Source organism: Wolffia australiana, chromosome 5 (assembly GCF_029677425.1).
Source record: "Wolffia australiana isolate 7733 chromosome 5, ASM2967742v1".
NCBI classification, from domain to species: domain Eukaryota; kingdom Viridiplantae; phylum Streptophyta; class Magnoliopsida; order Alismatales; family Araceae; genus Wolffia; species Wolffia australiana.
The window spans coordinates 23,069,833-23,141,921 of record NC_135839.1 but is presented as its reverse complement, the minus strand read 5'-3'; the positions used below and the strand labels follow the sequence as shown (position 1 = coordinate 23,141,921).

The 72,089-nt window shown below is 36.1% G+C and overlaps 1 protein-coding gene across 1 annotated transcript; it reads left to right on the top strand.

Annotated features, from left to right (window-relative positions):
• The first annotated feature begins 59,796 nt into the window (after positions 1–59,796).
• On the top strand, positions 59,797–62,961 carry LOC144703959 (phospholipase D alpha 1-like). The gene is made up of 4 exons (XM_078576267.1): positions 59,797–60,053; positions 60,140–60,281; positions 60,362–62,249; positions 62,334–62,961. The coding sequence occupies exons 2-4, from the start codon at positions 60,195–60,197 to the stop codon at positions 62,765–62,767; spliced, it is 2,409 nt and encodes an 802-aa protein (XP_078432393.1). The 5' UTR covers positions 59,797–60,053; positions 60,140–60,194; the 3' UTR covers positions 62,768–62,961.
• The last annotated feature ends 9,128 nt before the right edge of the window (positions 62,962–72,089 follow it).

Here is a 72,089-nt window from a genome sequence, read left to right as displayed (position 1 = left end):
GCGCCACTTATGATGAATAAATAATTCCAAAGATTAAAAATAATGTAATTTGGAGATTGGAGTGATGAGATATGGATCTTGCAATTCCACGCCCAAATTTTCATTGATGATTTGGGTGGATGTGGCGGTCAAATGATGACCTGGAAGGTCAAATAAAAATAATAGTGATTCCTTTATATCAATGGAAAAAGGACTCAAAGCCAGATATATTGCCAGCAAAATTTTGAATTGGTTCTGCAACGATCTAGAAAATTGTGACTGAAGTGATTACAAAAAGGGTGTGACAAACTTGAGGAAACCTAATGAGGATTGAATCATATCTCTATTTTTTTCTAATCATATTGAAGTTTTAGTTCATTATAAATTAAAATCAACAAAAAGTACATATTTCCAAACCCAAACCCCCAAAAAATAGGCTTTGAATCAAGTTCAAAGCTTGCATGGTGAGACCACATCATGCACATCATGGGGTCCATAGTAGGCTCCAAATCTTTATTTTTAGATCTTCATTGAATGACTCAAATGCTATCATGTGTACTTGTGTAGAAAATCAAACCAATAATCCCATATGTAAATATTTACATTTCTGAAAGGGTATAATAGGCTGTTTGTTTCATGTTAGTATGAATAAACATGTCAGGCTCTTATGGGCCACATCGTGCCAGGTAGGCAATTTGTTTGCCCCATGTAGGTATGTTGATTGAGTGGAATGACTCCACATTGGCGCCACCATGTCAGCTCCTGCCACAAGCCCAAGCCTTTCGTTCTTTTTACTTTTTGGGCCTTAGAAATTATTAAAATTCAAGAATTAATAATATAAATTATAAAATTCATGTCTTTTAATTTACTGGGCATTTTTAACGAAGCTTTCTTCGCTTGTTTATTTAAACACATGCCACCTGAAATAAAATATAAGGCAAAATAAAGGTTTAGTTTACAGGAAGCACTAGTTTGACTTGAAAAGTTAAACTGTGACAACTTTGATGCTTCTAATCTTTGCCTTCGTATCTTGCTTCAGTGTTCATCTACTTAATCCCTGGAAGGACTAAACTCAACAACTGTTGTTAATTAAAAATGGTTTGACTTTAAGAAAGGTCAAATTAATAAAACATATAGTTAATCTTCAATCAATGTAAAAATTTGGACTTAGTGGAATGGCATGGTAATGGTGAAAATTTCATAAAATAATGATACGTGCATCATAATCATGAGAATTAAGCATTAAATATGGTGAAAGATTATATATATGAATTGAAAAGAGGCATATTATCAACTACCCTTGCTTATCATTAGTAGTAAAATTATTATATGATTCTAGGTTTATAGTTTTTTATTGATCAACTAAAGTAATGAAACAAATATTATGTAAAATAATTTTTACAATGGAGAATAAAAATATTAATGGAATTATATGTTACGGAAAAGCCAATCACCCTTCTAGTGTTCGCTATTACATTATATTCATTATAAAGTACTTGTGAGGTCTATGATGTTTTTTATTAATACATGATATGACTGAGTGAGTTATGATGAAATCATAATATGTAGATAACTAGTTTTTACACCAATGTTCAAAATATTCTTGTTTTAAGGATACTTGAGAAAGGTATTGAAATATCCAGATAGAAGAAGGATATCTAGTCTCACTCCTATGGTCTGTTCTATACCCATTAGGGAGGAGATACTAAGGAAAAAATATGGATGTTCTTTAGCATACAGTTCACAAAATTTATCTAGACAAATTCCTAAATGATACTATAACAAAATGCCAATTAGGTTGATTCACATCATGGTTTTGCAACTGGTCCTTATACCTTAGACAAAGAAGACACATTGTCAATGGAAAATTATACTTAATTTATGACCTATGAGTTCCTAAGCATTGAATTTCAAATAATCCTAGCTTAGGAGTAGGGAGAGCATCATGAAGATGATTGAGTAGTCAAGATTGGATTGTCCACCCTTGATTTACAGGGTGTTAGCTCAAGGAAGATGATGCAATGAACTCACTGGCCAGGATGCTGGAATATCAAATAATATTACTAACCACTATGACTCATGAGTATTGGATAGTTGATAGTATCCTAAGTCATCCTATGAGCATTGAGTAGATGACTGATGACTCTAAAATATGTCATCAAATAATCAAGTTCTCAAGTTTAAATTCATTACAATTATCTTGTGAATTCATGCTAAGTTCATGCATATGTATTGTTTTATGAAATCACTAACCCCACTTGATTCTTTGAATCAAGTAGAATATATTTAACGTTTTATGGCTAGTGAACATTCAGAAACAGGTTAAGAAGATCAAGGAAGAGAGGAGGATCAACAGAAGTGGGCAAAAATTTGAAGTGGCAAAAATTACGAAAATGCCCCTGGGCATGACTTAAGAGAAAACCTATAAATACTCTCTTGAGAGAGGAGTTTAGGTGTTCAGAATTTTCTCTAAGGAAACTAGGACTTGGAGAAGAGGATTTCTGCACCCTCCAGGAGCTGATGAGCTTTTGGAGTTAGAGAGGAAGAACAGACTGAAGATAGCTTGGATTGAAGAACCACGCCTCGCCGCAAGGACGTGACACCCGACGTGGGGAAATCGCAAGCTTCAGCCCTGTAATCCCTCTCTTCTCAGACAATTTTGGTTGGGTTGGAAGAGTCACAAGATCTTCCAATGTTTTCCAACTGAGGATTGTTTCGTTTTAGATTTGATTTCAGTTTAAACTTTGTTCCTTTGTTGTTCAAATCGTCTTTCCCAAATCTTCCAAAAGAACAGAACTCCTCCGCATCTCCACCACGCCGTGTGCAGCAAAGCCGCCGCTCCAGCGTGCACAGCCGCACGCAGCACGCAGCCGCTGCACCGTCTGGGCAATCGCAGCACACAGCCGCGCCGCTGGCAGTGCAGCCGCGCACGCTGGCAGCCGCGCGCAGCACAGCTGCGCACAGCCGCACGCAGCACGCAGCAGCGCACTGCTGCGCACAGCCGCACGCAGCACGCAGCAGCGCACTGCTGCGCACAGCCGCACGCAGCACGCAACCGCGCGCAGCACGCAGCCGCGCGCAGCACGCTGTTGCGTGCAGGCATTCCGTGCATAGGCAGCCGCCGTGCGCTGCATAGTCAGCGCGCAGGAGGCCGCCAAGCACGCAACACCTTGCGCGCAGGTTATCCCTGCACGCAAGGTGTTCGATCCTTTGCCCCAAAGGGCAAAGGATCTGTCTACAGAGAAATTCTCTGTAGGCGGCTTGATTAAGTTGCACTTTAACGTACTGAAAAGGAATTTCCTGCTGTTTTCTTTTGCTCCCTGTGGATCGACCCTCACTCGCCCTAACTTGTGAGGTTTATAAATTCGTTGAATAAGCTTAATCCTCACACATGTTACTGATAAATAACCAGTAAAAAACACAGTAAAATTGAGCTTATCAATGACAGACTATATGTAAATGGTAACAGATGACAATATGTTAAATGAGGGTCAAGAGCTATCGTATTTTCTAGAACATGATGTATACATAGTAAATCCAAGGGCTGCAAACCTTACCTACAAATTGGGTTAATAAATCATTAGTTGACAATAAAGTGACAATTTATAACACATCCTGACCTTAGAAATCTTTTGAGTAAGAAGGCATTCAAAATACTAATCCAATGGATGTTGTGATTGTAGGAATTTGAAATAGAATCAAATATGGCACAAAGAGCAGAAAATCTCATGTCTTTTCACTTAACTAGGATGAATATCAATTATTATGGGGAAATTTCAGGAAAATTCCCAAAAGGTACCATATTCTGATGTACCTCAAAAAGGAGATGATTGAAAAAAATTGGGACAAAGAGAAGAGGTGGTAATTTCTCAATGCGATGAGATTCTACAAATGGGATGGTCCACAAATAAATCACCTTGCTGTGGATCAAATATTGAGGATACTTGAAGATGAAGACAAACACGATGATATCCTATGGATGTGTGTCATGCAGCCAAATGTCAAGCTAGAAACAATGTTCGAATCTAGCGTGTGTCGGCCTCAATGCTTGGAGCAACACACTGAGCAGCCTTGTTTTGTTTCAGCGTAAGTCTTTGAAATAGCATAAGAATGCTTAGAAGGGGCCAGGAGAGAAGGTGGGGATGCAGCCCATACAGGAATAGGGACATTGCATTATATATCAAAGAGGTAACATCGTAGTCATGGAAATTACATGAGGGAAGACGAGGGAAGATACCGAAGTAACAAGACAAGGCCCCTGCACCTTGGTAGTGTCACTCTTATGCCTTGAGACATGTTGCTCCGCATGCCCGTCAGCCCCGCCAGCACACGTGTGCCCCTAGGCCAAGCGTCATGCGCGCGTGCGCATGGCAGTCAACCATATGCGGACACATCCCAGCCTGGACACTTTATGCGCCACCAGCACCCACGCTGACACCTATCACGCATGGTCCGCCTGGGTGTCACCGTGCCCAACGCCTCAAGCTGGGCGTTGCACACTCAGCACTACCCGTAGGGGTGCCAGGAGCTCGCACTATCTCGACGTTCATTGTGTGCCAATGCCTATCTCCTAGCAGAATGTCTCCTGCCCCACACCCCACACACGCAGCGCACGCGGCACCCGCAGTCGCACAACTCACCTGCGTGACTCCACGGGCAACACTTTAGAACTTCTGCCAGCCTGCGCATCCTGTACGAGCGCACTGGGCAGCCCGCATGCCCAGCACGCGCCGGCCTCCCCTGATACACCGCGCTTGAGTGCCGATGAGCACGTACACCATAAGAGCGATGGCTTTAAAGATTAGGGTCATGCATCACCACCTGCAGTGCATTTTGTAGTGTCAAACTTAAGGGCTAAGTCTCCAATCATGAGTCCAGTACACAGACATGTCCCCATAGTTAGCACCCATGCCTTTGTGCAGGAATGCAGCATAATTTGGGGCCTTATAATATGTCACTCGTTTGAAAGTTTTTAGAACTAATTATTCTTTGACTCATTGTAAGATCAAAGAAAAAAAAATCATATTTTATTGCCTGTTTATTAATAATTAAGTTAACATCATGGAACATGTGGACTTTATGATAAAGTAAGACACTGAATAAAATAAAATACTTCGAAGATGTTTAATTTGGTCCAAACCCTAAAATAAATTGAATATTTGTCAATAAATATTTGAGTATAATTTTATGAGGCCACCCATTTGCTCTGAGTGTGGAAAGAAAATCACACAATTTAACACAATATTGCTCATTTTGATGAATCTGCCTATAGCCTTTCAAATTATAACAAAACAATTGCCATAAATTGCCTTAATAGCTATATAAATAAGAAAACGATAAAGTATATCAAGAAATATAATTATCTCAAATTATTTATCAGTTTATTTATTTATTAATATTTATCATATAACATTTAGGACATAAATATTTGCTGATTACGTTAGAAATTCTTAGTTGTAGAGTATTAGAAATTTTCATAAAGGAATCAATTAATTTTATTCCACCTTACTTGTTAGTTTCTAGTTCTTTAATGTATCTAAATTAATTCAGATAATCTCTTAAAAGTTCATAATCATGATGTGTGATGATAAATTTATACTGATTTGCCCTATTATTCATTTGAAAGATGAAAATAAATTGTTTAAATTTGACAATGATCATATGTGTTTAAATTACATGTAAGAAATTTTAAATCATTTACGGAGAATATTAATTGAACTAATATGTGAAAATGCTTTTTTCATAGATATTCATTCACTCGCGTATAAATGTATATTCTCATATTTATTTTTAGGATAAGAATGGTTATTAATCAAATAATTTTTTTTAAAAAAGAAGAAACTTTATTATAATGAAAATTTTATCTTTCTCATAATGGTATTTGAATTTTTAAATTTTTTAAAAATATTCTCGGGTATATATAAAACTTAATAAGAAAAATGTATATTTTAAATTAGATGTTTATGTATTCCATGGTATTAGATCAGTGGAACATGTTGGGATTTTTCGGGCAGAGGGTAAGTTGACCAGAAGCTTGTGAGAAGGGGGCCTATAAAGCTGAATTTGGTGAGTCAAATTGATACTTGGGTGAGAAACCAGGTCTAAGGTTACCTAAGTTTAAAGATGTGGGGGGTACTGATGAAGGCAAATTACGATGTTAATTTTAGTGTTGTTGTGCTTTTAATTTTCCTAAATAAAAAAAAAATTAAAATAGAAAACTCACTCAAAGTTGTATAATGGGAGTGAGGTTGTCTCCACAGGGACTAGCCTTTAGAAGTTGATCTAATAGTTGAGTAGTAGAAGTAATAATAATAAAATTGATAATGAAAATAGTAGAACATAAGTAATTACTAGGTGGAGGGAAGTATTTAATGGATGAGAGGATTAAGATAATATAAAATAGTAATGAACAGTAAATGGTGTGAGGGGGAGAACTAGAGAGAGAGAGAGAGAGAGATGATGTGCAATATTATTTATATATTTTTATAGATAAAAAAGGATATTTGAAATTTATTAATGTTATTATAATTAAAGATCATGTTGATGTAAGTAGTGGAAGAAGTATAGAAGATAAGTGAGATAGATAGAATAATAAAACATGAGAGATAGGAGGGTTATTTATTTCATGACTATTAAGTTTTATATCATTTATATATGTCCAGAATTTAAGAGTAAGAGAGATAGAAAAGAAAATAAGGATTATATAATTTATAAGAGTCTACTTAAATAGATATAGAGACAAGAGGAGTTAAGAAGGAAAGGTAAAATATTTTTGTTTTTGATTTTTATAAGAATTTAAGAACTTTGGTAGAAGGAGAGAGAGTAAAAGAAGATAGACTCACCAATCAGAGTAATTCATATATATTTTTAATATATTTTATGATGTAAAATTTGAAGTGAAAATCATATAAAGTGCACAATGCACACATGTTCAATGGAATGTCTCAAAGAGGTTGATATAGGAAAATGAGATTGCAAACTGGATTTCAGCATCAATTTCTTCTAAACCTTAGCACAGAGGTATTCATATTAGCTAAATATATATCCAAGAATGTTTAGCAGATCACTGGCCGTGCCTTGATTATGGTAGCTGAGGATGGGAGCACCAATCACCACCCCGTGACTTCGGCTCATGTCTCATGGCCCTCCTCCTTCATAGATACCCCGCCCTTGTGCTGTCACCAACTACAACGCATTGTTTAATTCTTGATTGGGAGATAGCAAATTTTGGGGCCGTCGAGCCCCTTTAAAGGCCTTGGAATGACCTTCCATGGCCGTTGATGTTGTGGGACTGCCTTGGGGGTTTTCCAAGGCCATAAGATTGCCCTAGCAGTCCACCCGCTTGCCAAAAGTTGCCGTTCTGCCGACTGTGTGGACAGCTAGGGGCAAAGATGGGAAACAATGCTCCTAGCCATCTGGTCTCCTGCATATGGGATCCAACGGTTGATATTTAATTGCATCTGTGGACCCTTTTACGTTTGGTTCACCCCTACAGCCACATCAACATCCTTGTTAGCAGACATCGCTACCCTTTTCATGATTCTGATTTGCTCGTCACGGGCCCTGTTTCTCCTTGTTAGCCAAAATGGCCAATGAGAGCTCTAGAAAAAAGAATGAGGAACAATAATTTATTACTGCCTGATCTTCCTTAAGAAAATCAAACAGTCAAGATTATATCAATATACTTAAATTGGTTCATTATGGCATGGCTGCAGGCGACGATCTCTTTGTAGCTTCTCGGCCTGCCCTGGCATGGAGCTGAAACACACAATGAGATGAAATCCCATATCGGAAACAAGGAGATTAACATAGCTGATGTATTATTCCAGGACTTGTGCAATGAAATTTGTATTATGTCCTTATTTCACTAAATATTCTAGCAAAATGTGATGGGGCAGGAGATCCCACTCTAGCAAGGACGATGCCGAAGTCCATGTTGTCGCCGACGACAACCACCAGCACGAGCCTCACCAGATTGGCATGCCAAGAGGAAGGCAAAGGCACTTCATCACTCGTAAGTTTTGGGCCATTTCCACTCGCATGGAAATTTTTGAACATATGTTTTTAAATTTAGTAATTGTTTTTGGTTTTTAATGGGGTTCCCATGTTTATTGGGCCCCCCTTGTTGGACCCTTTAAGGGGGCCATTACCATCCCTATAAAAGGGATGAATGGGTACCCTAAAATTCAAGTCAAGTTGAATTTTTGGAAAGAATACCGATCGTGAAAAAAAAGAGAAAGAGGAATGGGGAGAAGAAGAGAAAAGAGGAGGGAGAAGAGGAAGAGAGGAGAAGGGAGAGGGCAGGGTGCTCGCTGCCACCGCTGCCGCCGCTACTGTTGCCGCCATCGCCACCATTGCCGTTGGTGTTACCGCCAGCCGCCACTTGACAACGCTGCTGTCGCCGTTTGCCTCCGTTGCTTCTGCTCGCCGCCGCTATCGCTGCTCATCGCCACTACTGCCGCTTGCTGCCCGAAACCATCGCCACCACCACCGGCGCCGCTGCCCGAAGCCATCCCCACCGCTGCCGCCACTGTGGGCACCACAATTGGGGACTCCACCATTGCTCGTCGCCGCTGCCGCTGGGTCGAGTCGCCTGCGTGCTGCCCATCACGCCGTTTCGCCCGCGTTGTTCCATCCGCACAATTTTGTTTGCAAGCTCCCACCACACCAAGCCGTCCACACGCTGCCTGCTGCAACAGGTCGCTCACGTCACCCGTGCATGCCGCGCTGAGCTGTCGTGCAGTGCCACGCTACCACCCACCGTGCCAAGTCGTGAGCCCCGCTCCGTGCCTTGCCTTCTCTCCTCAAGGTCACATCTCATGCATTGTGACTTTGCCGCTAGTCAAGCAACGCTGTGCCCATCCCCAGCACGACACCGCCAAACCTGCCCGCAACAGCTAGTACACTGACTAATAGTTTGACAACAAGACGAGGTGACCAAGGGGGTACCTTGCTCCCCTAGCTCACCGAGTTAATTTATCTTTTGTTGTATATCTTTCAGTTGCACTCCATCGCACTCGGGATAGAATAGGTGAGAGGATAAATGGACACAAGGGAACCTACCGAGTGTTTTCCCAAGGTAAGGGTCGCGCCCGTCCGTTACGTGAGAGCACCCATGGACTCAGTCCATTCGGCGCCATAGACATCATCGTCATTCCAACGAGTGTCAGGAGGTCACCATTACCGTCATTGGTTGCCCACCTCGGCGCCCGGAGCTTGGGGAACCCCACAAGTTGAGGCTGGCATGTACATCCGCCTAGGAGTCTTCACATCACGTAGTCACATTTCCGTAGATCCACACCCGAAGGATGACATTTTTTATGACGTCTGCTATCATCTCTGTATCTGAGCATCAACTTGGCACCCTCAAGACGACAACACCAACGTCGTCCTACATCAAAATGTGAGTAAAGGGGTTGACACACAGAGATGGGAATGTGATCCACATTGGTTTTAATGCCATTTAGTAAATAAAGGAAGTGGATTTAGGGAAAGAAAATGAAAGAAGATGCAATTAGGAGTATATTATGAAGATAGATGATGTTATATGTAAAAGCTCTTAATGCCTCCTCTGATGTATAAAGGACTTATGGCAGAGAATGAAAATGCTATTTAGGATGTAGGAATGATGATTGGATGGGAAGAATTGATTATAAATAATAAAAATCCTAATTAAAAAGTCTAAGAGTTACCTCATTCTGTGGTGATACTCCAAACCCTAATCTCACTTTGAGACCACGTACACTTTGTCCAGGCCTTGCCGTGTTACAATTTACTCGAAGGTTGACCAAATGAGGGAAGAAACTCACCTTTTGAAAAAGAAAACCACCTTAGAATGACACTCTAGGTCTTTTTTTCACAAGACTTGCTCTAGGGCAGGAGACAAATGAAGTACCCCAATTTTCTACCCGCCCAACCGCTATTTCTAGTGGCCACTGGTCATGAGGAAGAGTGGGAAGAGAGGGGAATCAACTTTTAATTTTTAGGCATTTTTTTCAGTCATAAGATTGATCATGAACGTCAATCTCACCTGTTAGATCTCGTCTTCATCAAGTGCAGAGCACTCCACAGCCATTTGACCATCTCTATATCAAGTGTGGATCGTCAATCAGACGTTGAATCATCTCCAAACTGATAGGGTGCATTTGCCCTCCTCGGATGCGATGGACTCAAGGTCCATCACACATGATCCCGCTACATACTTGATCCTGCACAAAAGATAAAAAATAGGAAGTAAGTACATTGCTTTCCTGAGATGGCAATCTGATGGCTTGTGTGATATCACATCTTGCTCAAGTAAGCGCACATTTAGTCGCACATGGGCTAAATGCGTGTATCTTCCGCTTATAAAACCAGAGCGCATCTGCATAATTCAAAAATGCGCTTACGCATCCCTTGTCTCTCTTCATGTGCAGGGGCACACGTGCACACACATGAACATACATATGCACACATGTGTGCCACCTGATCACCCAATCGCTACCTCCTAGGCATATCATGTAGGTGCACTTGCCACATAGGTGTACCATGTCAGCCTTGTAGATTATGGGCCCATTTTTATACTTTTGAACATGACAAATACTTAAAAAATATTAAATAAAATGCATAAAAATTTGTAAAATTTCAAATTAAATATATTTTAATTTTCAACTCGTCTGTAGATGAAACTTTCACCAAATTATTTATTTTAAAATCTGATATCTAATTAAATCATAATAAACCTCAAAATATACTCAGTTTAATGTAATAATAAGTATTTAAGTGGATTCATTTTTGACAATTACATAAAAGCCATGATAACATGAGTAAAATTTACTTAGTTATGCTTGAAAAGGCATGAGTAAGCATGAGTTAGCATGACTAATTTGCATGTTATCAATGACCTTTCCCCCTACGTGTATGCGCAAGGCTACTTCTACCTTTGGACCTTTGTGGGCTTAGTTTTTGTTTGTGCATCTGTTGGGCACTGCTAATTATGTGTAGGCTACTTGATGGAGGACCATCTGATAGAGGGAGTCCAGACTCATCATCAACCGTGTCGTAGAGCCTGCACCAAAGTGAAGAACTCAAATTTTTGCTAGCAGCTATGAGAAAACTGCCTTCGCGTCATTTTATTTTGTGTCCATGTCTTGTTTTGGTTTTATGGAGGCCCTCCCCCATGTAAGGGTCCCTCCTCGCATCATTTTGGTCTTATCTTGCTCGTTCTTTTTTACTGTAGGGAGGCCCCTCATGCGTGTGTAAGGGCGTCCCCCTCCCCATGTTGTGCTTTGTTGTGTTATGTTATGTTTTGTTTAGACCATTAGGGGAGAATCCATTGTTGGATATCTCCCCTAATGAAGCTTATTAGGGCAAACCCCACCCCTCCACTATATATAGAAGGGTAGGGTTATCGATAGACTTAGAGACCTTTGTTGAGACAAGAAAAGAATGCATCATTTAGTGATTTATGTTGGTTTTCCACCCTTCTTCTCCACCTAGGGTTTCCTCTTCCTTCGTTGTGGTGTAGGGTTTCAGCTAGAGGAGGAACATTAGAGAGACTTTTTGAAAAGAGATTTCAACTGTGAGTTGCACTAGGGGTCTCTGCCCTAATCCCTCCATGGGAGAATAGCCCTCTCATCATTTGTTCTTTGAAAGATTCCAGGGTGGTGAACTCCTGGTCGCTGATCTGACAGTGTTGTGACCACCACTGCTTTGACCGTGGACCCGCGTGATCACCCTTGCACCACAGGGAGGCCCTGCACTATCTGCCCTGACAACACTCAACCACTGGACCTCATCCTCACCACGGACCTTTGTATGCGTCCATTCTAACTTGTTTGCTCTAACAGCCAGCCATGAACCCGTCCCTACCACATAAGTGATCAGATTTGACCATCAGAGCGTCATGACCCTACAACCATTGACTTGGTCATGGTGTCAACATTGTCGCCCTTGCGAGTCATCCAGATTGGGCGATCTTCTCGTGCACCCTCCTCTCGATGGTTCTCGGGCATCATGGTTGTCAACCTAGGGCGCTGACTCAATGTTTCAGAGGATCTGCAGAATCTGAACCAACCTAGGGACATGGCCGTGTGGTATCTACATCCCTGCGCCGCTCTGACGTTGGTACGTGCCCTGGTCAAGTCGTGAGCGTGCCCGCATATCACTTCTCACCGGGTCAATGATGGTGGCGTCTGCAACCCTACAGCTTTTGTCTTCAATGACCCTATAGCCAACTGATGGTACCCAGCCCCGCATGCGCGAGGACTCCCCAAGCGTTGTCGCTTGTGACAGCAAGTGCCCGGCCTGCCACCTTTAAGGCTTGTATCTATCGCACCCCCCGAGCAGTCGTCACTGCACCGACCCTCCCCAGCAGTACCGACCTCCATTTCTGGCACCCGCGCGTGTCGCCTTACGCGTCACCTTCAAGGGCCCTGCTACACCCCTGCTTGCCTTGCCACGCTGCACGTGCCTCGACTGCACCACTGTCATCCTATGAGCCGTCTTACTGCCCACTACGACGCCATAGCCAAAATTTGCCACTCTTTGCACTACCTTCTCATAGTGCCAACAGAAGTTCGTTCAGCTACCACAAAAGGTCCTCGTCCACGATATTCTCAACCAAAAAGTTCTCTCCCCCAGTAATCATTTCCCTCTACGATGATCGCGCTCCACCCGCACGACCGGGCCAAAACCCATAGGTCACATTCGCTTTCCCCTTTACATTGCAGTATTATTACATTTTGCAGTGCCATCCTCATATGTTCTGCTGCCTCGATAGAGTTTATACATTTGTAGGGTTAGCCATGGTACACGTATTAGGGACATCTTTTCGTCGGTGTGAGATCAGCATCGCTCGCGGCGATGGGCATGGACGCGCACACACGGCGAATGTCCCTGCCCTGTCGGCCTTCAATCCCACCACTTTGGTCATTGGGAGCTTATCCATGCCCTGACCCCTCGTGTCGTTACCTTTGCTTACGTCCCGGATCAGTTGGTTTTTCCGTTCTTCTCATCAAAATTTTAAACAAACGCATTATTATCATCATTGCATCACGTATCCTTGCTAATTCCCTGTGGTGTGAAACAAGCCATTCGATCCTGGCCCGTCATGTTACATCACTACTTGCTGACAGCACGCAGGCTTGAGACTAATGTGCCCCTCTTCGTGTGGCTGGCTTGAGCACTGATGTGTGCCTGGTTTAGCTCCCTCTACTGCTTCATAAAGCCACCTTTTTATCAGTACTTTTTTATTATCAAACATTTCCCTGAAACTAACATCGTAGAGAGAACTATAAAACTTAGTAAATTTAATAATATTTTAAGCATATTTTGAATAAAAATTAGTGAGCCTGGAAATTAAGTAGGGATTACCTTAAAATTAGTTTGGAGATAATATCCTATTTAATACATCAAATGAAGACCTATATAAAGATGGAGATAATATCAATAAAATGATTCCAAATGGCCATAAGATGTGTATGCTTGCATAGCTCACTTTGGAACACATGCATTATTTTGATTGGACTGCATCCCCAATCTTCCATGCACACAAAGACCCTTTATCTCGTCTTTTTTTTTATGTATCCTTCGAAGAATCACACCTTGCAAAACTATTGTGTGGTTCTATATTATAGGTTTCAGAAATTTGTAAAGTTAAGATGCGGATATTTCACATGAGCTAATGTTGCATGGACTGTTGTGTGGAGTGATAGTTTTGAAGCTTGATGACCATTCCCCCATATGAAGAAAATTTTAGGAAGATGAGATCTAGTAAACATGAAAAAATATATACAGCATTTAGTGGGATTAAGATATTAGTTATTTTATTTCTAAGTTATAAGTTACCTGTATTAAATATTTTTTCAGTTGAAAATGAAAATTTGGATTGATGATCATCCCCAGTTTTACTAAAAACTTTGTTTAGAGTTATTTCAATTTTGATTGATTACAATACATTTAATCCCCCACTAAGTTTAATTTTTGTTTGATTCCATTATTAACTCGTCTAGAATATTTTCATCTGATGGCAAATTATGAACCACAATCAAATCCCAGTTTCCATAGGTTTCATATCACATTTACTGTTTCGAAAAACCCAATTTTAAATGTCAATGATATGAGTTAAGATTATATTCAATGGTTAATATTATTTTATTTGAGGAAAGAATTATGGAGACCATAAAATAGAAACCTAAAATGTGTTCTATTCATTTTTTCTCATGATGTTGATTTTTTTTTATATTTACTGGTTTCGACATGGGTTCAACATGAATTTAAGATAAAATATATTGTATTCTGAATAAATTTTTCATGGGAAAATGAGAATTAGTTGCATTAAATGTTTCATTCTTTCTATAATTATGTTCATGCTTTATGATTTTTAAAGATAATTGGTGGATATATACCTGAAATGTAGTTCTATTAAATCTGAATCTCTTGAAATGAGAGAAATCATAGATTTGAATTGATCAAAGTCATACGAGTGACAATCCAGTGGTTATTTGCAGGGAATAACAACATCAATGCCAATAAATCATTATTCAAGGAGAGATGGTGATGATGAGGATGGAAAGATATCTAAGAAAAAGGCGACCTTAAAAGGTGAAGGGGATGCTCGAGGAGATGATAGTAAATATGTTGGCATCAAGCCAATTATACTTTAATGTTATGCTGGAGTTCAGTGAAATAACTATTTATTAATTATTATTCTAATGTGATGTTTATATTGAAGTAATTGAATATATGTAATGACTTAGTGAATTATCATGAGATCATAATACAGTAATCAATAGTCTCTAAACAGGCATCGTTAGTATTCCTATTAAAAGGATACTCGGAATTTGTATCAAACTACCCATAAAAAATAGCACCATAGGATCCTATTTATATGATACTTTAATGGTAATTAAGCAACTTTAAAAAAATTAATATAATTCATAATGACCTGAGGATAAAAGCCATAGTTTAATTATGTATTTAAATGCTTAAAACTTATACGATGGAAGGTAAACAAAATTTTGTCATAGATGTATGAACCATAAGCACTCCCCTAAGTATTTGTATCCATTATAATTTAGAATAATAGTGAATCAAATAATTTGAGATATTTTTTTACACAATTAATACTTAGACTGTGCTAATATTATAATTAAATTCTTCATAATATAGAGTAATGCTGAATCAAATAATGACATATATGCATATAATGACACGCATAAAACACGTTGTGACTAGAATTTGCCATTTGATTTTACTAAAAAAACTAGATTGATGCCAGATGTCATCGGTAACGTGGTCGGGAACGTTGTTTGACAGGTAATTTCCTTCAATTATAAAACTATGTGATGTAGTGGTCCTAGTGGATGTACGTGCAGGTCCTGACTTGTGGGGATGTCCCAAGCTTCAAACTCCAGGGTAGGCGACCGATGACGGTGACGGTGACCTTCTGACCCTCGTCGGAGCGACCACGGTGACTATAGTGTCAAGTTGAATAGTTCTGTTAGCGCTCACATGTAGTGGACAGACTCGACCCATACCCAAGAACTCACTCAAGTTGTAGTTTTCAGAATATGATTGTCTCTCACCTATTCGAACCTGAGTGCGGTGGAGTGCAGCCGATAAGTATACTGAAGTAGATAATTTAACTGCCGAGAAAGAGGAATGATGTACCTCGTCGGTGGTGTCGCATGTTGTGGATGTGCTCGTCGGTGTAGTGGCCGGTGCAGGTAGGTACGTCAGAGGCATGCCAGACACGGATGTTGGGTTCGGTGCCTTGGTTCGTCCATGGAAAACACATTCCCATGGATCCAGAAGCGTGTCAATTGATTCGCAATGAATCTTTAAAATCAACATTGAATGTACCTTTTGGGGAACTCATTCCACCCTTAACTTTGGCGCTCCAAGATCATTTTGAAGCCGTTCACGCATCCAGTCTCTAGAAGTGTCCACACGATCACTCGGCGCTGGGATCTCCACGTCTTCTTCTTCAACTCTTCTTGAAAATCTAGAAGATCTCCGCACCATGAAGACACTCTCCTTGGTTGAGTGGAGAAGATAATGGAGAAAGGTAGGGGCTTTCGAATCAGGCTTGAATGGGTGCTTAATATGAGAGCGCTTATCCTCTTTATATTTCACGTGGTTTTTCTCAAAAACCCTACAAAGTAAAAGATATTCACCAATGCCCTTATGACCTTGTGTGTATGACCCTCTAGGCCCATGTATCATTTTAGTTAATAACTTTAATGGCCCAATAACAATTATTGACCAACCTTATTAATTAACTGTATCAACATATAAACTAATTAAATAAGGATCAATTTAACCCAATTGTTAGGTTAAGTTTCCAGCCCGCGGGGTGCCAACCTACACCTCGTGCTCTAGAAGATACTGAGTAGTGTCGAACTCTCTCGTGGAACATTTACCATCATCGGTTACTGTATATGTATAATCCATCATTCGTACGAGACTCTCGAATGACTTAGGGTATGATTTATTGTCAAATCCTAATCTGTCATTTGATTAGTACTGATGCGTAACGGGGATCATTGGCATATGCCTTCTCTAATATCTTCAATACCCTAGCCAGGGATTTTTGTGCATCGTCTTCCATGAGTCGATATCCTCTTATTATGAGGGCGGATGTTCTCGTCTTGACCACTCAATCATCTCCATGAGCTTCTTGCTACATCCGACCTATGACCTGTTTGAATCCTATGATTAGAGGCCCGTAAGTAGTAGTCAAAATGTAGTAGTCCATTCACGAGATGTCCTTGGTGTCTCAGATAAGCATATTGCTTATATAACTATGACATGAATCAACCTGATTGACGTTTAGATTTAATACCATTCAAGGATTCGTACAGATCAATTCAGTGAACTCTTTCTCCAAAGAGCACCCACTATCTGTCCTTAGTGTCACCACACTAATAGCCAGAAGATCAGCTATACTTATCGTATAAGTAGGATCAGCTAGTGTTATTCTATCCAGATAATTCAATGTCTGTCTAGACTATCCATCGAATAGGAATATTTGGAATACATGTTTAAACACTAGTGATCACTATATTATGATCTCCTTATAATTCACTAAGTCATTGCAGGTATTCATGGACTTCATTATAAACATCACACAGAATAATAATTAGCGTGAATATTTTATTCAATGAACTTAAATAAACATGGAGATGTGATTGTCTTGGCTACCACATAATATCCATCAATAGACTTGGCGTCACTCGACAATTGGCAGGGACGTTGCGTTGTATCGTGACGTTGGAGGGAGAGGCCGGGCAAGCAAAGTCACGCCGAAGACACGGGACAGCTCAGGTGACGAGACACGGTGCACGCAGCGCATCGAGTCTGGTAGCATGGTATCGTATGCACGATGCAATTGGGGCAGCGCAGGCAACACGGGTGACGCGCGTGGTGGCGTGCGACAGTGTGACCAAGCAGCACGAGCAAACGACCAGGCAGATTGAGTGGCTGCCCAAGCGGCGGCGTGAATGTCTAGGTGAACTGTACTAGTGTTCAGGTGATAGCGCAGTGCGGGCCGCCAAGCAGGTGGTGAGGGCTGCCGAGGGTGCAACACATGCATCCAGATAGGCGGTGCGTGCGGCCAGGCACGAAATGGGAGCAACCAGTGGAGGTATCAACACGAGCGCTTTCGTAGGGTTGAGGAGCCAAATGTGATGGAGCGTGCCGACCCACTCCAATGGATACGTCTTCAGAGTTGCCTTCGTCATCATTAACAGTCCCACCGGTTCACGTCTAGCCTGATCGGCACGTCCAGGCGAAGGTGAAAACACAGGGTTTCAAATACCCTGGTTGAAAGCACGTCCGTGCATTCAAACGTTCTGATTTTCATTGGCACGTGCTCGTTCTATTAGTCATTTTACCATCTTCATGTGTTTATTTTGGTCATGTCTGTGTTCATCGTGTCATGTTCATATCGTCATGCGTCGTATTATTTTGTGTCGCCTTGTCATGCGACATCATGCCGTTTAATTTTATGAGTGTTTTATTTTTGCTGTAAAAGGGGTCCTTATGTATATGGACCCCCCTTATTGGACCCCCCCTAAGGGGCCCATCTTGACCCCCTATATAAGAGAGAAGTGGGTGCCCTAGGTCGGTAGACCAGGTTTTTCTTGTTGTTGAAGTTCTGATTCAGACCTCGGTCTCATGAGAGAGGGAAGAAGATGGAGAAGAGGAGGAAGAGAAAAGGGAAGGGGAATAGGGAAAGTAAGGGGCTCCATGATCCGCCATCCCCCGCCAGCTGTCTCTTTTGAGGGTCATTCACGTTCAAATATCCGACGCAGAGGTTCCGCCCCGCGTGGACTCCTTGTCTGCCGTCCCTAATTCTTCTATTCTTCCCATCTGTTCTACCCTCCTTTCTAAACTCTTCATCTAATTAGGGTGATTTGATCTTCATTGAAGATTAAATTAACTCTAATTAGGGTCAAATGATTCCAGTAGATCACTAATTGAATTAACTAACTAGCTTCCCTTGGACGATAACTATACTTATCATTATATATTTTAAGTAAAGGGTTTATAACTTTTATTGTATAAGCTAAAATCAACAATGATGAGGGATTATAAAGTTGCATAGTTCACCCCTATTTTTTGCTTATCATCATGTAATTAGCAAGAAGTTCTAGAAATACTTGGTACAATCAAAAAATTCATTAAGAATATTTAAACTATTTCAAATTTATATTTTACAACTTATAGAATTATTTTATTTATGTATATAACATCATGAAATTTCATTTAAATACTTCACAATCTGGACAAAACTTAAAATCTTTTAGAAAACTTAATAAACCTTGGAAAAAAAATTAAATAAATCATTATATATTATGACTTATGAACTTATTTTATTGATGGAATTAGTGTCATCAAAGTGATGGAGAACCATGTTGAAAGCCAGGATTGAGGTCATCAATAGTCGCGCCGTGGAGTTTGAGCCGATACTAAGAATTTGAGCTTCAAATATCAAGGTTGATGACAGGTCTCCAGAGTTCATTTTTATTTTTTGTGTGTTGTCTTTATGGATTTTATGGAGGGCCCTATGCTTTGGGTTCCCCACATCTTTTTCTTGTTTTTGGATTTATTCGATCCATTAGGGGAATGTCCTTCTCACTTTGGACGTTTCCCCTAATTTGGCACATTAGGGCAACCCTCCCTACCCTATATAAAGGAAGGTACGCCCAAAGAGACTCTTGGAATTCAATGTGAGAAATTGAAAAGTGAGTTGTTCTTATCTCTTGGGGTTCCCACCCTCTCCATCCATGGAGATTTATCTTACAATATTCTAGGGCAGCCTCAAGAAAGACGTTCGTTGGATGACCCACTGTCGCCAAGTTCACCGCCGCAAAGTTGTTGCCACCGCGGGAAGAACAGCTACTCTTGCCGCTTCTCCTCATTCACCAGTAGAAAACATTCGCCTTTTTCACACCACGCTCACCATCAACTCTGCCGCTCTTGCTCTCAAACCTCACCGTCATGACTCATCCAATCGGACAACAATGGCAGGAGCAACCTCTCAGCTGCCACAATCAACACTGACTGATGACCTCCTTCAGCCACTTTTCTTTGTGCCATTGATATGGCGCTGTTCCCCAACAGCCCATCCAATCAGTGGCCTCCATCTGCATAGGAGCCCACTGCTTATGGCCCCTCCCTCCTCTCAACGTAACCATTGGAGCTGCCTGCTTGTGGTTGTCTAGGATCACCGCCCCCTTGCAATTGCCACTCCGTTTGTGGCGACTGTCCACGTGTTGCTGCTTCGATTACGGGCGCTGCCCATGATCTTGCCCTCCACTTGAGGCTGCTGCCAGTCACGACTACCATTCGTGCACCTGCCACCCTACGACTGTTCAACAGCCGTGTGCTTGTGTGGGTAGGACCTTGACGACGCGCTTCACACGCCCTATTTCTGCTACCTACAGCTAACCATCAGGCCCCTACAACTCCAACCATGGACAAGAACCCACGTAACCCACCAGGATCCGGGCCCTGGCCCGCAGGTCACACCGTCCCTGCCCTTTTATTCAGTATAATTACTTTCCTTAGTGCTATCCTCGTTTGCTCCTCTATCGGGATTTTTTGAGTCATAAGTTTAGCAACCGAATCGAGAGATCAGAAATTTTGTTCCTGGTGTTGGATTTGTGTCACTCTGGACAATGGTTATGGACGCCATTCGACAATGATTGTCCTCCACATCGTCAGCCTTCGAGCTGGTCTGTCGGGTCATTGGTAGCTTGTCCACTACCCTAGACCCCTCGTGTCATAGATCTGGTCTCTCGCCCTAGGTCGGCAGCTTCTGACGTATATTCGCATTGGTTTTACTATGCTTGCACCACCCATCCACATTTGCATCTCAGATTATTTGCGCCTTCATGTGGTGTAACATGAGACGTTCGATCTTGGCCCCATCATGTTACATCATATTGGTATCAGAGTCGATCGTGCTAACTTGTGCGTTTAGGACCTTTGTTTAATTTATGATTCCTCATTTGACATACAGATTGAATATTTCAAAAATCATAGCATGTTCATTCATACATTCATATCATCTCATCATCGTAGGAAGAAACCCTAGATTTACAATTTTTGTTAAACACACGGCCTCTTACGGTCTACCTTAGGTGATGATAACTACGACGAGGATCATGAGTATGACCTAGAGATAGCCAATCTTCTTCCAGAAGATCCCACTAGCTTGCAATATTCAGACACTTCTCCTGATCTTGTCGTGGCCGAGTCTTCTACTTGAGCCAATGGAGACTCTCCTCCGAGGGTCACTACACCTCCTTGGGGTTCGCTCATGAGCCTGCCTCCTTCTAGGTCCGATGACCGGAGCATATAGCTCCAGCACCATCGCCTTGACCAGTGTTGAGTACCCATCATGTAATGACCTGGGCGAGCAATGTTCCCCACCTTTATGGTAAGGACCCGATGATGGATGGCTCTATTCCACCCCTCCCCCGTGATGCGCAGCAGCTACTGCAGCAGTCTTGACAACACAACCAGCAGGCGCGCCAACATCAGCAACATAAACAGTCTTGGGGACCACCGAGACATATATATCTCCATTGCTTGGTTGGTATCACCAGCTTCGATATTACGACGATTGATACTATCCCTAGGATAGGCAATCGCGCTATCCTGAGTTGAGATATCCACCCTGGGAGGAGGCGCTCGCACTGGTAGATTACTATATGTGAGGGCCCCAGTACGATTATCAAGAGCGACCTCACGAGCTGGACCTTGCCCAATACCCGACCCAATCGCTGTATTGTGCGCCTTATGCGCCAGTCTACTTGCCGGTGCATGGGGAACATCACTTCCCATCGACCCCTCAGACGGCACAAGCCCTGTATGGCCGGGTGCCAACCCACGCACCGCCGTATTGCCAAGACACCTTAGTACCTTCGTATCACTATGGGGCACCTCATACACCCCTGGCCCCACAGCCGCCATATGTGCTACCAACAACCCAAGCACCACGTGGCCACTATGCTGATAATTCCCAAACCACCACTGGTTGCTGATAATTCAGATTTTAGAGGCGATTAGTGATGATTTAGCATCACTAAAGAGTGTCATAGGTTTATCCGAATTAAAAGAACAAAATTTATAATAACCTTACTAGCCTAGCGAGAGTAAGTGTCAATCCACAGGCTGCAAGGTTTTAATCTAATGAATTTGCACTTTACTTATGATTTTTATGAATTTTAGAAGTGGCTTTACTACCTATGAAGATAAGTAACTAATAAAAATATAAACAAATAAATTTAAAATATAAATTAAAATATTTATAAAAATATTAGTAGACAGAAAATGAATTTTTGGGATTTTTAAGGAATATTGTAAAACCAAAATAAAATAGAAAATGAAATAAATAACCTCCCCGGCAGTGGCATGGTGGTGGCATGGCGGCGCTGAGTGGTGGAGGTGTGCTGGCGCTCCGGACTTGGTCAAAATTTGGCTAAGTCAAGATGCTAAATGGTGCAAGTGGCTCAGTGGAGGAGAGAGAAAAATGGGCCCGCACTGACTTCACTCTAGAATGAGTTCTAGAATGAATTTTTGAGCGTGGTTGGATGGGCTGGAACCTTCTGAATGTTGGCTAGCTGCTTCAGACTAAGTAGAAGATGATGTAATACGACCTGCCAGGATCGGTCGGCTCGTATTACGCCACAGGAATCAATGAGTAGGTTCGTGATGTTTATGAATGTATGCCGATAAATGATATTGTCGAATGAGCAATTAATCGGCCGTTCACAAATATGGGAAGAAGATTCCCGTCAATCAATGGGCAGATATTGATCCTAGATCAAACTACCAATGACCCGCTGGACCGACTCGATGACTCAACGGTGAGGGGCGTTTGATGGCCCTAGGGTGTTCGACGTTTAAGTCAACAATTACCCATTCAACCTCAAGTAAAATCCTGGCACTCGACGAGGTGGCTATCCTATCAAGAGTTGTAAACTCGGCAGAGGACGTGATAGCAGAAGACGAGACTGGAACAGGTAATAATACTGGAATTAAGGGAGAGGAGACGAGTAGGTACCTGGTGTCGATAGTCCACGGCACAAATCGCTCCCAAATCAATGACGAAGCTTGGACAGGCGACGGGTGGTGGGACGGGCGGCCACTTGGCATGCGGACACGGGTGGATGCACAGGTGTGGGCAGGCTCGCGATTGCTGGCGGCGCAGGCGCTGGCGCGGGGTGGCGCGGGCACGCGGCGCGGTGGCGCGGGCACGGGCGGTGCGCGCGCGACGGCGCGGCTGCAGGCGCGGGCGGTCGCGGTGAGAGCGGTGCGCGGGTGCGGGCGGCGCGCGGGAGCGAGCAGCGCTCGGGCGTGGGCGGCGCTGGCGAGAGCGGCGGTCGGCGGCGGTGGAATCTCGAGCCCAAGAAGGGGCTTCTTGAGCTGTAACCGCCCCCAAGAAACCTTCAAGATGATGGTTTCTTGGATGATTCTTGGGGACCTTGGGTAGGATCTTGAGGATCCTGTGGAAGGCGAGCGTCGGCTGATAAATCCAAAATGATAGTAATATATATGTGCGATTTCAGCTAATTTATGTACTTCTTTATCTTTATCTGGATATATTATCAACATTTATGTTAAGTTGTGAAACATCATGAAACAAAATCACCTTTTTCTAATTTGGAGTTAATTATTATCATTTGTGGGACTAACCCCACTTAACTCAATGAGTTAAGTGGAATGAATCTCACTCTCTTCTTAGTTTATGTGGAAGATGCAGGAATTAGGTGAAACTTTCATGAATAAAGGGGATAATTAAATGAAGAGGAAGCTATTTGGACCAGAGGAGCAGGCTCAGCCACAACCCTGGGCTCAAGAAAGAAGGCCCAAAGCAAGACAATTGGCTCTAGTCTAAAGGCCCACTAAGGAAGCTCCACTAAGCCCACTATGAGAGGCATGTTGGGCCAAAGAAAGGAGGGCAAGGGGAAGGTCCAGTCATGATTATTTATGAATATTTCAGGGGCTTAAATGATGATTGGAGGACAACCTTGGACGTGGATCCAAGCCAGAGAAGAAGATCCAGCCATTCAATCCACAAAACATCCAAGGGTGGAGACTTAAAGATAGCACCTTTAATGCTAATTAAGGAAAGAAGCCTTGAACGTCCAGGGGGTATTTCAAAGGTCTCAATGCTGATTGGAGGACCATAATGGACGTGGATCATGACCCTGAAAAGAAGATCTGGCTATCCATTGTATTAAAAATCCAATGGCTCTCCTTTGCTCTCTCTCCCTATATAAACTCCTTCACCCTATTGTAAAATTCATCTTGTGATTCAATCCAAAGTAATGTTTGGTGGCCTAAGTGCAATTGAGTCATAGATCCATTCACCTCAGTGAGTGCCAGGCTGAGCAGGAAGCATCTAGGGCTGAAGAAGCTGGTGGAAAGGAGAAGAAGAAGTCCCTTGGACCTTAGCGGGTGTGACAAAGAGGTTACCTTCTTATTTCTCCTTTTTCATTCTTTTCTGTTCGTCTTTTGTCTTTTGGTTAGTCTTGGATCAGCTAGCCAATATCCAGACGGTTCCAGTTAATCCAACCACGCTCTAAAATTCGTTCTAGAACTCATTCTAGAGTGATTTTAGTATAGTTCATTTTTTCTCTCTCCTCCACCAAGGAACCTTCCCCATTTGGCATCCGGACTTAGCCAAATTTTGACTAAGTCCAGAGCGCCAAACTGTTTCATTTCCTATTTTGTTTTAGCTTTCAAATACTCCTAAAAAATACCCAAAAATTATTTTCTGCCTATTAATATTATTATAATATTATAATAATATTTTATTTTTCTTTGTTATATATTTTTATTTAATTAGTTATTTATCTTCATATGTAGTAAACCTACCTCTAAAATTATTAAAAAGTACAAAACTAAAGCACAAAACCCTTGCTCCCTGTGGATCGACCCTTACTCTCCCTACGCTAGTAAGGTTATTATAATTTTTTGTTGTTTTAATTCGGATAAACCAACGACACTAATTAGTGAAGTTAGCTCATCACTAATTACCCCAAAATCTGAATTATCATCGGCGTCAGACCTGCGGCCTCGAGCACCTTCGGAATGATCTCAACGAAAGCTTCTTCAGCTCCAGGCGGCGACGACTTCTTGAATTCTTTACTCGTCCCGGAGTAATCTCGACAGAACGCTTGGACACGTCGTCACAGAGTGATCTCGATGTGACGACGAGGGCTCTAACCACGGAGTGGTCTCAACGTGGGTGAGGCTAGCCGGACCTCTCTACTCTCTACTCTCTATGATAGGGGAGACACAAGTTGGATTTCTTTTCAACAAATGACTCCAATGTTCCTTGGGCATGCTATCCCCTTATATAGTGAGGATAGGTGCCAAGTGAACGTGGGGAGAGGACGAATCGTCGCAAGACATGGTTCGGCCTCTCCTTAAAATTTGAAAATAAAACAGAAATTGCAAAAGTAAAAGACGAAGGCGAGGCCCAACATTGGCCCAGTCCATGAAATCCAAAAACACAAGCAAAACATAAACAAACACAAGGGAGATAGAGATGGCGGGGTACTTGAACCCTGGGTGGCAGACATCGACGCGAGCTGCCCGTCGTGACATCTCCAGGATGGTCCTCCATCAGAAGAGGAAGACGAAAAGGTAAGAGTGAAAAGGAGAAATAAGAAGGTAACCTCTTTGTCACACCCTCCAAAGCCCAAGGGACTTTTTCTTCTCCTTTCCACCAGCTTCTTCGGCCCTGGATGCTTCCTGCTCAGCCTGGCACTCACTAAGGTGAATGGATCTATATATCAATTTCACTTAGGCCATGAAACATTACTTTGGATTGAATCACAAGATGAATATTACAATAGGGTGAAGGAGTTTATAGACAGAGAGAGAGCAACTGAGACCCATTGGATTTTTAATACATTGGATGGGCAGATCTTCTTTTCTGGGTCATGATCCATGTCCATTATGGTCCTCAATCAGCATTGAGACCTTTGAAATACCCCAGGGACATTCAATAATGCTTTCCTTTCTTAGCATTAAAGGTGGTATCATTAAGTCTCCATCCTTGGATGATTTATGGATTGAATGGCTGGATCTTCTTCTCTGGCTTGGATCCACGTTCAAGGGTGTCCTCCAATCAGCATCCAAGCACCTTAAATGCTCATAAATTGTAATGACTGGACATTCCTCTTGCCCTCCTTTCGTTGGCCCAAGATGCCTCTCATAGTGGGCTTAATGGAGCTTCTTTAGTGGGCCTTTAGACTAGAGCCAACTGTCTAGATTTGGGGCTCCTTTCTTGGCCCAAGGTCATGGCTAGGCCTGCTCCTTTGGGCCAACTAGCTTCTACTTCATTTAATTATCCCCTTTAGTCATGAAAATTTCACCTAATTCTTGCATCTTCCACATAAACTAAGAAAAGAGTGATATTCATTCCCCCAAATGACAATAATTAACTCAAAATTAAAAAAAGGTGATTTTATTCATGATTTTTCACAACTTAACATAAATGTTGATAGTATATGCAGATAAAGATAAAGAAGTAGATAAATTAGCTATAAATGCACATATTTATTACCATCATTTTGGATTCATCAGTTCCCCCCGCGCCCTACGCACCATATGAGTCCCCAAAAAAGTATGGACATTATTCCCCACCGGTACCACCTGTGCCACAAACCATGAACGTGTCAAGGAGAAAGCACATTGCCCAAAATTACTATCCACAACAGCTGGCTCTATCTGTTGCACCTACGCTAGAGCCTCAAGACCAGTACGGGCCGAAGGACGTTAGGCAACACCAGCCTATCCATCATCACTACGATGAGGATGATAGAGAATGGTGGAGACAAACACACTGTGCCATGATTCAGAAGAGTGTCTGAATAGAGGTTCCCGTCTATGAGGGTACACGGAACCTCAAGGACTACCGAAACTGGGAGTCCGATCTAGAGAGTTATTTTTTGTCAATGAAATGAAAATGAGTACATCAAAAACATGAATTAGAACTACAAAAAGCATGTTATGTGCGACTATCGCATGCTTTCAAGCCAACTTGGCCCAAAGTCAGCATCATAATGGGTCAACTTTAAGGGATGATGTAATATTAGTCATTTAATCATCTAAAAAAAGATTGGATGAATTGAGTTAAATTCCTAACCAGTTTTGATTCATAGTTTATGTTTGGTTTGAGCAGTTCATGTCATATTGGGTCCAACTTAAGTGATGATACAATATTAATTGATCAATAAGGTAAAACAAGATAAGTGATGCAGGACGACAGGAGATGCACAATGATAGGACTGACCGGGTAGTGCAGGCTAACTTAACTAGGGTAGGATAAATCAGGCCACTATCCACACAATCGAATTCGGGGATTAAATTTGGTGTACTTACTGATGGTGCATCCCCTTTCCTCGATAAAGGGCAGGAGTATTGTCTTTAAACCACCATGATTAAAACAAGCGACAATTTCAATCTGATAACTAGGGTAGGACAATTTCAGTCTCGAACGGTCGATCACGAGAAGATTCAAAGGCCTAATCAACTAATCACAAGAAGATTCAAAACCAAATCAGCTAATCTGACGGCGGTGGAAAAACACACGAGGAACATCTGATGAAGAACACCGACACCAAAAAGAATAGAATTTACCTCGACACTAGAGTAGCGCAATGCGGGGAATCCCTGATGTGGTGATAGTGAGTAGGGACGGGTGTGGAGTTGGCAGAGCAAGAAGAGGGCAGATCGCGGTGATCACAGACCAGATTGGTTGTGTCCGCTCTGCTCGGCTACCTGCGCCAGTGTCACTCAACACGCTAACATGCTGGTGGTATCGCTCATCTGCACTAGTGCCACCAGACTGTTGCTGCATCACCCTGCACATGACGTACACTATCGCCCTAGCACCGATAGTGCCGCTGTGACCTGCCCTAGCAGCTGCCCTCCTCAACACTCTGTGGCCTACGCCGACTGTCCGCGCCATCTGTTAGAGTCTCATGCACAACTGTCACCATTGATCAGCCACCCTAGTCACCCAAGCTGCGCATCCAACCTGCCACGTAGTGGTGCCATGGCCTCGCCTCACTACTACTCAATTGTGCCACTCTACTGCACTACGAAGCAATCTCCACACCACAACCTGTTGCCGGCCACCACTCTCGCCTTGCCTTTGCACTTTGACATCTCGCTCCGGCGCCACGCCCTCTCTACATGTCGAGCTACTCCGTGCTCTTTCCTGGCACGCCTTTGTCGTAGAAGCCGTAGCGCCTTCTGCGTCGACAAGGATATTGACGACGGACGACACCACCGACGAGGAATGCCCTTCCCCATGCTTTTCCGTTACATTTCCTTTTTCAGTATATTTTTTGCTAAACTCCACCACGCTCAGGTTAGATTAGGTGATAGCTTACATATATCGAAAACTACAACTTGAGCGAATTCTCAGGCGTGGGTCGAGCCGGTCTGTTACGTGTGAGTGCCAACAGAATTATTTTGTTCGGCGTCATAGTCACCATCCTCACTATGACAAGGGTCAAAAGGTCACCATCATTATCACCGGTCGCCCACCTGAAGCTTGGAGATCGGTGAAATCCCACGAGTCAGGGCCTGCACGTACACTCTGCCTAGGGCACTACATTCACGTAGTTACATTTCTCTTAGGGAATTACCCATCATATGATATCACCGAGGACGTCCCACATCAAAATGGACAAAGTGATCGACCTAGTGGTAGGTGCCAGCGGCCAAACAAATCACGCAATTGACCAGTAGTCGGCACAGCGGCCCAACGAGCATCGTGGATGGTTAGACAGCGGTGCGGGCGTGCAGACATGGTGATCGTCACAAGCAATCGGGTGCCCGTGCAAGAACAACAACCGATGGATGATGCGAGTACCCTAGATGAAGGCGTAGGTGGCCAAGGGTCAATGCAGTGACTTGTACATTGGTTTAGTCGGACAGTTTGGCAGGTGACACCTGTGATCGACGGCGGTGCAAGTGTGGTTGGCCGGCCACTTGAAATGGTGGCTGGTAGTGGGGCGACTGCGGGAGGCCGACGGTGTAGTTAGTGCGATAGTGCATTACACATGACGGTGGTGGCTGCTCACCGTTGCAGCAGGCAGCGTCAGTGAGGCAGGATTGGCGCTCGGCGGAGCAACCCCTAGTAGTGTAAGGACCGGGCGTGTGTTGGCCCACAGCTAATGGTTGCCCAACAGTAGTTCGTCAGCTGCAGGTGGAGGGAAGGAACAGGCTGACGGCAACGGCATGCTCCCTTCCTCCCTTCTTCCCCCATTCTTCCTCCTTCCTCTTGTTCCCTCTCCCTTGCTTTCATCTTCTCCAAGAGATAAAAAATGAATGAAGAATATCAACTTTGAAAAACACTGGTATGTCGGCTTAGGGCGCCCATCATGCCCTTATATAGGGGCATGATGGGCCCTTACAAAAGGTATGATATCCCTCACTAAGGTTATTGTATCCCTTACAAAACAAATATGTATGTAAAATAAAATACGAGAAGGCAAAACATGATGTCACGAAACACAACGATACAAAAACATGACACACAACAGGTACGCGAGCACGAACACACGATTACAGTAAAATGACAAACATAACAACCACGTGCCGAGGAAAATTGAAGCATTCGAATACACAGACGTGCTTTACCCAGGGTATTTGTGATGGTGAGGACGCCAACATATCTTGAACGAACGCGTCACCACGGTCAACTGGAGTCAACACGCATGCTTTGGACCATGGTCGACCGGAGTCAACCAAAGTCAACTCGCCACGGTCAATCGGAGTCAACACTAAAGCCGACACACCACAACCGCCAACTAGCACGTCTCCACCCGTGCACGTCTCTACGCGCGTCATGACACGACGCCAAAGGCAGATCCACAACTGCCCTTTAGCGTGACACGGCGCACGTCTTTACTTTCTCGTCTTTACTTTCTCGTCAATTTCTCTTTCCTCCAAGGCCTATATAAAGGCCATTGTTTTCAAGAAACTCTTAGGCAATCATAATTCAAGAATCGAGTTTTTCGTTTAACTGTTCTTGAAGGATTGCCCAGCCTCCCCTATCCTTCTCCAACCCTAGCCGTCATCACTGCCGCCACCACCTCCGCCGCTGCCACCGTCGTGTCGTCGGCCTCCACTTCTTCCCCTCCATCTTCTTCTCTCCTCCCTCTCCCTCTCCCACCTTCATTCTCTCTCTCGCTTGACTGCCACAGCCGCTATCGGCCGCCCTAGGACGTCCCCAGGTTGCCCCAGGCAGCCCCGCCAAGGCCGCCCAAGAACACCCCCCCAGGCCGCCCTTAGGCAGCCCCGCCTAGGCCGCCCAAGGACGCCCCAGGACGCCCCAGGCAGCCCCGCCCAGGGCCGCCCTCAGGCAGCCCCGCCAAGGGCCGCCCAAGGACGCCCCCAGGCCGCCCTCAGGCAGCCCCTCCAAGGTTTCCCCAGGACATCCCTAGGTCGCCCCAAGCAGCCCCGCCCAGGGCCGTCCAAGGACGCCCCAGGCCGCCCACAAGCAGCCCCGCCAAGGGCCGCCCAAAGATGCCCACAGGATGCCCTCAGGCAGCCCTGCCAAGGATGCCCAACGGGACAGCCCCAGGCCAGCCCAGAACCGCCCCTGTCAGGGCCGCCCCAGGACGCCAAAGGCCGCCCCAACAGGGCTGCCCAGGCCGCCCTTGGCAACCCTTGCTAGAGCCGCCCAAGAACGCCCGAAGGCGCCCCTTGGCCGCCCCTTGGACTCGCCCTCACTGGCCGTCCAGGGCCGATTCTTCAGGCCGTCTAAGAGCGCCCACGGTTGCCCTTTGGCCGCCTCCGTTGGCTGCCCCTTGGGTGCCCACTTCCGCCGTCATCAGACCGTCCCGGAACAGAGCTAGGCCACTCGTTCTTGGCAAGGGCCATGCAACGCCCGGATAATTCCAGACCCCATCGTCCAGTGGGCCTCCAACGCTCGGATTCATCTAGTCGCATCATGATCAGAATTTCCCGCTCCCTCTTCATGCACTACAGTGCAGAGGTACGCCTGAACTCTCTGGTGTCGAAGTGTTCTTCGTCCAGTGTTTTCTCGGGAAGTTTCCACCGCCGTCGGAATCTGAATTGGTTTGGATTTTATTCTTCTTCTACCTCTTTCTCGAGTGTTTCCTTGCAATGCGAATCCGATGTATTGATTTCGGTGCTTAGGCATCGTCGTGGTGGGGGAAGACAGTACTCCCGCCCTCGATAAGGGTCGGAGCTGCACCACCAGATTTTTCATCGGTTTTAAAGTCCGAATCCGACCGTGTGGAATTCTGTGGATTGTTTTATCCCTCCTTACAAACCCTATTCCCATTGTCAACCCGTCCGTCACCTTAGTTGCCCTTTCCCTTTGTCGTCCTACGTCAATTTGACCCCGGGTATCTTCCCCTTTGCCTTGGTGTGCCAATCGGGTTGGATATGGACCAGCAGGGCCATCGATGATGAGGATGATGGCTCCGAAGTCGTCTCCGATGGAGTGGACTTGCTCTCTCCATCATAGACCCATAAAATATATGATGTCATTGTGTCCCTAAATCATGGCAAATAATCGCTGGTCCCAAGAGAAAAAATTTTCAGGTTATCATGCAATGATTTACTGTTTGAAAACATTTTTAATGGAGTAGACTATGGTTGAAAACTTTTTAACTGATCTTTGAAACACGACTAATCATATTACCGTTGTGGAACATGTTCCACCTCTAGACGTATCCATTTGGATAGAGGGACTGTTATATCTCCTTTTTTTCTTTTCAAATTCTCTGTTAAATATCTATTTGTTTTTGCAATCAAAACCTTCTATCTTAGATAGTGGAGAGTAAGAAAAAGAAGAAAAGGGGAAGCAGATCTGGCTCACATGGGCACCTAAAAATTGGGATCCCCATTTCTATATTTATTTAAGGCATGTTTCAAAAGATTCCAAATGATTAGACTATAGCCATCAATGTTACTTAATCTTATGTGTCTGGTCTCCTACTCCCATGTATGCATATATTTGATAACCTAAATAGCATTTTTTTTGCAACTTTAATTAACTATATAGACGTAGATTAATTAACCAATGATAAGTTTAACCAAGTCGATACTTTAAGTTTCCCGACCTTCGGGTTCAAGCTACACGTCGTGCTCAACAAGATTTATAGTAGCATTTGAATTCTCACATGGAAAATTTATGATCATCGGTTAAAGATAATTTAAGGCTATTGAATTGGCGAATTTATCATATTTAATTTTCAAAATTGAGGCTATTTAATTTAAGGCTATTTAATTTTCAAAATTGAGGCTATTTAATTTAAGACTATTTAATTTTCAAAATTGAGTCCAATAAATCTCTAGAGGTCAATCTTTCCACCTTCTTAGTCGATCACCCGATTCCTCTATATCCAAGTTCAACCTCCTGTAACTCTTTCAAGACTCAACTAAAAGATGCAATTCAAAGTTCTAGGCATTCATATGGATGTTACCAACTATTTGTGATTGAACAAAAATCCCAAAATCTATATAAAAATTATGTTAAAGATGTCAAACATATGAAAAGGTTGAGGATGTGTGAATTTTTTAGGTGAGCCTTATCTCATTTGACTCTTGATCCACCCTTCAGCAAAAACTATGCTTCCAAGGTTTATGGACACGGATTGATGTTAGCAACAAATATCATCTTGAAAGAATGCTAAAAACTTCTTGAAAATTACTTCAGGGATTGAAAGATCTCTCGAGATTTTGAACTGCAATTTTTAGAGGGCAAGAAAAAGGGGAGTCTGAAATTAGGGCTCAAAACTGTATATATGATTAGACAATATGAAAAACTATTCCTTTTAAGTTCAAAGTTTTATATTTACTATTTATTCATAAGTTCAAAATACCTCACACATGGTAAGTGTAAAAACTAGCCGTTATGTCGACCATTTCAGCTTTAAAATAATTTGAAATTTTCAAGTATGTTTATAACATACTTTTACCATTGGATATTATTATCTTCATTATATTAAATTTCATTAAATCATCAATGAATTCAGCCTTAAAAATCTGAATGTAATAGTTAGGAATTTGAAAAAGTTATTAAAATAAACAAATGAATTAAAATTCAGACAAATATTGGAACAGTGTTAAAGAATATGTTTATCTTCATGTCATAGAAACTAAAAGTCCAAAATCCATGATTTGACTTGTTCACCTATGGTAAAAGTAAGTATCCTTTTAATATATTAAGGTTGATAGTTTATCTTCACTAACAATCAGTCGACTAGTTGACTGAGGACCTACTGGGCTTGATAACAACCCCTATTAAGGCATGCATTACTTTGAAGATTCATCAAAACACATTTTACTAAAATTACCTTAAAGCTTAATCTTCACCATAGTTAATTATCATCCAGACTGGATGGATTTTTTTTTATATTGGGTCCTTATTTGATATATCACATGCCTTGCTATTAGCATCATGATAAGTCAATTTAAGGTGTAAATTTAATCATTTTTTATGTAAAGGTATTTATGCAATATTATTTTAATGCATTTTTACACAGTAAATACAAAGCTTAGGTAAGGATTCAAACAACTAGGAACATGATAAATTAATCAAGTGTTAATTTTAGCAAAACAGTGGAGAAATTAAGGTAAAAGAAGTAAATGACGTAAATAAGATGAACAATGAGAAGGTAGACAGATGAAAATATATATTTATCTTTATTCAGAGGCCTAAATATTTTTTATCATTAAAAATGAATAAAATATAAAAGTGATATGAAAACCAGATTCCAAATCTTTGATGCATAAAAACTCCGTTTTGGTATTTTTTATGTGAGTAATTAAAACTTATCATACTCCTAAATATCTCATTCATAAAAATTTTAGTACATTTCACTCAGGCTATGTGGTTTTTGAAGAATAAAAATAATTCAATTAAGAACGAAAAACTCAAAAAAAATGGGAATCAGAACATTAATGATGGTCCATATATCCTTTATTTTCTTCCAACTAACCATGTTGGAGGCAAATCCCAAAGGTGTATTTCTTGGGGTTTCCACTGTTTTGACTGTGTATCATAGAATATGGATAACGAAAGGTAACAAAGGAAATACAACTTATTTTGATCTTATATGTCCACCTTAAAGCAGAACAAAATAAAATATTAAGATTTCAAATGAAGCGCATAATGTAGCACTCCAAAATGCATAAAAGTTATTGTCTTTCCCTTTTTCATCCTTAAACATTTTCGATGTCATGTTATCATCCGGACATATCAGTGAGTCATACTGGCGATTTTACCATATCCTACATAGAATAGTACACTTTTGTGCATCATAGCACTTGCATGCACAAGCTCCACAACCATCATTGCCTACTTGGCTACCGGCAAACCTGTTATTTGAGCAGCCATATGCCTGCATTCCTGACATTCACAACTATTATCAGCAAGCATCTTCATCCCTAAATGATAAAAGCCTGTATTGGCTAGCTGAGCTCTCACATCAAGCCAAGCACCCCTAAGCCGGCTTGTTGAGAGCTCACATGCATGTTAACTAAATATCCACGTGTGCTGAAAGCCCAGACACCTATGCCCCATATACAAGATGATGCAGGAAGACCTTGCTGACATCATCCCGAGGTGTACCGAGGAGATGCTCGGATACCAGGAGATAGCGCCGACATCGTCGAAGACGTCGTCCGTCGGTGTGGACCTACGGAGATGCGACAACGTGATGCGATGAAACCTGAGGTGAATGTACGTGCAGGCCATGACTCGTGGGGTTTGCGGGGCTCCGTGCTCTGGGCGGGCGACCTGGTGATGGTGACCTTGTTGGAGAGACAAAGGAGTCTACGGCACCGAACAAACTGAGTCTGTGGGTGCTCTCACATGATGAACGAGCTCAGCCCATACCTGGGGAAGACGCACGTTGGACACTCTCGTGTCCGTTTTTACTCTCACCTAATCTATCCCCAGCACAGTGGAGTGCAATCAAAAAGGTATAAGACAAAAGATAGATTAATGAGCGGGCTAGGGGAGCAAGGTACCTCTTCGTTGACGTCATCCTGGAGTCGTCGTCCTTGTTGATGCAGAGATATCGGCGGTGGGATCGGTGGAGCTGTGCCATAGGTGGCACGACGTCGCTCGACTAGCGGCGTGGTGCGGCTCAAGAGAGGTGACACAGGAGCGGAGTCGGAAGAGGCGAGGTAGTGCGGCGCAATCAAGAGGCACGGGTTTGTGTTAGACGGTGAGCCGGACGGGCTGGCACAGGCGGAAGGGGCCGCGGACGGCACAACGGGCCCGGCGGCATAGGTTGGCGATCAAACAGGTTGACGTGGACAGACGGGCCACAGATGGCACGGTAAGTTGAGCGACGTCGGACGATGAGCCAAACGGGCTGGCATGGGCAACGGGCCAGACGACGGTGACGCGACGATGGTGGCGGTTGGTGATCCGGTCGATGACGGTCGCCGGCCTGGCAGTGACTGTTTTCAGTGACTCGGCAGTGGCGGCAGTCGGTGACCCGACAACAGTGGGGGTTGGCCTGGCGGCAGCATCGAGGCGGCCCTCAGGGCAGCACGGGGTGGTAGCCTCAGGCGGCGTGGGGCGGCAGCCCTCTGGGGGGCCTAGGGCGGCAGCCCTCGGGGCGGCCTGGGCGGCGGCCCTTCGGGGTGGTGCGGGGCTGCGGCCCTTCGAGGCGGCCCAGGGCGGCCCTTCGGGGAAGCGTGGGGTGGCGGCCCTCGGGGCGATAGCCTCAGGCGGCGCAGGCAGCAGCCACAACCAGCACAGGGCGGCGATCTCGGCGCGGCGCGGGTGGTGGCCAGCATTAGCGCCTGTGTCCTTCCCCCTCCCTCTTTCTTCCTTCTTTCTACTTCTCTCTCCTACGACGTGGAGTGGTGGCTCCCTTTCAAAATTCATACTTTACTTTTTGACCTTGACCAAGCCATTAGGGTGCCCACTCCACCCCTAATATGGGGAATGGTAATGGGCCCCTTGAAAGAGGTCCAACAAGGGGGCCCATTCGATAGGGGCTCCTTTAAAAACCCAAAAAAACAAGAGGAAAACAAAGAAATATAGACAAAATCAAAAGAGGGATCAAAACGAAAGGGTCGTTGCGAGGATATGGCCTGAAAATCAGATTTACTAGGGTACTTATGCCTTCGCCTTTGCGTGCCATTCTTTCTGGGCTCGAGCCAGCGGGTGTCGCTGGCGACAGCGTGGGCTTCGGCGTCATCCTTGATGGAGCGTGATCTCGTGCTCCATCACTTTCTGGTAGATACCATATCATCATACACCCTTGTGTCATGCATTCTCTGCTTTAAACTAATTTTTTTCCCTCACTAGAATTCAGTTCAGGCCACAAGCCCTACCTCCCAATGGTTAGATATATTACTCACTCTGCACATACAATTAAGCGATTGGAATGAACTATAATTATTATTGCATCATTATATAATGTCACAATTAATAATCACTGCTCATAAAATAGAAAAAAAATCCAATTCATAGTTAGAAATTATACTACTATTCTTGTTTTGGTACTCCATATAACAATAGTAACTTTTGCATTCCACTAATTTTCCAATGCTAAATTTAAGGGCCTACATACTTGTCGTTGAAACTACTCTATGGCTTTATGAATGACATTGATCATTCATATGGGATACAATAATTTAAATAATATTATTCTCTTTTTTATTCATAATTCCAAGTTTGTTCTGGCTCTAAGAGAAAGTATATATCATTTAATATCTCTAATGGAATATAGTCAATTATGACCTAGATCATTATGGTCTTCACCTAGATAACTGTATGAGTGTGCTTGAGAGGCTTCCCAATAACAATTTATGAGATATGGTATTATGTCATGTTTTAAACAGGTAGGATGTAACACAAATGGAGGGGGATGATCTATGTACTTCATATTTCACTAAGAATTACATATTTTATCGTATTATGAACTGTTACCTTGTGAACAAGGCAGATGATATGATGAAACTAGAGTTTATCGCTGGTGTTATGTCATTGGATTGTGGTTCACCAGTTTTCAAACTGATAATGTCCGACCAGGAATTCTGGATTTACCAATTGTTTGGTACTGAATTCAGTACTAAAGGGCAAACCAGGCCCAAAATTAACAAATACCCAAAGTAAAAAATTATACAACTATTGTTGGTAGCCACTTGGATGTCATAATGGTAAACTAAGCTCTTCAGCCATCCAAATCATTATACATCCCTGAAATAGGGTTCAAAATAAAAACTATAAAAATAAATACATGTATAGAAACAATTGAGTAAATTTATAAATATGTGTTCCACATCATTATAACCAAAATCAACTTATATGCGTTACATATATGAATATAAGTACACAGACAAATGTTAGTCCAAATAAAGTTCAAACTATAATATCATAAAAAAAGAAACAAAAAGATAGAAATAAAGATAATAGAACTGAAATAAAAAAAATAAAAATAAAAATAGAAAAAAGTGATCTTTGAATATTAAAGAAACATTATAAAAAAAGATAAACCCAAAATAAAACAAATATTGATAATAATGGAAGTAGAATGGAAATAAAAAGAGGAATAGGAATAAAAAAATTAGAAATACCAACTGATATAGAGACAGATAATAATAAAGATAAAGCTAAAAATATAAACTGAAATAATAATAAATGTAAAAAAATAATTAAAAAATAAAATAGGAACTAAGTATGAAATCAAAATATACATAAAAAGACATATAAGTATAAATAAATAAAATAGAAAAGAAATAGAAATAAAGATAAAGAATACAAATAAAACAAAAACCCAATTTTGGAAAAAAAATATAAATAAATTTAAAAATAAACAATTAAATAGCAGCATATGTAAAAATGAAAATAACGCTAGAAATATAAAAAGAAAGGACGGTAGAATTATAAATAGAAACCCGAATAGAAATCAAAATTGAAACAGAAACATAAGAAGCAAACAAATTATAAATTAAAATAAAAATATAAATTAAAAGAGGAATTAAAATTGAAAGAAACACTGAAATAGACATAGAGATAATAATTTTAGAAACACAAATAAAAATATATAGAGAAAAAACATAAACTGAAAATAAAATATAAAAGAAATAAAAATTAAAAAACAAAAACTAAAAATAAATAGACAAGGAAATAAAAATATAACCAAAATAAAAAGCAAAAAGTAGACCGATAATTTAAAAAAAATTAATAGACAAATAAATGTAATATAAATAACAAACGAAAAAAATATAAAAATACAACTAAAATAAAAGAGAGATATAAACATAATTAGAACCCGAAAAATAAACGATAATCAAACAAAAATACTAAAAGGAAAAAGAAAAAATGTAAAAATAGAAATAGAAATCGAAATTATTTATAGAAATCAGAATATAAAAAGAAATATGAATGGGAATAGGAAAAGAAATAGAAATACCAATAGAAATGGAAATAGAAATAGAAATAGAAATAGAAATACCAATAAAAATAAAAATAGATATCGATAAAGTTATAGGAATAAAAAAGAAATAGAATAAAAGTAGAAATAGAAACAGAAATAGAAATAAAAATCGAAATAGAAAGAGAAGTAGAACTAGAAATAGAAATACCTATAGGAATAGAAATATAAATAGAAATAGGTATAGAAATAAAAATAGAAAAATAAATCAAATAGAAAAATAAATAGAAATTCAAAAAGCAATAAAACTAGAAATAAACTAGAAATAGAAATAGAAATAAAAATATAAACAGAAATAGAAATAGAAATAGAAATAGAAATAGAAATAAAAATAAAAATAGTAATAGAAATAGAACTGGAAATTCAAATACAATAGAAATAGAAATCGAAATAGAAACAGAAATAGAAATAGAAAAACAAATAGAAACAGGAATAGAAATAGAAACAGAAAAAGAAATACAAAAAGAAATTTAAATAGAAATAGAAATAAATATACAAATCGAGACAGAAATACAAATAGAAATAGAAATAGAAATAGAAATAAAAATAGAAATAGAAATAGAAATAGAAATAGAAATAGAAATAGAAATAGAAATAGAAATACATACAGAAATCACAATAGGAATAGAAATAGAAATAGAAATAGAAATAGAAATAGAAATAGAAATATACAAAGAAATAGAAATGGAAATAGAAATAGAAATAGAAATAGAAATAGAAATAGAAATAGAAATAGAAATAGAAATAGAAATAGAAATAGAAATAGAAATAGAAATAGAAATAGAAAAAGAAATAGAAATAGAAATAGAAATAGAAATAGAAATAGAAATAGAAATAGAAATGGAAATAGAAATAGAAATAGAAATAGAAATAGAAATAGAAATATACAAAGAAATAGAAATGGAAATAGAAATAGAAATAGAAATAGAAATAGAAATAGAAATAGAAATAGAAATAGAAATAGAAATAGAAATAGAAATAGAAATAGAAATAGAAATAGAAATAGAAATAGAAATAGAAATAGAAATAGAAATAGAAATAGAAATAGAAATAGAAATAGAAATAGAAATAGAAATAGAAATAGAAATAGATATAGAAATAGATATAGAAATAGAAATAGAAATAGAAATAGAAATAGAAATAGAAATAGAAATAAAAATAGAAATAGAAATAGAAATAGAAAAAGAAATAGAAATAGAAATAGAAATATAAATAGAAATAGAAATAGAAATAGAAATAGAAATACAAATAGAAATAAAAACAGAAATAGAAATAGAAATAGAAATGGAAATAGATATAAAAATAGAAACAGAAATAGAAATAGAAACATAAAAAGAAATACAAATAGAAATATAAATACAAACAGAAATCACAATAGGAATAGGAAAAGAAGAAATAGAAATACAAATAGAAATAGCAATAGAAATAAGAATAGAAATAGAAATAGAAGCAGAAATAGAAATAGAAATAGAAATAGAAATAGAAGTAGAAATAGAAATAGATATAGAAATAGAAATAGAAATAGAAATAGAAATAGAAATAGAAAGAGAAATAGAAATAGAAATAGTTATTGAACTAGAAATATACATAGAAAAAGGAATAGAAATAAAATAGAAGTAGAAATAGAAATAGAAAATAAAAAAATCAATAAAAATAGAAGAAGAAATAGAATTTCAAGAACAAATAAAACTACAAATAGAAATAGAAATAGAAATACAAATAGAAATAGAAATAGAAATATACACAGAAATAGAAATAAAAATAAAAATCGAGACAGAAATAGAAATAGCAGTAGAACTAGAAATAGAAATGAAATAGAGCTAGAAATAAAAGTAGAATTAGAAATATAAATAGAAATAGAGATAGAAATCGAGATAGAGATAGAAATAGAAATAGAAATTGAAATAGAAATAGAAATAGAAATAAAAATAGAAATAGAAATAGAAATAGAAATAGAAATATAAATATAAATAGAAATAGAAATAGAAATAGAAATAGAAATAGAAATAAAAATAGAAATAGAAATAGAACTGGAAATTCAAATACAATAGAAATAGAAATCGAAATAGAAACAGAAATAAAAACAGAAATAGAAATAGAAACACAAATAGAAACAGAAATAGAAATAGAAACAGAAAAAGAAATATAAAAAGAAATTTAAATAGAAATAGAAATAAATATAAAAATCGAGACAGAAAAAGAAATATACACAGAAATAGAAATAAAAATAAAAATAGAAACAGAAATAGAAATAGCAGTAAAACTCGAAATAGAAATAGAAATAGAAATAGAAATAAAAATAGAAATAGAAATAAAAATAGAAACAGAAATAGAAACAGAAATAGAAATAGAAACATAAAAAGAAATACAAATAGAAATATAAATACAAACAGAAATCACAATAGGAATAGAAATAGAAATAGAAATAGAAATAGAAATGGAAATAGAAATAGAAATAGAAATAGAAATAGAAATAGAAATAGAAATAGAAATATACAAAGAAATAGAAATGGAAATAGAAATAGAAATAGAAATATACAAAGAAATAGAAATAGAAATAGAAATAGAAATAGAAATAGAAATAGAAATAGAAATAGAAATAGAAATAGAAATAGAAATAGAAATAGAAATAGAAATAGAAATAGAAATAGAAATAGAAATAGAAATAGAAATAGAAATAGAAATAGAAATAGAAATAGAAATAGAAATAGAAATAAAAATAGAAATAGACATAGAAATAGAAATAGAAATAGAAATAGAAATAGAAATATAAATAGAAATAGAAATAGAAATAGAAATAGAAATACAAATAGAAATAAAAACAGAAATAGAAATAGAAATAGAACTGGAAATAGAAATAGAAATAGAAACAGAAATAGACACAGAAATAGAAATAGAAACATAAAAAGAAATACAAATAGAAATATAAATACAAACAGAAATCACAATAGGAATAGGAAAAAAAGAAATAGAAATACAAATAGAAATAGCAATCGAAATAAAAATAGAAATAGAAATAGAAGCAGAAATAGAAATAGAAATAGAAATAGAAGTAGAAATAGAAATAGATATAGAAATAGAAATAGAAATAGAAATAGAAATAGAAATAGTTATTGAACTAGAAATATTTATAGAAAAAGGAATAGAAATAAAATAGAAGTAGAAATAGAAATAGAAAATAAAAAAATCAATAAAATAGAAGAAGAAATAGAATTTCAAGAACAAATAAAACTACAAATAGAAATAGAAATAGAAATACAAATAGAAATAGAAATAGAAATAGAAATAGAAATATACACAGAAATAGAAATAAAAATAAAAATCGAGACAGAAATAGAAATAGCAGTAGAACTAGAAATAGAAATGAAATAGAGCTAGAAATAAAAGTAGAAATAGAAATATAAATAGAAATAGAGATAGAAATAGAAATAGCAGTAGAACTAGAAATAGAAATGAAATAGAGCTAGAAATAAAAGTAGAAATAGAAATATAAATAGAAATAGAGATAGAAATAGAAATAGAAATAGAAATAGAACTAGAAATAGAAATAGAAATAGAAATATAAAGTGTAATAGTAATAAAAATAGAAATAGAAATAGAAATAGAAATAGAAATAGAAATAGAAATAGAAATAGAAATAGAAATAGAAATAGAAATAGAAATAGAAATAGAAATAGAAATAGAAATAGAAATAGAAATAGAAATAGAAATAGAAATAGAAATGGAAATAGAAATAGAAATAGAAATAGAAATAGAAATATACAAAGAAATAGAAATGGAAATAGAAATAGAAATAGAAATAGAAATAGATATAAAAATAGAAATAGAAATAGAAATAGAAATAGAAATAGAAATAGAAATAGAAATAAAAATAGAAATAGCAATAGAATTAGAAAAAGAAATAGAAATAGAAATAGAAATATAAATAGAAATAGAAATAGAAATAGAAATAGAAATACAAATAGAAATAAAAACAGAAATAGAAATAGAAATAGAAATGGAAATAGAAATAAAAATAGAAACAGAAATAGAAACAGAAATAGAAATAGAAACATAAAAAGAAATACAAATAGAAATATAAATACAAACAGAAATCAGAATAGGAATAGGAAAAGAAGAAATAGAAATACAAATAGAAATAGCAATAGAAATAAGAATAGAAATAGAAATAGAAGCAGAAATAGAAATAGAAATAGAAATAGAAATAGAAGTAGAAATAGAAATAGATATAGAAATAGAAATAGAAATAGAAATAGAAATAGAAATAGAAATAGAAATAGAAATAGTTATTGAACTAGAAATATACATAGAAAAAGGAATAGAAATAAAATAGAAGTAGAAATAGAAATAGAAAATAAAAAAATCAATAAAAATAGAAGAAGAAATAGAATTTCAAGAACAAATAAAACTACAAATAGAAATAGAAATAGAAATACAAATAGAAATAGAAATAGAAATAGAAATAGAAATATACACAGAAATAGAAATAGAAACAGAAATAGAAATAGAAACATAAAAAGAAATACAAATAGAAATATAAATACAAACAGAAATCACAATAGGAATAGGAAAAGAAGAAATAGAAATACAAATAGAAATAGCAATAGAAATAAGAATAGAAATAGAAATAGAAGCAGAAATAGAAATAGAAATAGAAATAGAAATAGAAGTAGAAATAGAAATAGATATAGAAATAGAAGTAGAAATAGAAATAGAAATAGAAATAGAAATAGAAATAGAAATAGAAATAGAAATAGAAATAGAAATAGAAATAGTTATTGAACTAGAAATATACATAGAAAAAGGAATAGAAATAAAATAGAAGTAGAAATAGAAATAGAAAATAAAAAAATCAATAAAAATAGAAGAAGAAATAGAATTTCAAGAACAAATAAAACTACAAATAGAAATAGAAATAGAAATACAAATAGAAATAGAAATAGAAACAGAAATAGAAATAGCAGTAGAACTAGAAATAGAAATGAAATAGAGCTAGAAATAAAAGTAGAAATAGAAATATAAATAGAAATAGAGATAGAAATCAAGATAGAGATAGAAATAGAAATAGAAATTGAAATAGAAATAGAAATAGAAATAAAAATAGAAATAGAAATAGAAATAGAAATAGAAATAGAAATAAAAATAGAAATAGAAATAGAAATAGAAATAGAAATAGAAATAGAAATAAAAATAGAAATAGAAATAGAACTGGAAATTCAAATACAATAGAAATAGAAATCGAAATAGAAACAGAAATACAAACAGAAATAGAAATAGAAACACAAATACAAACAGAAATAGAAATAGAAACAGAAAAAGAAATATAAAAAGAAATTTAAATAGAAATAGAAATAAATATAAAAATCGAGACAGAAAAAGAAATATACACAGAAATAGAAATAAAAATAAAAATAGAAACAGAAATATAAATAGCAGTAAAACTCGAAATAGAAATAGAAATAGAAATAGAAATAAAAATAGAAATAGAAATAAAAATAAAAACAGAAATAGAAACAGAAAGAGAAATAGAAACATAAAAAGAAATACAAATAGAAATATAAATACATACAGAAATCACAATAGGAATAGAAATAGAAATAGAAATAGAAATAGAAATAGAAATGGAAATAGAAATAGAAATAGAAATAGAAATAGAAATAGAAATAGAAATATACAAAGAAATGGAAATAGAAATAGAAATAGAAATAGAAATAGAAATAGAAATAGAAATAGAAATAGAAATAGAAATAGAAATAGAAATAGAAATAGAAATAGAAATAGAAATAGAAATAGAAATAGAAATAGAAATAGAAATAGAAATAGAAATAGAAATAGAAATAGAAATAGAAATAGAAATAGAAATAGAAATAGAAATAGAAATAGAAATAGAAATAGATATAGATATAGAAATAGAAATAGAAATAGAAATAGAAATAGAAATAGAAATAGAAATAAAATAGAAATAGAAATAGAAATATAAATATAAATAGAAATAGAAATAGAAATAGAAATAGAAATAAAAATAGAAATAGAAATAGAACTGGAAATTCAAATACAATAGAAATAGAAATCGAAATAGAAACAGAAATAAAAACAGAAATAGAAATAGAAACACAAATAGAAACAGAAATAGAAATAGAAACAGAAAAAGAAATATAAAAAGAAATTTAAATAGAAATAGAAATAAATATAAAAATCGAGACAGAAAAAGAAATATACACAGAAATAGAAATAAAAATAAAAATAGAAACAGAAATAGAAATAGCAGTAAAACTCGAAATAGAAATAGAAATAGAAATAGAAATAAAAATAGAAATAGAAATAAAAATAGAAACAGAAATAGAAACAGAAATAGAAATAGAAACATAAAAAGAAATACAAATAGAAATATAAATACAAACAGAAAACAAAATAGAAATAAAAATAGAAATAGAATTAGAAATAGAAATGGAAATAGAAATGGAGATAAAAATAGAAATAGAAAAAAGCGATAGAAATAGAAATAGAAATAGAAATAGAAATAGAAATAGAAATAGAAATAGAAAAATAAAACTAAATAGAAAAAGAAAAAGAAAGAGAAATAGAAATAGAAATAGAAATAGAAATAGAAATAGAAATGGAAATAGAAATAGAAATAGAAATAGAAATAAAAATAGAAATAGGAATATAAAAAGAAATAAAAATAGAAATAGGAATATAAAAATAAATAAAAATAGAAATAGGAATAGAAATAGAAAAATAAGTAGAAATAGAAATTGAAACATAAGTAGAAATAGAAATAGAAATATAAATAGAAATAGATGTCGAAATAGAAATAGAAAAAGAAGTAGAAATCGAAATAGATCTAGAAACAAATATAGAAATAGAAATGGAAATATAAATAAAATAAAATCAGAAATAAAAATCAAAATAGAAATTGAAATAGAAAAAGGAATAAAAAAAGGAATAAAAATAGATATAGAAAAAGAAATAGATATAGAAAAAGAAATAGAAATAGAAATAGAAATAGAAATGAAAATAGAAATGGGAATAGAAATAGAACTGGAAATAGAAATAGATATAGAAACGGAAATACACAGGGAAATAGAAATAGAAACATAAAAAGAAATACAAATAGAAATATAAATACAAACAGAAATCACAATAGGAATAGGAAAAAAAGAAATAGAAATACAAATAGAAATAGAATCTAAATAGAAATAAAAAGAGAAGTAGAAATAGAAATTCAAACATAAATAGAAGTAGAAATAGAAATAGCCATCTAAAATAGAAATAGAAATAGAAATAGAAATAGAAATAGAAATAGTTATTGAACTAGAAATATTTATAGAAAAAGGAATAGAAATAAAATAGAAGTAGAAATAGAAATAGAAAATAAAAAAATCAATAAAATAGAAGAAGAAATAGAATTTCAAGAACAAATAAAACTACAAATAGAAATAGAAATAGAAATACAAATAGAAATAGAAATAGAAATAGAAATAGAAATATACACAGAAATAGAAATAAAAATAAAAATCGAGACAGAAATAGAAATAGCAGTAGAACTAGAAATAGAAATGAAATAGAGCTAGAAATAAAAGTAGAAATAGAAATATAAATAGAAATAGAGATAGAAATAGAAATAGAAATAGAAATAGAAATAGAAATAGAAATAGAAAGAGTAATAGTAATAGAAATAGAAATAGAAATAGAAATAGAAATATACACAGAAATAGAAATAAAAATAAAAATCGAGACAGAAATAGAAATAGCAGTAGAACTAGAAATAGAAATAGAAATAGAGCTACAAATAAAAGTAGAAATAGAAATAGAGCGAGAAATAAAAGTAGAAATAGAAATATAAATAGAAATAGAGATAGAAATATCGATAGAAATATCGATAGAAATAGAAATAGAAATAGAAATAGTAATAGCAATATAAATAGAACTAGATATAGAAATAGAAATAGAAAAAGAAGTAAAAATTGAAATAGAAATAGAAATAGGAGTAGAAATAGAAATTGAAATAGAAACTGAAATAGAAATAGAAATAGAAATAGAAATAGAAATAGAAATAGAAATAGTTATTGAACTAGAAATATACCTAGAAATAGGAATAGAAATAAAATAGAAGTAGAAATAGAAATAGAAAATAAAAAAATAAATAAAAATAGAAGAAGAAATAGAATTTCAAGAACAAATAAAACAACAAATAGACATAGAAATAGAAGTACAATTAGAAATGGAAATAGAAATAGAAATAGAAATATACACAGAAATAGAAATAAAAATAAAAATCGAGACAGAAATAGAAATAGCAGTAGAACTAGAAATAGAAATGAAATAGAGCTAGAAATAAAAGTAGAAATAGAAATATAAATAGAAATAGAGATAGAAATAGAAATAGAAATAGAAATAGAACTAGAAATAGAAATAGAAATAGAAATAGAAAGAGTAATAGTAATAAAAATAGAAATAGAAATAGAACTAGAAATAGAAATAGAAATAGAAATAGAAATAGAAATAGAAATAGAAATAGAAATAGAAATAGAAATAGAAATAGAAATAGAAATAGAAATAGAAATAGAAATGGAAATAGAAATAGAAATAGAAATAGAAATAGAAATAGAAATAGAAATATACAAAGAAATAGAAATGGAAATAGAAATAGAAATAGAAATAGAAATAGATATAAAAATAGAAATAGAAATAGAAATAGAAATAGAAATAGAAATAGAAATAGAAATAGAAATAAAAATAGAAATAGCAATAGAATTAGAAAAAGAAATAGAAATAGAAATAGAAATATAAATAGAAATAGAAATAGAAATAGAAATAGAAATACAAATAGAAATAAAAACAGAAATAGAAATAGAAATAGAAATGGAAATAGAAATAAAAATAGAAACAGAAATAGAAACAGAAATAGAAATAGAAACATAAAAAGAAATACAAATAGAAATATAAATACAAACAGAAATCACAATAGGAATAGGAAAAGAAGAAATAGAAATACAAATAGAAATAGCAATAGAAATAAGAATAGAAATAGAAATAGAAGCAGAAATAGAAATAGAAATAGAAATAGAAATAGAAGTAGAAATAGAAATAGATATAGAAATAGAAATAGAAATAGAAATAGAAATAGAAATAGAAATAGAAATAGAAATAGAAATAGAAATAGAAATAGAAATGGAAATAGAAATAGAAATAGAAATAGAAATAGAAATAGAAATAGAAATATACAAAGAAATAGAAATGGAAATAGAAATAGAAATAGAAATAGAAATAGATATAGAAATAGAAATAGAAATAGAAATAGAAATAGAAATAGAAATAGAAATAAAAATAGAAATAGCAATAGAATTAGAAAAAGAAATACAAAATAGAAATAGAAATATAAATAGAAATAGAAATAGAAATAGAAATACAAATACAAATAGAAATAAAAACAGAAATAGAAATAGAAATAGAAATGGAAATAGAAATAAAAATAGAAACAGAAATAGAAACAGAAATAGAAATAGAAACATAAAAAGAAATACAAATAGAAATATAAATACAAACAGAAATCACAATAGGAATAGGAAAAAAAGAAATAGAAATACAAATAGAAATAGCAATCGAAATAAAAATAGAAATAGAAATAGAAGCAGAAATAGAAATAGAAATAGCAATAGAAGTAGAAATAGAAATAGATATAGAAATAGAAATAGAAATAGAAATAGAAATAGAAATAGTTATAGAACTAGAAATATACATAGAAAAAGGAATAGAAATAAAATAGAAGTAGAAATAGAAATAGAAAATAAAAAAATCAATAAAATAGAAGAAGAAATAGAATTTCAAGAACAAATAAAACTACAAATAGAAATAGAAATAGAAATACAAATAGAAATAGAAATAGAAATAGAAATAGAAATATACACAGAAATAGAAATAAAAATAAAAATCGAGACAGAAATAGAAATAGCAGTAGAACTAGAAATAGAAATGAAATAGAGCTAGAAATAAAAGTAGAAATAGAAATATAAATAGAAATAGAGATAGAAATAGAAATAGCAGTAGAACTAGAAATAGAAATGAAATAGAGCTAGAAATAAAAGTAGAAATAGAAATATAAATAGAAATAGAGATAGAGATAGAAATAGAAATAGAAATAGAACTAGAAATAGAAATAGAAATAGAAATATAAAGAGTAATAGTAATAAAAATAGAAATAGAAATAGAAATAGAAATAGAAATAGAAATAGAAATAGAAATAGAAATAGAAATAGAAATAGAAATAGAAATAGAAATAGAAATAGAAATAGAAATAGAAATAGAAATAGAAATAGAAATAGAAATAGAAATGGAAATAGAAATAGAAATAGAAATAGAAATAGAAATAGAAATATACAAAGAAATAGAAATGGAAATAGAAATAGAAATAGAAATAGAAATAGATATAAAAATAGAAATAGAAATAGAAATAGAAATAGAAATAGAAATAGAAATAGAAATAAAAATAGAAATAGCAATAGAATTAGAAAAAGAAATAGAAATAGAAATAGAAATATAAATAGAAATAGAAATAGAAATAGAAATAGAAATACAAATAGAAATAAAAACAGAAATAGAAATAGAAATAGAAATGGAAATAGAAATAAAAATAGAAACAGAAATAGAAACAGAAATAGAAATAGAAACATAAAAAGAAATACAAATAGAAATATAAATACAAACAGAAATCACAATAGGAATAGGAAAAGAAGAAATAGAAATACAAATAGAAATAGCAATAGAAATAAGAATAGAAATAGAAATAGAAGCAGAAATAGAAATAGAAATAGAAATAGAAATAGAAGTAGAAATAGAAATAGATATAGAAATAGAAATAGAAATAGAAATAGAAATAGAAATAGAAATAGAAATAGAAATAGTTATTGAACTAGAAATATACATAGAAAAAGGAATAGAAATAAAATAGAAGTAGAAATAGAAATAGAAAATAAAAAATCAATAAAATAGAAGAAGAAATAGAAATTCAAGAACAAATAAAACTACATATAGAAAAAGAAAACGAAATAGAAATAGAAATAGAAATAGAAATAGAAATATACACAGAAATAGAAAAAGAAACAGAAATAGAAATAGAAACATAAAAAGAAATACAAATAGAAATATAAATACAAACAGAAATCACAATAGGAATAGGAAAAGAAGAAATAGAAATACAAATAGAAATAGCAATAGAAATAAGAATAGAAATAGAAATAGAAGCAGAAATAGAAATAGAAATAGAAATAGAAAGAGAAGTAGAAATAGAAATTCAAACATAAATAGAAGTAGAAATAGAAATAGCCATCTAAATATAAATGAAAAAATAAATAAAAATATAATTAGAAATAGAAACAGAAATAGAAATAGAAATAGATATTGAAAGAGAAATATACAAAGAAAAAGGAATAGAAATAAAATAGAAGTAGAAATAGAAATAGAAAATAAAAAAATCAATAAAAATAGAAGAAGAAATAGAATTTCAAGAACAAATAAAACTACAAATAGAAATAGAAATAGAAATACAAATAGAAATAGAAATAGAAACAGAAATAGAAATAGCAGTAGAACTAGAAATAGAAATGAAATAGAGCTAGAAATAAAAGTAGAAATAGAAATATAAATAGAAATAGAGATAGAAATCAAGATAGAGATAGAAATAGAAATAAAAATAGAAATAGAATTAGAAATAGAAATGGAAATAGAAATGGAGATAAAAATAGAAATAGAAAAAAGCGATAAAAATAGAAATAGAAAAAGCGATAGAAATAGAAATAGAAATAGAAATAAAAATAGAAATAGAAATAGAACTGGAAATTCAAATACAATAGAAATAGAAATCGAAATAGAAACAGAAATACAAACAGAAATAGAAATAGAAACACAAATACAAACAGAAATAGAAATAGAAACAGAAAAAGAAATATAAAAAGAAATTTAAATAGAAATAGAAATAAATATAAAAATCGAGACAGAAAAAGAAATATACACAGAAATAGAAATAAAAATAAAAATAGAAACAGAAATATAAATAGCAGTAAAACTCGAAATAGAAATAGAAATAGAAATAGAAATAAAAATAGAAATAGAAATAAAAATAAAAACAGAAATAGAAACAGAAAGAGAAATAGAAACATAAAAAGAAATACAAATAGAAATATAAATACATACAGAAATCACAATAGGAATAGAAATAGAAATAGAAATAGAAATAGAAATAGAAATGGAAATAGAAATAGAAATAGAAATAGAAATAGAAATAGAAATATACAAAGAAAAGGAAATAGAAATAGAAATAGAAATAGAAATAGAAATAGAAATAGAAATAGAAATAGAAATAGAAATAGAAATAGAAATAGAAATAGAAATAGAAATAGAAATAGAAATAGAAATAGAAATAGAAATAGAAATAGAAATAGAAATAGAAATAGAAATAGAAATAGAAATAGAAATAGAAATAGAAATAGAAATAGAAATAGAAATAGAAATAGAAATAGAAATAGATATAGATATAGAAATAGAAATAGAAATAGAAATAGAAATAGAAATAGAAATAGAAATAAAATAGAAATAGAAATAGAAATATAAATATAAATAGAAATAGAAATAGAAATAGAAATAGAAATAGAAATAAAAATAGAAATAGAAATAGAACTGGAAATTCAAATACAATAGAAATAGAAATCGAAATAGAAACAGAAATAAAAACAGAAATAGAAATAGAAACACAAATAGAAACAGAAATAGAAATAGAAACAGAAAAAGAAATATAAAAAGAAATTTAAATAGAAATAGAAATAAATATAAAAATCGAGACAGAAAAAGAAATATACACAGAAATAGAAATAAAAATAAAAATAGAAACAGAAATAGAAATAGCAGTAAAACTCGAAATAGAAATAGAAATAGAAATAGAAATAAAAATAGAAATAGAAATAAAAATAGAAACAGAAATAGAAACAGAAATAGAAATAGAAACATAAAAGGAAATACAAATAGAAATATAAATACAAACAGAAATCACAATAGGAATAGAAATAGAAATAGAAATAGAAATAGAAATGGAAATAGAAATAGAAATAGAAATAGAAATAGAAATAGAAATAGAAATATACAAAGAAATAGAAATGGAAATAGAAATAGAAATAGAAATATACAAAGAAATAGAAATAGAAATAGAAATAGAAATAGAAATAGAAATAGAAATAGAAATAGAAATAGAAATAGAAATAGAAATAGAAATAGAAATAGAAATAGAAATAGAAATAGAAATAGAAATAGAAATAGAAATAGAAATAGAAATAGAAATAGAAATAGAAATAGAAATAGAAATAGAAATAGAAATAGAAATAAAAATAGAAATAGACATAGAAATAGAAATAGAAATAGAAATAGAAATATAAATAGAAATAGAAATAGAAATAGAAATAGAAATAGAAATAGAAATACAAATAGAAATAAAAACAGAAATAGAAATAGAAATAGAACTGGAAATAGAAATAGGAATAGAAACAGAATCAGAAACAGAAATTGAAAGAGAAACATAAAAAGAAATACAAATAGAAATATAAATACAAACAGAAATCACAATAGGAATAGAAATAGAAATAGAAATAGAAATGGAAATAGAAATAGAAATAGAAATAGAAATAGAAATAGAAATAGAAATAGAAATATACAAAGAAATAGAAATGGAAATAGAAATAGAAATAGAAATAGAAATAGAAATAGAAATAAAAATAGAAATAGAAATAGAAATAGAAATAGAAATAGAAATAGAAATAGAAATAGAAATAGAAATAGAAATAGAAATAGAAATAGAAATAGAAATAGAAATAGAAATAGAAATAGAAATAGAAATAGAAATAGAAATAGAAATAGAAATAGAAATAGAAATAGAAATAGAAATAGAAATAGAAATAAAAATAGAAATAGACATAGAAATAGAAATAGAAATAGAAATAGAAATAGAAATATAAATAGAAATAGAAATAGAAATAGAAATAGAAATAGAAATAGAAATACAAATAGAAATAAAAACAGAAATAGAAATAGAAATAGAACTGGAAATAGAAATAGAAATAGAAACAGAAATAGACACAGAAATAGAAATAGAAACATAAAAAGAAATACAAATAGAAATATAAATACAAACAGAAATCACAATAGGAATAGGAAAAAAAGAAATAGAAATACAAATAGAAATAGCAATCGAAATAAAAATAGAAATAGAAATAGAAGCAGAAATAGAAATAGAAATAGAAATAGAAGTAGAAATAGAAATAGATATAGAAATAGAAATAGAAATAGAAATAGAAATAGAAATAGAAATAGAAATAGTTATTGAACTAGAAATATTTATAGAAAAAGGAATAGAAATAAAATAGAAGTAGAAATAGAAATAGAAAATAAAAAAATCAATAAAATAGAAGAAGAAATAGAATTTCAAGAACAAATAAAACTACAAATAGAAATAGAAATAGAAATACAAATAGAAATAGAAATAGAAATAGAAATAGAAATATACACAGAAATAGAAATAAAAATAAAAATCGAGACAGAAATAGAAATAGCAGTAGAACTAGAAATAGAAATGAAATAGAGCTAGAAATAAAAGTAGAAATAGAAATATAAATAGAAATAGAGATAGAAATAGAAATAGAAATAGAAATAGAAATAGAAATAGAAAGAGTAATAGTAATAGAAATAGAAATAGAAATAGAAATAGAAATAGAAATATACACAGAAATAGAAATAAAAATAAAAATCGAGACAGAAATAGAAATAGCAGTAGAACTAGAAATAGAAATAGAAATAGAGCTACAAATAAAAGTAGAAATAGAAATAGAGCGAGAAATAAAAGTAGAAATAGAAATATAAATAGAAATAGAGATAGAAATATCGATAGAAATATCGATAGAAATAGAAATAGGAATAGAAATAGTAATAGCAATATAAATAGAACTAGATATAGAAATAGAAATAGAAAAAGAAGTAAAAATTGAAATAGAAATAGAAATAGCAGTAGAAATAGAAATTGAAATAGAAACTGAAATAGAAATAGAAATAGAAATAGAAATAGAAATAGAAATAGAAATAGTTATTGAACTAGAAATATACATAGAAATAGGAATAGAAATAAAATAGAAGTAGAAATAGAAATAGAAAATAAAAAAATAAATAAAAATAGAAGAAGAAATAGAATTTCAAGAACAAATAAAACAACAAATAGACATAGAAATAGAAGTACAATTAGAAATGGAAATAGAAATAGAAATAGAAATATACACAGAAATAGAAATAAAAATAAAAATCGAGACAGAAATAGAAATAGCAGTAGAACTAGAAATAGAAATGAAATAGAGCTAGAAATAAAAGTAGAAATAGAAATATAAATAGAAATAGAGATTGAAATAGAGATAGAAATAGATATAGAAATAGAAATAGTAATAGTAATAGAAATAGAAATAGAAATAGAAATATACACAGAAATAGAAATCAAAATAAAAATCGAAACAGAAATAGAAAGAGAAATAGAAATAGAAATAGAAATAGAAATAGAAATAGAAATAGAAATAGAAATAGAAATAGAAATAGAAATAGAAATAGAAATAGAAATAGAAATAGAAATCGAAATCGAAATAGAAATAGAAATAGAAATAGATATAGAAACAGAAATAGAAATAGAAATAGAAATAGAAATAAAAATAGAAATAAAAATAGAAATAGAAATAGAAATAGAAATAGAAATAGAAATAGAAATAGAAATAGAAATAGAAATAGAAATACAAATAGAAATAAAAACAGAAATAGAAATAGAAATAGAACTGGAAATAGAAATAGAAATAGAAACAGAAATAGACACAGAAATAGAAATAGAAACATAAAAAGAAATACAAATAGAAATATAAATACAAACAGAAATCACAATAGGAATAGGAAAAAAAGCAATAGAAATACAAATAGAAATAGCAATAGAAATAAAAATAGAAATAGAAATAGAAGCAGAAATAGAAATAGAAATAGCAATAGAAGTAGAAATAGAAATAGATATAGAAATAGAAATAGAAATAGAAATAGTTATAGAACTAGAAATATACATAGAAAAAGGAATATAAATAAAATAGAAGTAGAAATAGAAATAGAAAATAAGAAAATCAATAAAATAGAAGAAGAAATAGAATTTCAAGAACAAATAAAACTACAAATAGAAATAGAAATAGAAATACAAATAGAAATAGAAATAGAAATAGAAATAGAAATATACACAGAAATAGAAATAAAAATAAAAATCGAGACAGAAATAGAAATAGCAGTAGAACTAGAAATAGAAATGAAATAGTGCTAGAAATAAAAGTAGAAATAGAAATATAAATAGAAATAGAGATAGAAATAGAAATAGAAATAGAAATAGAAATAGAAATAGAAATAGAAATAGAAATAGAAATAGAAATAGAAAGAGTAATAGTAATAGAAATAGAAATAGAAATAGAAATAGAAATATACACAGAAATAGAAATAAAAATAAAAATCGAGACAGAAATAGAAATAGCAGTAGAACTAGGAATAGAAATAGAAATAGAGCTACAAATAAAAGTAGAAATAGAAATAGAGCGAGAAATAAAAGTAGAAATAGAAATATAAATAGAAATAGAGATAGAAATATCGATAGAAATAGAAATAGAAATAGAAATAGTAATAGAAATATAAATAGAACTAGATATAGAAATAGAAATAGAAAAATAAGTAGAAATTGAAATAGAAATAGAAATAGAAGTAGAAATAGAAATTGAAATAGAAACTGAAATAGAAATAGAAATAGAAATAGAAATAGAAATAGAAATAGAAATAGAAATAGTTATTGAACTAGAAATATACATAGAAATAGGAATAGAAATAAAATAGAAGTAGAAATAGAAAGAGAAAATAAAAAAATCAATAAAAATAGAAGAAGAAATAGAATTTCAAGAACAAATAAAACTACAAATAGACATAGAAATAGAAGTACAAATAGAAATAGAAATAGAAATAGAAATAGAAATATACACAGAAATAGAAATAAAAATTAAAATCGAGACAGAAATAGAAATAGCAGTAGAACTAGAAATAGAAATGAAATAGAGCTAGAAATAAAAGTAGAAATAGAAATATAAATAGAAATAGAGATTGAAATAGAGATAGAAAGAGAAATAGAAATAGAAATAGAAATAGAAATAGAAATAGTAATAGTAATAGAAATAGAAATAGAAATAGAAATATACACAGAAATAGAAATAAAAATAAAAATCGAAACAGAAATAGAAATAGCAGTAGAACTAGAAATAGAAATAGAAATAGAGCTAGAAATAAAAGTAGAAATAGAAATATAAATAGAAATAGAGATATAAATATCGATAGAAATAGAAATAGAAATAGAAATAGAAATAGAAATAGAAATAGAAATAAAAATAGAAATAGAAATAGAAATAGAAATAGAAATAGAAATAGAAATAGAAATAGAAATAGAAATATAAATAGAAATAGAAATAGAAATAGAAATAGAAATAGAAATAGAAATACAAATAGAAATAAAAACAGAAATAGAAATAGAAATAGAACTGGAAATAGAAATAGAAATAGAAACAGAAATAGACACAGAAATAGAAATAGAAACATAAAAAGAAATACAAATAGAAATATAAATACAAACAGAAATCACAATAGGAATAGGAAAAGAAGAAATAGAAATACAAATAGAAATAGCAATAGAAATAAGAATAGAAATAGAAATAGAAGCAGAAATAGAAATAGAAATAGAAATAGAAGTAGAAAGAGAAATAGATATAGAAATAGAAATAGAAATAGAAATAGAAATAGAAATAGAAATAGAAATAGAAATAGAAATAGAAATAGAAATAGAAATAGTTATTGAACTAGAAATATACATAGAAAAAGGAATAGAAATAAAATAGAAGTAGAAATAGAAATAGAAAATAAAAAAATCAATAAAATAGAAGAAGAAATAGAATTTCAAGAACAAATAAAACTACAAATAGAAGTAGAAATAGAAATAGAAATAGAAATAGAAATAGAAATAGAAATAGAAATAGAAATAGAAAGAGAAAGAGAAATATAAATATAAATATAAATATAAATATAAATATAAATATAAATATAAATATAAATATAGATATAAATATAGATATAGATATAAATATAAATATAAATATAAATATAAATATAAATATAAATATAAATATAAATATAAATATAAATATAAATATAAATATAAATATAAATATAAATATAAATATAAATATAAATATAAATATAAATATAAATATAAATATAAATATAAATATAAATATAAATATAAATATAAATATAAATATAAATATAAATATAAATATAAATATAAATATAAATATAAATATAAATATAAATATAAATATAAATATAAATATAAATATAAATATAAATATAAATATAAATATAAATATAAATATAAATATAAATATAAATATAAATATAAATATAAATATAAATATAAATATAAATATAAATATAAATATAAATATAAATATAAATATAAATATAAATATAAATATAAATAAAAAAATAAATATAAATAAAAATATAAATATAAATATAAATATAAATATAAATATAAATATAAATATAAATATAAATATAAATATAAATATAAATATAAATATTGATATTTATATAAATATATATATACATATAAATATAAATATAAATATAGATATAAATATAAATATAAATATAAATATAAATATAAATATAAATATAAATATAAATATAAATATAAATATAAATATAAATATAAATATAAATATAAATATAAATATAAATATAGATATAAATATAAATATAAATATAAATATAAATATAAATATAAATATAAATATAGATATAAATATAGATATAGATATAAATATAAATATAAATATAAATATAAATATAAATATAAATATATATATAAATATAAATATAAATATAAATATGAATATAAATATAAATATAAATATGAATATAAATATAAATATAAATATAAATGTAAATATAAATATAAATGTAAATATAAATATAAATATAAATGTAAATATAAATATAAATGTAAATATAAATATAAATATAAATATAAATATAAATATAAATGTAAATATAAATATAAATATAAATATAAATATAAATAGAAATATAAATACAAATATAAATATAAATATAAATATAAATATAAATATAAATATAAGTAGAAAGAGAAATAGCAATTATTTTAGGAATATAAATATAAATAGGAATAGGAATAAGAATGGGAGCAGGAATAGAAATAGAAAGAGGATCCGAGGTACAAGTCAAAATAGAAATAGAAGTGTAAATAGAGAGAGAAATAGAGAGGAAATTTTATGTAGAAAGAGAAATAGAAATTGATTAGAAATAGGAATATCAATAGTTATAGAAATAAGAATAGGAAGAGGAATAGGAATCGGTGTAGCAACAGAAATAGTAATAAAAATAGGAATCAAAAGGGTAGTAGAAGTGGATATATAAGTGGAAATATTAATTGTTATAGAAAAAAATATAAAAAGAAGTGTAAAATGAATTAGATATTACCATTCATACAGAAATAGAGAAAAAATTAGAACAAATAAAAATGTAAGTACCAATATAAGAATAAGTATGAATAAGAATATAAATATGAATAATATGAATTTGAATATAAATTTGAATAGTGTGAATTTGAATATAAATAAGAATTTTAATATAAATGAAAACATAAATATGATAATACAAAGATATCAATATAAATATTAATATGAATATATATAAAGATGAATGTAAATAGAAATATAGCTATCAATATGAATACATATATGAATTTGAAGATTAACATTTCTATGAATTTTAATGTAAATTTTAGAACCTTCCCCTTGTTACCTTCCATAGCCAACTTCTAAAGGGCCTTTAAAGCCTTTTTCCAATTAGTCCCTAACACATTACCTTAGATGTCCCCCGAAGTGTTACAGGAATCACTTAGAATTAATTCAGACACATATCCATAGATTTTGAGAACTCTGTAATTCTCCGTCGAAATTATAGTGTTCTCAAATAATGTTTCTTACCATAAAGGGCAGTTACATTTCCTAAATATTTATCCAACTATTTATTTTCATATTAATTCAAAACAACCTTCAAATAATCTCTTTACAAAACAATCTTTATCCTCTTTCAGCCAAATTTTTTGGAATGGACGATCTTAAAATAAATATCCACAGTATGAAATATGAATATTTCAGTAGACCTCCCTTTGAACACATCAATGTAGGAACATATATTTTTTCATATGTTACTTTACAAAATAGGCTTTAAAAAACACAATTATAGATCCAATGGACTGATTCATTGATACATGCACTTATTCTCAATAGTTTTATTTCCAGGGTTGAAATGAAATCCTGGTGTCCATAAAACAGAGGGTGGATAATTTTGAAGAGTAACAGAACCATTTGCAAGGGAAAATTATTTGAGAAATATAGAAAACTCTAAGCGAAACCCTCAAATATACTTAAGGCACATAGGGCGTTGGTTCTGGCCCCTCTGGACTTGAAATGGTTCAGTCATCACCATAGAGGTGGAGTACATGGAGTTAACTATAGAGCACTTGATTGGTAGCAGAGTTTTTTTTCCATTTTGTTTCCTGTTGGTTAATGGTGTTAAAGAATTCTGAGAATAATGTTTTTTATCCACCAGGTTGTGAAATTCTCATTTTCTAGTCAACAAATGACATGTCTTTTTGTTACAATCTCACAACTGATGCTGGAGCGAGGTTTATTCCTTCAAAGTAGAGAGCCCAACTTCATGCACCCAGAAAATCCAAGGAAGGAGATCCAACTACGGCCCATAATCCTCATGAGTCTGGCGGCGAAGACGCGCATTCCAGGCTGTCTGGAATTAGAATATCCGCTATTGAGAGAGAGAGAGAGGGAGGGAGGGAGAGAGAGAGAGAGGGAGGAGGGAGGGAGGAGGGAGAGAGGAGGAGAGGAGAGAGAGAGAGAGGAGGGAGGGAGGGAGGGAGGGGGAGAGAGGGAGATAGATAGAGAGAGAGAGTGAGAGAGAGAGCAATGGGGATAGACAGAGAGAGAGTGCGAGAGAGAGAGCGATGGAGATAGATAGAGAGAGAGAGAGTGTGAGAGAGAGCGATGGAGATAGATAGAGAGAGAGAGAGCGAGAGATAGCTAGACAGATAGAGAGAGAGAGTGAGAGCGAGAGATAGATAGACAGATAGAGAGAGAGTGAGAGCGAGAGATAGATAAATAGAAGAGAGAGCGAGTGAGAGCGAGAGATAGATAGATAGAGAGGGAGAGTAAGAGCGAGAGATAGATAGTTAGATAGAGAGAGAGTGAAAGCGAGAGATAGAGAGATTGAGAGAGAGGGAGAGAGAGAGAGAGAGAGAGAGAGAGAGAGAGAGAGAGAGAGAGAGAGAGAGAGAGAGAGAGAGAGAGAGAGAGTTGACAAAGGTTTCTGCCGACAACGTGTTCTTGTGGGATGGGCTTATATAACCGGGCACCACGCATTCATTAGATCGGGCCCTCTTTGGCCACAAGAAATATCTCCCTCTTGGTCTCTTAGGCTCACGAGGGAGAAACTTACACCCGCCACGTTGGTGATGGCAACGACGTTCACACGTGGGACGCGGAGACCGGTTCGCCTTAGCGAGTCCCCCTCACGCGCGAAGATGAGAGGCCGCAAATGGCGTGGACTAACGGCCGTCAGTGAGGGAGGGCAAAGGGCCGCTCTTCAGGAATCGCCCCTTTGCGTTCACTGCCGGCAAGAACCACTCGGTGAATGAGAGAGAAAGGAATCAGATAAAGAAACCAGGAACAGAGAGAAAGAGAAATTGATAGATAGCTACAGAGAGAGAGAGAGAGACGGGCAAGGGAGAAAACCCATCCTGCCGTTGTAGATCTGACGACGTTTCGCGTTTCTTTATAGAGGGGAGAAGCGGCGGCTTTGCCGACGCCTCTGTTCTGAAGCTCGGTCATCGGGGCTCTTTTCTCGGGTCGTCTTCCTCGCCGGTGTTCCTTCCTGGTCAGTCCTCTTCATCTTCTTTACATGGGTTTCCCTTTTCCCTGAATGCTCGTTGACCATCTCCGACCCGGTCTTGTTCCTCGCAGTCGACGAAACAAGGAGCGCGAATTCCCAATTTGATCTGATCTGATCTGATCGGAGATGGGCGAAATTCTGCTCCACGGCACCCTCCACGCGACCATCTTTGAGGCCTCCTCCCTCTCGGAGTCGGGCAACTTCTTCAGCAAGGTACGCCGCGCTCTCCTCAGATCCGGCCGGTCTGATTGATCTGATGGGTCGTCCTTGGTATGGGTCGTGGTGGGGCGCAGCTCGCAGGCGTGGTGGGTCTGGGCGGCGGGTCGGGGCAGGTGTACGCGACGGTGGACCTGGAGAAGGCGCGGGTGGGGCGGACGAGGCTGCTGTCGGAGAACACGGAGAACCCGCAATGGCACGAATCGTTCCACATCTACTGCGCCCATCAGGCGACCAACGTGATCTTCACGGTGAAGTACGACAAGGCGATCGGGGCGACTCTGGTGGGGAGGGCCTATCTCCCCGTCTCGGAGATCGTCGGGGGCGAGGAGATTGACCGCTGGCTTGAGATCCTGGACAAGGAGGGCAACCCCGTGGGGGAGGCCAAGATCCACGTCAAGCTCCAGTACTTCGAGGTTGGCCAAGACCGGCGCTGGGGCCGCGGGATCTATAGCCCAAAGTTCCCCGGCGTGCCCTACACCTTCTTCCCGCTGCGCCGCGGCTGCAAGGTAACGCTGTACCAGGACGCGCACATCCCCGATGGATTCATCCCCCGCATCCCTCTCGCCAGCGGCGCGGAGTACGAGCCGCACCGCTGCTGGGAGGACGTCTTCGACGCCATCAGCAACGCGCAGCACTTCATCTACATCACCGGGTGGTCCGTGTACACGGAGATCTCGCTGGTGCGGGACGGCGCCCGGCCCAAGCCCGGGGGGGATATCAAGCTGGGGGAGCTGCTCAAGAAAAAGGCCGGGGAGGGCGTAAGGGTGCTGATGCTGGTCTGGGACGACCGCACCTCGGTCGGACTCCTCAAGCGAGATGGGCTCATGGCCACCCACGACGAGGAGACGGAGCATTACTTCGAAGGGACGGACGTGCACTGCGTGCTCTGCCCGCGCGACCCCGACGACGGCGGCAGCTTCGTGCAGGACTTGCAGATTTCCACCATGTTCACCCACCACCAGAAGATCATCGTCGTGGACGGGGCCATGCCCGCGGGGGGCTCGCAGCGCCGCCGGATCGTCAGCTTCGTGGGCGGGCTCGACCTCTGCGACGGGCGCTACGACACGCCCGTCCACTCGCTATTCCGCACGCTCGACGGCGCCCACCACGACGACTTCCACCAGGCCAACTTCACCGACGCGGCCGTGACCAAGGGCGGGCCGAGGGAGCCGTGGCACGACATCCACAGCCGGCTGGAGGGCCCCATCGCGTGGGACGTGCTCTACAACTTCGAGCAGCGCTGGAGGAAGCAGGGCGGCAGAGACCTGCTCGTGCCGCTGAGAGAACTGGAGGATGTCATCATCCCGCCCTCCCCCGTCACCTTCCCGGAGGACAGGGAGACGTGGGACGTGCAGCTCTTCCGCTCCATCGACGGCGGCGCGGCCTTCGGGTTCCCGGAGACGCCCGAGGAGGCCGCCCAGGTGGGGCTCGTCAGCGGCAAGGAAAACATCATCGACAGGAGCATCCAGGACGCGTACATCAACGCCATCCGCCGCGCCAAAAACTTCATCTACATCGAGAACCAGTACTTTCTGGGCAGCTCCTTCGCCTGGAAGCGCGAAGAGGGGCTCAACCTCGAGGAGGTTGGCGCGCTGCACCTCGTGCCCAAGGAGCTGTCCCTCAAGATCGTTAGCAAGATCGAGGCCGGCGAGCGCTTCACCGTCTACGTGTTGGTGCCGATGTGGCCCGAGGGCATTCCCGAGAGCGCGTCCGTCCAGGCCATCCTCGACTGGCAGCGCCGAACCATGGAGATGATGTACACCGACATCGCGCATGCCCTGCGCGCCAACGGGGTCGACGCCAGCCCCCGTGACTACCTCACTTTCTTCTGCGTTGGCAACCGGGAAGTCCAGCGGGAAGGCGAGTACGTCCCCACCGAGGAGCCCGAGCCCGACTCCGACTATTTCCAGGCTCAGCAGGCGCGCCGCTTCATGATCTACGTCCACAGCAAGATGATGATCGGTACTTCCTCGCGCTTACGCCTCCCCTCCTCCGTGATCTTCGATGGTTTATTATTATTATTATTATTCTTTTTTTTCCCTGCAGTGGACGACGAGTACATAATAGTGGGGTCGGCCAACATCAACCAGAGGTCCATGGACGGGGCTAGAGACTCGGAGATCGCCATGGGCGCGTACCAGCCTTACCATCTCGGGGGGGAGGAGCCGGCCAGGGGCCAAGTCCACGGCTTCCGGCTCGCGCTTTGGTACGAGCACCTGGGCATGCTGGACGACGTCTTCCTCCACCCGGAGAGCCTGGAGTGTGTGCAAAAGGTAAACAGCATTGCAGACCGATACTGGGAGCTCTACTCCAGCGAAACACTAGAGGAGGATCTCCCAGGCCACCTGCTTACCTACCCTATCGCCATCACCGAGGAGGGGGTCGTCCTCCAGCTGCCTGACGCGGAGTTCTTCCCCGATACCCGAGCGAGGGTGCTCGGCACCAAGGCCGACTACTTGCCCCCCATTCTCACCAGCTAGCCAGCCCCGCTTTCTCGTCAACGCCGGAGAATGACGCAGTGAGTCCTCTCGGTTTGTCTTCTCGTTTCCTACTCTTTCCATGGCGTGCAGTAATAACACGGTAGCCAAGTCCCTCTCAACCCTCACTAAGACATGGCTCCTTTCCTCCGTTGTGACTTACTAAGATGAACCAATCTCTTGTCTTCTTCGCCTCAGAGTTGGTGGACTGTCATGATGACTGCCTTTCACTCTCTCTCCTATTAGACGTCTTCCTCTCCCTATCGGGTCTCTCGCGATGCTCTCGTACACTACTATTCATATTTTAACACGCAAGACTTCCATTTAATAAACCTGAAATATCTTGAAGTCACTGTATGAAGATGAACGCCTTCCCATCCTATGGCCAACGTAACGAAGACACTAACCATATCTTGACTTGGTCCCATCTTCTGAGCAGCACAAGCTTGACTTAATTTTTCCACCAGAAGTCGTTGAGAATCTTCCATTTAGAAAATGAATCACATCAATCTGATCCACGAGTAGACATGGTCGTTCTGTTCTGATTATTTAAAACAAACAAAAGATTCACACAAATTCATAGAAATTAGAACAAATGTTCGAACAATTTGCACAATCCAAACAAAATTCTCACAATTCGCACAAATTTGCACAATGAGAACAATTCGCAGAATTAGAACAGTTTGCACAAACCAAACAAAATTCGCACAAAGAGAACAAAGTTCACACATGGAGTCAAAAATTGCACAAAATTGTTCGGGATTGAGGGTCCACTAGAGGACCCCCACAGGACGGACTGGCAGTTCATTTATGTTGACCACAAAAACAACATTCTCCTCATTGGAGACGACCCCTTGGAGTAAGTCAACATGTCCTCCACCTAAAGTCAGCTATAAGTTAACGCGACCATCATTTGAATCTCTAGGGAATTCGTGAGCTGCGTGCAGAGCATCAAGATCTTGTCTGCCAGTGAATTGCAGCGAATGAACCTGGATAACCTGGTCAACGGCCCATCGAACAACCCAGCCTGCAGGCTGCAGCGGCTTCGACAGTCAGTGGAGGGTCCCCTACGATGATTCCTTCGGACGTTGACCATTGACTTTAGAGCTGAATGAAATCCATTGGTGTTGACAAACTTTTACAAAATCCGATTCAATGGAGAACTGATCTACAAAATTGGAACAGGAGAAGGGTGAGCGGATCAGAGATCGATCTAGGAAAGGATGGCCATGATGTTGTTTTCCCTCAGTGTGATGAAATCTGAGCCATTGGATCCCTTGAAGTCAGTCCCGGCGCACTTGGAGTAAAGGACGGTGTTCCCCGCCTTCACCCACAACTCTCGCCTGCTTTCATCTTCCTCGAGGACGTCGGTGCCCACAACGACCACCTGTCAAAGTCAACATGCATGTCAGAATTGACCAACGAGGTCAACGGTCAGCAACAGCCCTTTATCGCGTACCGTCCTAACAGAGGGTTTCTCCTCTGTTGCCTCTGTCAACAGCAGCCCACAGGTGGTTGATATGCCTAAAAATGTGTGTAAATATATCGTTGATTTGACGTTTAGACTTATACAATACAATTTATAAATACCCTTAATCACTAAATATAGAATATAGAGCAAGCAAGGGGTCGAACCACAAGGGGCAGCAAGCAAGAATTTTTATCAAATTTTTAATGAATTAATTCAAGGATGAATTAATTTTGCAATTAATACACCCTAATTATACTTAATAATGTTTTTAATTAATCAAAATCAAGTAAAAACTTAATTTTGATTTTAAATATTTCAGTCAAAAATCTCAAGATAGAATGATTTCAATTATAAGATCAGATTAATTTGGATTATTAATTTCCCAATTATTATAAAATTTTAAGCCAATTTTTATGAATCCAAATTGGGAATTTAATAATCAAGAAAGGGATTTTGAAATTGGAGTTCAAGATGGACGAATTTATGGATGAAATTTTATATTTAGGTTTTTATTATTGAACGAAATTTCCAAACAATAAATTTTGAAATCTAGAGAGAGAAACTAGACAAATTAACCTAGAGAGAGAAAGTGAAGAATTTGGGGAAAATGTGAAATCCAACCCTAAATTAAAAATCTAAAATTGCAGAATTTGGGGAAACTGTTCCAAATCTATTTAAAACTAAAGATTAACAATTAGATCTCGAATCAGACTCAAAATGCATTGCTAATTTCATTCAAAACAACTTCTAGGGCATGTACGTTTTGCCCATGCCTCGGCGCTTTAAAATTGTTCAAAAAGAAGTTCAAAATACAAATAAGAAACTTACAACTTTGAATGCAGGATCAAGATCGGTTGACTTCCAAAGCAACTCATGTGTCCTTCTTGGCCAAATCCTTGGGGAGAGCTTCAAAAAGTAAATTTCGCCCTTTTCCATACTCTATTTAAAGATCCAACCATCTGGATTGTAAAGGGAGAAAAGACAAACATACCCTCAAAATTTCAGCCCAATCGGACATCTAGATCTCTAGATATCGTCGTTTTACTGCAGATTAATCTTCGCCGAATGATCATTTTATTATATAGAAAAACATCAATTTTTCTGATTGGCTGACGCTTTTTATTCTTGTTTTCGCCGCCCTTGGATCGCGTTCTGACACGTCGTTGTCCGCGTCCAAGGCGCGCAATCATTGGAGAAATGATGCTCCATTTAACAGTTGAGAGGACGCCACGTCGCCTTTTCTTTTTATTTTTTTTGTAAAATAAGCAGAAAACGACAAGGTTAGCCGCAATTGTTGACACACGCATTGTCGATTTCTGCGTGCATTTAATGCATGCGGTGGATCGACGCTGCATGCACATTGAATCATGTGTGTTGGTTAGCGCGTGCATTAAATGCACGCGCTAACGAACTAAGAATAATTATAAATGCATGCGGAGAATCGATCTCCGCCTGAATTTATTGCACGAAAATTAAAACATACTTTTCTTTGTCGCCTTCCATGCCACGTCGTAAATGCCTCCGAGCTAATGATTGGCTCATTATGGCATTTCTCTTAATTATTAAAAGAATATGCATCACTTATTCGCCCGAATTTCGCGCAAATGACGTGGATGCCATTTAATATATTAATATATATATAGATATATTAAAACACTTTCTAAAATGCCATATAAATAGAATATGTACTATTTAAATAAGAAAAATCATTTCTTGGCTTAATATTGGTCAGAAAATTATATAAAAATATGGAAAAATTCCAGAAAAATTAGGAAAACCCTTGCCAACCTTTAGCCAAGTATTTAAGGCCCTGTAAAAAATATGTCTTCAATGAAAATGATGTGAGACGCGCCGCTCAGCTCAACTTCGGTGCATGCGTACTTCGAGTGTACGATCTGCTCTCCTCCCTGCAAAGATTTTTAATTTTTTTTGATAATTAGAAGCAATTTTCATGAATTGTCCATCCATTGTTCAAGCTATAATTTTCGTGATTGAAGTTTATTTATTTCTAATGTTATTTTGCTAAGTAGAATGCACATTAATGAGCTTTCTAATTTTGGGTTTGAGATTTAATTTAACCGTTCTATTCGTTAGAGCCCATCACTTGTTCAGTAGCCTCAAGCCTTAGGTGGGAAGAAAAGAGAAAATAAAAATACATTGCCATTGGTGATGGATCAATTTAGATCCAATTTGATGAATCCACAGGACAGTATGAATGTTTTTGGGCATCAGACTTAAAAAGCTCGAATTGGATGGAAATCATCAACAAAATCTCGATATCAACTTGTCGATCAGCATATGCCCATTTGGTAGGAAGGTTAAAGATAAAATAATGTGGAACCAATGCCAAAACCGCGTGCACGAACTATTCGATTAAGGATAATTCAAAATACAGAAAACAATGTTCTCTACAACACAATCATGCAATCGGTTCGAATGGCAAACTGAAAATTCAAGCACAGAAAATGACAAGGTTTAAAAATTATTTTCATGGACGCTCTTGGACTATACTTTAGAGTATGATCATGGATTACCTGAAGGCTGAGCTTCAGCTTCATCTCACCAATGGATCTTCCACTTCCGATTGCGACAACCTCCCCACCCTGAGGTTTAGTCTAAGCAGTCGTCTCGTCGGAGCTCTTAATCTTTATCAACACTCAATCGCCTAGGGGTTTGACAGTGGTATACTGCAATCAATAATTATAAGAACATAGACATATAGAGGAATAAAAGACACACCAATACTAGCAATACATTTTTTCTTTCAAAAGAAATCAGATATTCCAGAGAGAATTAAAAAATCACTCGATATGGACACAAAATTTCCACAGAAGTATAGCCTGTGTTTTTTTAAAAATAGGAAAAAACACGATGCCGGGTACGTCCAACCCTGCGGTTTTGCTCGTAGATCGATCCAGTTGTGCCCTAGATGCCACCTAGGGGGTTTTATATATAAAATGGACTATTTATCAATGTTTTTAAGCGTGAAATCAATAATTATAAGAACACAAACATATAGAGGAACAAAAGACACACCAATACTAGCAATACATTTTTTCTTTCAAAAGAAATCAGATATTCCAGAGAGAATTAAAAAATCAGTCGATATGGACACATAATTTCCAAAGAAGTATAGCCTGTGTTTTTTAAAAAATTGGAAAAAACACGATGCCGGGTACGTCCAACCCTGCGGTTTTGCTCGTAGACCAATCCAGCCGTGCCCTAGATGTCACCCAGGGGGTTTTATATATAAAGTGGACTTTTTATCAATGTTTTTAAGAGTGAAGGGAGCATAAATATCCCAATTACAGTCGGATCCCACTCGTCCACGCCCATGTGCAAGAAAGGGAAAAGATACATAAGTGATACCTAGCAGGTGCTCTGAGAAGGTCGCTCGTGCCGGCGTGTCTTCGGAAACCCCACAGCGGTGATGATGCATGGAGTGTGTGGAGCTCTCCCCACCGTTGAGAAGTGTCATAGATGAGGTGCGTGGCGGGGACATCAATAAAGCGGGAGAGCGAGCACTCCACCTTTTGCGCTTCATGCAAGACGCCAATCGTGGGGGCAAATCTCTAGGAGATTTACGCGTGCCAACAGGAGTATGGGGAGCCAGCGTAGCAAAGGCGATGCATGGAGTGCAGTCCACCCGCCATCCATAGATGTCAGCATTGAGGTGCTCGGCAAATTGGACGATCAGGCGAGAGGATGAGTTCTCCCCCCGTCATCCCTCCATGCAATCGGCCACTCTTGCGGCCTCTCCTTCTACAATGTGCAACGCATGCGAATAGCCGGCAAGCCAAGGCGTTCCACGCGGTAGCAACCACGAGCTGCCAGAGGGAGTTCCTGCAAAGAAAATAAAAAGGAGGTAGGAGTACGGGTGTATACCGCGTGGTTGGCAAGAGCATCTGTTGTCTGATTTCCCTCGCATAACTGGTGATGAACACTAGTTGTGTGAGGGCGACACTACATGATGTCCTACCAGTCCCACTGAAGCTGCCATTGCCAAACCCACATGATAGCCTAGGTTGTGAGCAAGAATACATTCCTAGAAGTAGGATATTCCAAAACAAGGAATTAGTCTTAAACATGTATAAATTTTCCAAGGTATTGTTAACCGGGTCTTGACAAAGAATATGTTCAAACTAAAAGCAGGGTATTCCAAGAGAATGAAATAATCAGTCCTTCGAGCTCTTCAATCGGATCAAATCTTTGTGGTAGCTCATTCGACATTACCTTAAAAAATCCCTAAAGAACACATTCAACCTTGCCTTAAAAAATCCCAAGAGATTACTTTAGAAGATTCTAGAATGGTAATGCAAGAGCATCAATGAAAAATTAGTAAAAAAAAGCATCAGACACTTTATGCTACCCTTACCGGATTGCGACATTGTGCGAGATTGGTGCTCTCAATGTGATCGACACAGTGCTAACCAAATAAGCATTAGTAAAAATGGAAAATAGATACGAGGGTCACGACTAAGTTAAATTCCAAAAAGATAGATCAAAATATGTGAGAAAGTTGAATGAACAATCATCCAAGACACAATAATTATAGATTAGTCTTGACTTTGGATGGAGGATTAGTTCTCGCATCTAGCTCACGGTCTTCTTCCATCTTCGTCGCCGCTATCGTGTGTTGGATAACTAATCTATGTCATGAAAAAATGAAATAATTTACCATCACCATCATCATGATTTCTGCTCACCAAGTCAAGGAGAAATAACAGAGTTCTCAATGTGTAAATAAATGGATAGTTCAATACAATAGTCAAAGAACAATAACATAATATACGTCATAAGAGGAAGACAAAATCTTGAGAGTCTAACTGGTGGGTACATTCACACGAATGTCAAATGGCCCATCATCTTCATCATCGTCTTTGTCCTCTTCTGCTCTCAAATCATCATTGTTGTGACATGAATTCAACATCATCAGGACTTCCACGCTCTTTGCCGTGAGCCTTGATTGCATGTAGTTGATTATACGACACCCTTAAGTGAATAGACGCTCACACGCGGCACTCGTCACTTGAACTGCTAGAAATTCCTTCGCCACCAATGCTAATGCAGGGTAAGAAACCTGACCTGTTATGGGGGTAAAGGAAATCAGATATTCAATGAGGAAAGCATGAGAATTTGAATATAAAAATACAAATTATATGATACCCGTCGTCTTCCACCAATGCAACACCTCCGTACCGAATGCTGGTGGGGCCGTTGCATATACATCGAGCTCTTCAATTGGATCAACTCTTTGTGGTAGTTCAAGATGGATCTAGTAGTTCTTCGAGCTCCATTTGAATGAAATCACTCATCGTTGATAGAGCAGATGGTTCGGTGGGCCAACTCCCAACGTTTATGGATATTGAATGTGACTCCATGATATTGCGGACGGTAGATAGAACCCCATTATTAGCCTGTGGATCAATCAAGCGAAGCTTCATAGATGGGTCAAGTAGAGAGGCGATAGTGAAAGCCTCATTTCGTGTTAGTACATACACATTTATCTAGCTTCGTGCGCAAAGCAAAACATACATTAGATAAGGTGTTCCTTTGCCTAGCAGAGATAGTGTGTCCAACTGGAAGCATGGAAGAGTTCATTACTCCCACTCTAATTTGCTCAAGATGCCTCATCAATCCCTTAATAATGACTATACCCTTATTTGACGTTGTTGCCTTGCTCCTAATAGTGACAGAGGTACCATGTTGGAGTGGTTTGAGCAAGTCGAAATTTTTTTCAACTAGGTCTCATTCTGCATCAAGTAAAGCACGTTTTTGAAGAGCGGATGACATCATCATATCAAGAACAATTTTCTTTTCAATGCACCCGCGTAGCATTTTGAATGTGGAGCTCCACCTTGTAGGACAATCTATCGGGATCCTTCTCGTGTTTGACATATTCAACTGTCTGCAGTAGGAAAAGTACTTCGCCCCTTGTCTCGACGATCTTCGTAAAGCGACGACCACCTCTCTTAGGCGCCGAACAACATCCCCTAAGGAAATAGCAGGAAAATCCGACTCCTCTGCATCCAACACGTCGTTAAGGTTTGTGAGGTCTACTTCATAAATGAAACTTGACTCGGGCCCATCGTCGAGGATATTGAGCACCTTCAACCTGGCTTACATAACAAAGTTGATCACATGCGCAATACACAAGACATGTCTCTTTGCATTAAAATGGGGGTTCATTGGCCGCAACTCCCGTTCTAATGTCACCATCATTATTGCGTTATTCAAAGCTTTGTTTGTCGTAATTGTGCATACCTTTGTGCTCAACTTAAATTCTGCAAGAACCTCCAACACAATCTCGCTCAAACACTCCCAATGTGTGGGACCTCCAACTGGCATATAGCGGGAAGACATTCACACATTTTCCATTCTGTATCTACCCAACGAATGGTGAGAACTACAAATGAAATTCGATTTGCAGAAGTCCAACAATCTAGAGTGATGGCCACTCTATCAACACTCTCCAATTGGTCATGAATACCACTCTTTAACTCAATGTAAAGCTTGAAAGTTTTTTCCTTCACAGCCCTTGTCGATGGAATGGATATCTCCTCCTATGCGATGTATCGAAGCAATCGTATGAAGTATATTTTACATACAAAGTTCCATAGTGAGGCTGACTGACAGATGAAATGTACAAGCTCTTCTTTTGTCGTCTTTGACGTGCGACCAGTCAAGTACAATTTATCATTACCTTGTCAGTGAAAGAATGTTCGCCATTGATTGTTGGTAAGAAGAGCTCCCTTCTTGAGCCTTCGATTTGTTATAGTCTTTATCGTGCACATTTAGCAACTGTTGCCATAGGACCGTGTGTAACTATACTTATTTTGCTCTACTGTCACAACATGACCTCGAGTACGAGCCCCACATAGATTGCATGTGAAAACATTTGGTGCTGCCTCTTTGAAGTATATCCGTGCAGCGCATTCATTCATTCTCTTTATCTTCTTTTGCCTGTGGCTAACGCTCCCCTCGGACGATGGAGAGCTCTTAGAGGAACCATAAGCATGCAAGAGAGGTGTTCTATGCATCCTAAATTACAGTTGAAAATGTAAATTTCTCAAATAATTCATCCAATACAAAACTAATTTTCGACAAAGTTTGATGTGCACTTAAAAAGGAGAAATGTTCAAGCAAAGTCGTAAATTGAAATATATGAAAGATATGACAACTATAGTGTTGAAATGTAGATTCATCCTCATCTGGGTAGATAAAGAAGCAAAATAAATGAAATATATGACAATTAATTGACAAAAAAGATTCTATGATATGTGCCTCATTTTTCACATATCTACGCACCTTATATGTGACAAAAAACACTCTCGGTGAGAACATAATTTTATGCCCTAATTTCCAAAAAAATTAAGGTTGATCAATGAACTACTTCTTGTATAAATATTAAAACATATAAATCCAAGCATATCATTCCACGTCAAGTTAACATCATAATTGCATGTCCTATTTCCCAAATTTTGAAGACTTCAGGTCAATCCATTTATACGGAGTTCAGACTAACATAATAGATGAGGCTATGGCATTACGTGATCGCATGCTCCTAAGTGAGGAGTGAAACCTTCATGGTATGATCATAGAATTCAACTCACAGTTGTTAGTCGATATGCTCTGTACAGGCTCATGCTCCCAGTAGCATCTCCAGAGAGTATGGCAGAACAACATGCAGTGTCGCACGTGGCTGACCAACATTCGTCAATAGCAACGAGAGGAGAACCAAACAGCGGATGCTCTCGCCAACTATGAGGTATGCTCTTGCACCCCTTCCCTCTATACTGCATAGCAGGACCCTGGGAGGCCCGCGACTGCCATCGCATCGAGCTACTCAGCCTA

Bases quoted from the DNA above. Each gene is read 5' to 3' on its own strand.
- LOC144703959 (XM_078576267.1), top strand. From the start codon at position 60,195: ATGGGCGAAATTCTGCTCCACGGCACCCTCCACGCGACCATCTTTGAG. The intron at 60,282-60,361 runs GTACGCCGCGCT...GGTGGGGCGCAG, and splicing joins CGGGCAACTTCTTCAGCAAG to CTCGCAGGCGTGGTGGGTCT. The intron at 62,250-62,333 runs GTACTTCCTCGC...TTTTCCCTGCAG, and splicing joins CCACAGCAAGATGATGATCG to TGGACGACGAGTACATAATA.